Consider the following 67,211-nt stretch of genomic DNA (forward strand, 5'->3'; position numbering starts at 1 on the left):
TGGGGGCGCCGTAAGCAGGGAGGCCCGCCAGAAACGCCCGGGGGGAAGCGCCGAGCCCCGGCCACGGGACGGCTTCAGGGCGACGCCTTGGCCCAGCAAGCCCCACTCCGCGCCGGGAGGAGAGGAGCGCCTGGGACGCCTAGAAGCACGGAGCCGGGCGCCCAACCCTCAGCTCTTGGCAGGCGCTTCCCGGAGCGGGACCTCTCAGCTCCCCATGCCCCTCAAGCACAAGGCCTCCTCTCGGGCGCGGAGGCTGAGGCGCACAGCCTGCCAGCTCGGGCCTCCACCCCAGGGACCTGCGGGTGCCGCCAGCAGCTCCGGGGCGACAGTGGGCTTCGGGGAGTCCTGGTCGTCACACGCCTGATCCCAGAAGCCGGAGGAGACAGCGGGGCCCTGGCTCCCGAGCAACCCGGTGCTGCGGGGGAAAACGTCCGCCCGGGGAAAGACGAGTGCGAAAGGAGAGAAGCGGGGAGGAGAGAGGAAGGGCGTGCTTCGTGACGCCCGAGCGCCTGGCTGTGGGGCCGGCCTCTCCCGGGCCGGCGCCTCGCGTCCCCCACGGGGAAGCTTTGGGCTGTCTCGCCGAGGCTGGCCACGCCCGGCCTCAAGCCCCTCGACCTCCCTGTGAGAAGCAAGGCAGGGTGGAAAGCCACCCCCGTCCCCGTCCACACACACGTCGCTTCACGGAGAAGGATGCCTTCGCAAGGCCTAGCCTGGCAAGCTCGCGTGGGCAGCACAGCCGGACCTCCGAGAAGCCAGCCTGAAGCCGAGCTGCCTTCCGCGGGCAGGCCTCCCTCGCGAGGAGCGAACGCTGGCCGCGGCGGGGTGCGGCGGAAGCCGAAGGAGGGCTGCCTGCCGGGCCTCGGGTGGGGGGCCGTCCTGGAAGGCGGCCCCCGCCCTCGGCCTCAGCGGAGCACCCCGCAGGGGCGTGGGAAGCGGCTCCTGCTGCGACCGTGACACGGGAACCACGGCAGAGCCATCCCACTCGTTCCGAGGGCGCCGGAGGCCTTCTGGCCGCAGCCCCGCTTCCCTCATGCGGGCGAACGCCGTCAGTCGGCCCCAGCCGAGCCAGCGTTCTCGGGGCCCCTTGCTGCGCCCCGGCTCAGGGCGAGGTCGGGACGGCGACGCCGACCTGCCGGCCAAGCGCTCCAGGTGCGCCGTGAGCAGGGAGGCCCGCCAGAAACGCCCGGGGGGAAGCGCCGAGCCCCGGCCACGGGACGGCTTCAGGGCGACGCCTTGGCCCAGCAAGCCCCACTCCGCGCCGGGAGGAGAGGAGCGCCTGGGACGCCTAGAAGCACGGAGCCGGGCGCCCAACCCTCAGCTCTTGGCAGGCGCTTCCCGGAGCGGGACCTCTCAGCTCCCCATGCCCCTCAAGCACAAGGCCTCCTCTCGGGCGCGGAGGCCGAGGTGCACAGCCTGCCGGCTCGGGCCTCCACCCCAGGGACCTGCGGGTGCCGCCGGCAGCTCCGGGGCGACAGTGGGCTTCGGGGAGTCCAGGTCGTCACACGCCTGATCCCAGAAGCCGGAGGAGACAGCGGGGCCCTGGCTCCCGATCAACCCGGTGCTGCGGGGAAAACGTCCGCCCGGGGAAAGACGAGTGCGAAAGGAGAGAAGCGGGGAGGAGAGAGGAAGGGCGTGCTTCGTGACGCCCGAGCGCCTGGCTCTGGGGCCGGCCTCTCCCGGGCCGGCGCCTCGCGTCCCCCACGGGGAAGCGGTGGGCTGACTCGCCGGGGCTGGCCACGCCCGGCCTCAAGCCCCTCGACCTCCCTGTGAGAAGCAAGGCAGGGTGGAAAGCCACCCCCGTCCCCGTCCACACACACGTCGCTTCACGGAGAAGGATGCCTTCGCAAGGCCTAGCCTGGCAAGCTCGCGTGGGCAGCACAGCCGGACCTCCGAGAAGCCAGCCTGAAGCCGAGCTGCCTTCCGCGGGCAGGCCTCCCTCGCGAGGAGAGAACGCTGGCCGCGGCGGGGTGCGGCGGAAGCCGAAGGAGGGCTGCCTGCCGGGCCTCGGGTGGGGGGCCGTCCTGGAAGGCGGACCCCGCCCTCGGCCTCAGCGGAGCACCCCGCAGGGGCGTGGGAAGCGGCTCCTGCTGCGACCGTGACGCGGGACCCACGGCAGAGCCATCCCACTCGTTCCGAGGGCGCCGGAACCTCCTGGCCGCAGCCCCGCTTCCCTCAGTCGGGCGAACGCCGTCAGTCGGCCCCAGCGGAGCCAGCGTTCTCGGGGCGCCTTGCTGCGCCCCGGCTCACGGCGAGGTCGGGAGGGCGACGCCGGCCTGCCGGCCAAGCGCTCCGGGGGCGCCGTAAGCAGGGAGGCCCGCCAGAAACGCCCGGGGGGAAGCGCCGAGCCCCGGCCACGGGACGGCTTCAGGGCGACGCCTTGGCCCAGCAAGCCCCACTCCGCGCCGGGAGGAGAGGAGCGCCTGGGACGCCTAGAAGCACGGAGCCGGGCGCCCAACCCTCAGCTCTTGGCAGGCGCTTCCCGGAGCGGGACCTCTCAGCTCCCCATGCCCCTCAAGCACAAGGCCTCCTCTCGGGCGCGGAGGCCGAGGCGCACAGCCTGCCGGCTCGGGCCTCCACCCCAGGGACCTGCGGGTGCCGCCAGCAGCTCCGGGGCGACAGTGGGCTTCGGGGAGTCCTGGTCGTCACACGCCTGATCCCAGAAGCCGGAGGAGACAGCGGGGCCCTGGCTCCCGAGCAACCCGGTGCTGCGGGGAAAACGTCCGCCCGGGGAAAGACGAGTGCGAAAGGAGAGAAGCGGGGAGAAGAGAGGAAGGGCGCGCTTCGTGAGGTCCGAGCGCCCTGGCTGTGGGGCCGGCCTCTCCCGGGCCGGCGCCTCGCGTCCCCCACGGGGAAGCGGTGGGCTGACTCGCCGGGGCTGGCCACGCCCGGGCTCAAGCCCCTCGACGTCCCTGTGAGAAGCAAGGCAGGGTGGAATGCCACCCATGTCCCCGTCCACACACGTCGCTCCACGGAGAAGGATGCCTTCGCAAGGCCTAGCCTGGCAAGCTCGCGTGGGCAGCACAGCCGGACCTCCGAGAAGCCAGCCTGAAGCCGAGCTGCCTTCCGCGGGCAGGCCTCCCTCGCGATGAGCGAACGCTGGCCGCGGCGGGGTGCGGCGGAAGCCGAAGGAGGGCTGCCTGCCGGGCCTCGGGTGGGGGGCCGTCCTGGAAGGCGGCCCCCGCCCTCGGCCTCAGCGGAGCACCCCGCAGGGGCGTGGGAAGCGGCTCCTGCTGCGACCGTGACGCGGGACCCACGGCAGATCCATCCCACTCGTTCCGAGGGCGCCGGAGGCCTTCTGGCCGCAGCCTGCTTCCCTCAGCCGGGCGAACGCCGTCAGTCGGCCCCGCGGAGCCAGCGTTCTCGGGGCGCCTTGCTGCGCCCCGGCTCACGGCGAGGTCGGGAGGGCGACGCCGGCCTGCCGGCCAAGCGCTCCGGGGGCGCCGTAAGCAGGGAGGCCCGCCAGAAACGCCCGGGGGGAAGCGCCGAGCCCCGGCCACGGGACGGCTTCAGGGTGACGCCTTGGCCCAGCAAGCCCCACTCCGCGCCGGGAGGAGAGGAGCGCCTGGGACGCCTAGAAGCACGGAGCCGGGCGCCCAACCCTCAGCTCTTGGCAGGCGCTTCCCGGAGCGGGACCTCTCAGCTCCCCATGCCCCTCAAGCACAAGGCCTCCTCTCGGGCGCGGAGGCTGAGGCGCACAGCCTGCCAGCTCGGGCCTCCACCCCAGGGACCTGCGGGTGCCGCCAGCAGCTCCGGGGCGACAGTGGGCTTCGGGGAGTCCTGGTCGTCACACGCCTGATCCCAGAAGCCGGAGGAGACAGCGGGGCCCTGGCTCCCGAGCAACCCGGTGCTGCGGGGGAAAACGTCCGCCCGGGGAAAGACGAGTGCGAAAGGAGAGAAGCGGGGAGGAGAGAGGAAGGGCGTGCTTCGTGACGCCCGAGCGCCTGGCTGTGGGGCCGGCCTCTCCCGGGCCGGCGCCTCGCGTCCCCCACGGGGAAGCGGTGGGCTGACTCGCCGGGGCTGGCCACGCCTGGCCTCAAGCCCCTCGACCTCCCTGTGAGAAGCAAGGCAGGGTGGAAAGCCACCCCCGTCCCCGTCCACACACACGTCGCTTCACGGAGAAGGATGCCTTCGCAAGGCCTAGCCTGGCAAGCTCGCGTGGGCAGCACAGCCGGACCTCCGAGAAGCCAGCCTGAAGCCGAGCTGCCTTCCGCGGGCAGGCCTCCCTCGCGAGGAGCGAACGCTGTCCGCGGCGGGGTGCGGCGGAAGCCGAAGGAGGGCTGCCTGCCGGGCCTCGGGTGGGGGGCCGTCCTGGAAGGCGGCCCCCGCCCTCGGCCTCAGCGGAGCACCCCGCAGGGGCGTGGGAAGCGGCTCCTGCTGCGACCGTGACACGGGAACCACGGCAGAGCCATCCCACTCGTTCCGAGGGCGCCGGAGGCCTTCTGGCCGCAGCCCCGCTTCCCTCATGCGGGCGAACGCCGTCAGTCGGCCCCAGCCGAGCCAGCGTTCTCGGGGCCCCTTGCTGCGCCCCGGCTCAGGGCGAGGTCGGGACGGCGACGCCGACCTGCCGGCCAAGCGCTCCAGGTGCGCCGTGAGCAGGGAGGCCCGCCAGAAACGCCCGGGGGGAAGCGCCGAGCCCCGGCCACGGGACGGCTTCAGGGCGACGCCTTGGCCCAGCAAGCCCCAATCCGCGCCGGGAGGAGAGGAGCGCCTGGGACGCCTAGAAGCACGGAGCCGGGCGCCCAACCCTCAGCTCTTGGCAGGCGCTTCCCGGAGCGGGACCTCTCAGCTCCCCATGCCCCTCAAGCACAAGGCCTCCTCTCGGGCGCGGAGGCCGAGGCGCACAGCCTGCCGGCTCGGGCCTCCACCCCAGGGACCTGCGGGTGCCGCCAGCAGCTCCGGGGCGACAGTGGGCTTCGGGGAGTCCAGGTCGTCACACGCCTGATCCCAGAAGCCGGAGGAGACAGCGGGGCCCTGGCTCCCGAGCAACCCGGTGCTGCGGGGAAAACGTCCGCCCGGGGAAAGACGAGTGCGAAAGGAGAGAAGCGGGGAGGAGAGAGGAAGGGCGTGCTTCGTGACGCCCGAGCGCCTGGCTGTGGGGCCGGCCTCTCCCGGGCCGGCGCCTCGCGTCCCCCACGGGGAAGCGGTGGGCTGACTCGCCGGGGCTGGCCACGCCCGGCCTCAAGCCCCTCGACCTCCCTGTGAGAAGCAAGGCAGGGTGGAAAACCACCCCCGTCCCCGTCCACACACACGTCGCTCCACGGAGAAGGATGCCTTCGCAAGGCCTAGCCTGGCAAGCTAGCGTGGGCAGCACAGCCGGACCTCCGAGATGCCAGCCTGAAGCCGAGCTGCCTTCCGCGGGCAGGCCTCCCTCGCGAGGAGAGAACGCTGGCCGCGGCGGGGTGCGGCGGAAGCCGAAGGAGGGCTGCCTGCCGGGCCTCGGGTGGGGGGCCGTCCTGGAAGGCGGCCCCCGCCCTCGGCCTCAGCGGAGCACCCCGCAGGGGCGTGGGAAGCGGCTCCTGCTGCGACCGTGACGCGGGACCCACGGCAGAGCCATCCCACTCGTTCCGAGGGCGCCGGAACCTCCTGGCCGCAGCCCCGCTTCCCTCAGTCGGGCGAACGCCGTCAGTCGGCCCCAGCGGAGCCAGCGTACTCGGGGCGCCTTGCTGCGCCCCGGCTCACGGCGAGGTCGGGAGGGCGACGCCGGCCTGCCGGCCAAGCGCTCCGGGGGCGCCGTAAGCAGGGAGGCCCGCCAGAAACGCCCGGGGGGAAGCGCCGAGCCCCGGCCACGGGACGGCTTCAGGGCGACGCCTTGGCCCAGCAAGCCCCACTCCGCGCCGGGAGGAGAGGAGCGCCTGGGACGCCTAGAAGCACGGAGCCGGGCGCCCAACCCTCAGCTCTTGGCAGGCGCTTCCCGGAGCGGGACCTCTCAGCTCCCCATGCCCCTCAAGCACAAGGCCTCCTCTCGGGCGCGGAGGCCGAGGCGCACAGCCTGCCGGCTCGGGCCTCCACCCCAGGGACCTGCGTGTGCCGCCAGCAGCTCCGGGGCGACAGTGGGCTTCGGGGAGTCCTGGTCGTCACACGCCTGATCCCAGAAGCCGGAGGAGACAGCGGGGCCCTGGCTCCCGAGCAACCCGGTGCTGCGGGGAAAACGTCCGCCCGGGGAAAGACGAGTGCGAAAGGAGAGAAGCGGGGAGAAGAGAGGAAGGGCGCGCTTCGTGAGGTCCGAGCGCCCTGGCTGTGGGGCCGGCCTCTCCCGGGCCGGCGCCTCGCGTCTCACACGGGGAAGCGGTGGGCTGACTCGCCGGGGCTGGCCACGCTCGGGCTCAAGCCCCTCGACGTCCCTGTGAGAAGCAAGGCAGGGTGGAATGCCACCCATGTCCCCGTCCACACACGTCGCTCCACGGAGAAGGATGCCTTCGCAAGGCCTAGCCTGGCAAGCTCGCGTGGGCAGCACAGCCGGACCTCCGAGAAGCCAGCCTGAAGCCGAGCTGCCTTCCGCGGGCAGGCCTCCCTCGCGAGGAGCGAACGCTGGCCGCGGCGGGGTGCGGCGGAAGCCGAAGGAGGGCTGCCTGCCGGGCCTCGGGTGGGGGGCCGTCCTGGAAGGCGGCCCCCGCCCTCGGCCTCAGCGGAGCACCCCGCAGGGGCGTGGGAAGCGGCTCCTGCTGCGACCGTGACGCGGGACCCACGGCAGATCCATCCCACTCGTTCCGAGGGCGCCGGAGGCCTTCTGGCCGCAGCCTGCTTCCCTCAGCCGTGCGAACGCCGTCAGTCGGCCCCGCAGAGCCAGCGTTCTCGGGGCGCCTTGCTGCGCCCCGGCTCACGGCGAGGTCGGGAGGGCGACGCCGGCCTGCCGGCCAAGCGCTCCGGGGGCGCCGTAAGCAGGGAGGCCCGCCAGAAACGCCCGGGGGGAAGCGCCGAGCCCCGGCCACGGGACGGCTTCAGGGCGACGCCTTGGCCCAGCAAGCCCCACTCCGCGCCGGGAGGAGAGGAGCGCCTGGGACGCCTAGAAGCACGGAGCCGGGCGCCCAACCCTCAGCTCTTGGCAGGCGCTTCCCGGAGCGGGACCTCTCAGCTCCCCATGCCCCTCAAGCACAAGGCCTCCTCTCGGGCGCGGAGGCTGAGGCGCACAGCCTGCCAGCTCGGGCCTCCACCCCAGGGACCTGCGGGTGCCGCCAGCAGCTCCGGGGCGACAGTGGGCTTCGGGGAGTCCTGGTCGTCACACGCCTGATCCCAGAAGCCGGAGGAGACAGCGGGGCCCTGGCTCCCGAGCAACCCGGTGCTGCGGGGGAAAACGTCCGCCCGGGGAAAGACGAGTGCGAAAGGAGAGAAGCGGGGAGGAGAGAGGAAGGGCGTGCTTCGTGACGCCCGAGCGCCTGGCTGTGGGGCCGGCCTCTCCCGGGCCGGCGCCTCGCGTCCCCCACGGGGAAGCGGTGGGCTGACTCGCCGGGGCTGGCCACGCCCGGCCTCAAGCCCCTCGACCTCCCTGTGAGAAGCAAGGCAGGGTGGAAAGCCACCCCCGTCCCCGTCCACACACACGTCGCTTCACGGAGAAGGATGCCTTCGCAAGGCCTAGCCTGGCAAGCTCGCGTGGGCAGCACAGCCGGACCTCCGAGAAGCCAGCCTGAAGCCGAGCTGCCTTCCGCGGGCAGGCCTCCCTCGCGAGGAGCGAACGCTGGCCGCGGCGGGGTGCGGCGGAAGCCGAAGGAGGGCTGCCTGCCGGGCCTCGGGTGGGGGGCCGTCCTGGAAGGCGGCCCCCGCCCTCGGCCTCAGCGGAGCACCCCGCAGGGGCGTGGGAAGCGGCTCCTGCTGCGACCGTGACACGGGAACCACGGCAGAGCCATCCCACTCGTTCCGAGGGCGCCGGAGGCCTTCTGGCCGCAGCCCCGCTTCCCTCATGCGGGCGAACGCCGTCAGTCGGCCCCAGCCGAGCCAGCGTTCTCGGGGCCCCATGCTGCGCCCCGGCTCAGGGCGAGGTCGGGACGGCGACGCCGACCTGCCGGCCAAGCGCTCCAGGTGCGCCGTGAGCAGGGAGGCCCGCCAGAAACGCCCGGGGGGAAGCGCCGAGCCCCGGCCACGGGACGGCTTCAGAGCGACGCCTTGGCCCAGCAAGCCCCAATCCGCGCCGGGAGGAGAGGAGCGCCTGGGACGCCTAGAAGCACGGAGCCGGGCGCCCAACCCTCAGCTCTTGGCAGGTGCTTCCCGGAGCGGGACCTCTCAGCTCCCCATGCCCCTCAAGCACAAGGCCTCCTCTCGGGCGCGGAGGCCGAGGCGCACAGCCTGCCGGCTCGGGCCTCCACCCCAGGGACCTGCGGGTGCCGCCAGCAGCTCCGGGGCGACAGTGGGCTTCGGGGAGTCCAGGTCGTCACACGCCTGATCCCAGAAGCCGGAGGAGACAGCGGGGCCCTGGCTCCCGAGCAACCCGGTGCTGCGGGGAAAACGTCCGCCCGGGGAAAGACGAGTGCGAAAGGAGAGAAGCGGGGAGGAGAGAGGAAGGGCGTGCTTCGTGACGCCCGAGCGCCTGGCTGTGGGGCCGGCCTCTCCCGGGCCGGCGCCTCGCGTCCCCCACGGGGAAGCGGTGGGCTGACTCGCCGGGGCTGGCCACGCCCGGCCTCAAGCCCCTCGACCTCCCTGTGAGAAGCAAGGCAGGGTGGAAAACCACCCCGTCCCCGTCCACACACACGTCGCTCCACGGAGAAGGATGCCTTCGCAAGGCCTAGCCTGGCAAGCTAGCGTGGGCAGCACAGCCGGACCTCCGAGATGCCAGCCTGAAGCCGAGCTGCCTTCCGCGGGCAGGCCTCCCTCGCGAGGAGAGAACGCTGGCCGCGGCGGGGTGCGGCGGAAGCCGAAGGAGGGCTGCCTGCCGGGCCTCGGGTGGGGGGCCGTCCTGGAAGGCGGACCCCGCCCTCGGCCTCAGCGGAGCACCCCGCAGGGGCGTGGGAAGCGGCTCCTGCTGCAACCGTGACGCGGGACCCACGGCAGAGCCATCCCACTCGTTCCGAGGGCGCCGGAACCTCCTGGCCGCAGCCCCGCTTCCCTCAGTCGGGCGAACGCCGTCAGTCGGCCCCAGCGGACCCAGCGTTCTCGGGGCGCCTTGCTGCGCCCCGGCTCACGGCGAGGTCGGGAGGGCGACGCCGGCCTGCCGGCCAAGCGCTCCGGGGGCGCCGTAAGCAGGGAGGCCCGCCAGAAACGCCCGGGGGGAAGCGCCGAGCCCCGGCCACGGGACGGCTTCAGGGCGACGCCTTGGCCCAGCAAGCCCCACTCCGCGCCGGGAGGAGAGGAGCGCCTGGGACGCCTGGAAGCACGGAGCCGGGCGCCCAACCCTCAGCTCTTGGCAGGCGCTTCCCGGAGCGGGACCTCTCAGCTCCCCATGCCCCTCAAGCACAAGGCCTCCTCTCGGGCGCGGAGGCTGAGGCGCACAGCCTGCCGGCTCGGGCCTCCACCCCAGGGACCTGCGGGTGCCGCCAGCAGCTCCGGGGCGACAGTGGGCTTCGGGGAGTCCTGGTCGTCACACGCCTGATCCCAGAAGCCGGAGGAGACAGCGGGGCCCTGGCTCCCGAGCAACCCGGTGCTGCGGGGGAAAACGTCCGCCCGGGGAAAGACGAGTGCGAAAGGAGAGAAGCGGGGAGGAGAGAGGAAGGGCGTGCTTCGTGACGCCCGAGCGCCTGGCTGTGGGGCCGGCCTCTCCCGGGCCGGCGCCTCGCGTCCCCCACGGGGAAGCGGTGGGCTGACTCGCCGGGGCTGGCCACGCCCGGCCTCAAGCCCCTCGACCTCCCTGTGAGAAGCAAGGCAGGGTGGAAAGCCACCCCCGTCCCCGTCCACACACACGTCGCTTCACGGAGAAGGATGCCTTCGCAAGGCCTAGCCTGGCAAGCTCGCGTGGGCAGCACAGCCGGACCTCCGAGAAGCCAGCCTGAAGCCGAGCTGCCTTCCGCGGGCAGGCCTCCCTCGCGAGGAGCGAACGCTGGCCGCGGCGGGGTGCGGCGGAAGCCGAAGGAGGGCTGCCTGCCGGGCCTCGGGTGGGGGGCCGTCCTGGAAGGCGGCCCCCGCCCTCGGCCTCAGCGGAGCACCCCGCAGGGGCGTGGGAAGCGGCTCCTGCTGCGACCGTGACACGGGAACCACGGCAGAGCCATCCCACTCGTTCCGAGGGCGCCGGAGGCCTTCTGGCCGCAGCCCCGCTTCCCTCATGCGGGCGAACGCCGTCAGTCGGCCCCAGCCGAGCCAGCGTTCTCGGGGCCCCTTGCTGCGCCCCGGCTCAGGGCGAGGTCGGGACGGCGACGCCGACCTGCCGGCCAAGCGCTCCAGGTGCGCCGTGAGCAGGGAGGCCCGCCAGAAACGCCCGGGGGGAAGCGCCGAGCCCCGGCCATGGGACGGCTTCAGGGCGACGCCTTGGCCCAGCAAGCCCCAATCCGCGCCGGGAGGAGAGGAGCGCCTGGGACGCCTAGAAGCACGGAGCCGGGCGCCCAACCCTCAGCTCTTGGCAGGTGCTTCCCGGAGCGGGACCTCTCAGCTCCCCATGCCCCTCAAGCACAAGGCCTCCTCTCGGGCGCGGAGGCCGAGGCGCACAGCCTGCCGGCTCGGGCCTCCACCCCAGGGACCTGCGGGTGCCGCCAGCAGCTCCGGGGCGACAGTGGGCTTCGGGGAGTCCAGGTCGTCACACGCCTGATCCCAGAAGCCGGAGGAGACAGCGGGGCCCTGGCTCCCGAGCAACCCGGTGCTGCGGGGAAAACGTCCGCCCGGGGAAAGACGAGTGCGAAAGGAGAGAAGCGGGGAGGAGAGAGGAAGGGCGTGCTTCGTGACGCCCGAGCGCCTGGCTGTGGGGCCGGCCTCTCCCGGGCCGGCGCCTCGCGTCCCCCACGGGGAAGCGGTGGGCTGACTCGTCGGGGCTGGCCACGCCCGGCCTCAAGCCCCTCGACCTCCCTGTGAGAAGCAAGGCAGGGTGGAAAACCACCCCCGTCCCCGTCCACACACACGTCGCTCCACGGAGAAGGATGCCTTCGCAAGGCCTAGCCTGGCAAGCTAGCGTGGGCAGCACAGCCGGACCTCCGAGATGCCAGCCTGAAGCCGAGCTGCCTTCCGCGGGCAGGCCTCCCTCGCGAGGAGAGAACGCTGGCCGCGGCGGGGTGCGGCGGAAGCCGAAGGAGGGCTGCCTGCCGGGCCTCGGGTGGGGGGCCGTCCTGGAAGGCGGACCCCGCCCTCGGCCTCAGCGGAGCACCCCGCAGGGGCGTGGGAAGCGGCTCCTGCTGCGACCGTGACGCGGGACCCACGGCAGAGCCATCCCACTCGTTCCGAGGGCGCCGGAACCTCCTGGCCGCAGCCCCGCTTCCCTCAGTCGGGCGAACGCCGTCAGTCGGCCCCAGCGGAGCCAGCGTACTCGGGGCGCCTTGCTGCGCCCCGGCTCACGGCGAGGTCGGGAGGGCGACGCCGGCCTGCCGGCCAAGCGCTCCGGGGGCGCCGTAAGCAGGGAGGCCCGCCAGAAACGCCCGGGGGGAAGCGCCGAGCCCCGGCCACGGGACGGCTTCAGGGCGACGCCTTGGCCCAGCAAGCCCCACTCCGCGCCGGGAGGAGAGGAGCGCCTGGGACGCCTAGAAGCACGGAGCCGGGCGCCCAACCCTCAGCTCTTGGCAGGCGCTTCCCGGAGCGGGACCTCTCAGCTCCCCATGCCCCTCAAGCACAAGGCCTCCTCTCGGGCGCGGAGGCCGAGGCGCACAGCCTGCCGGCTCGGGCCTCCACCCCAGGGACCTGCGTGTGCCGCCAGCAGCTCCGGGGCGACAGTGGGCTTCGGGGAGTCCTGGTCGTCACACGCCTGATCCCAGAAGCCGGAGGAGACAGCGGGGCCCTGGCTCCCGAGCAACCCGGTGCTGCGGGGAAAACGTCCGCCCGGGGAAAGTCGAGTGCGAAAGGAGAGAAGCGGGGAGAAGAGAGGAAGGGCGCGCTTCGTGAGGTCCGAGCGCCCTGGCTGTGGGGCCGGCCTCTCCCGGGCCGGCGCCTCGCGTCTCACACGGGGAAGCGGTGGGCTGACTCGCCGGGGCTGGCCACGCTCGGGCTCAAGCCCCTCGACGTCCCTGTGAGAAGCAAGGCAGGGTGGAATGCCACCCATGTCCCCGTCCACACACGTCGCTCCACGGAGAAGGATGCCTTCGCAAGGCCTAGCCTGGCAAGCTCGCGTGGGCAGCACAGCCGGACCTCCGAGAAGACAGCCTGAAGCCGAGCTGCCTTCCGCGGGCAGGCCTCCCTCGCGAGGAGCGAACGCTGGCCGCGGCGGGGTGCGGCGGAAGCCGAAGGAGGGCTGCCTGCCGGGCCTCGGGTGGGGGGCCGTCCTGGAAGGCGGCCCCCGCCCTCGGCCTCAGCGGAGCACCCCGCAGGGGCGTGGGAAGCGGCTCCTGCTGCGACCGTGACACGGGACCCACGGCAGAGCCATCCCACTCGTTCCGAGGGCGCCGGAGGCCTTCTGGCCGCAGCCCCGCTTCCCTCATGCGGGCGAACGCCGTCAGTCGGCCCCAGCCGAGCCAGCGTTCTCGGGGCCCCTTGCTGCGCCCCGGCTCAGGGCGAGGTCGGGACGGCTACGCCGACCTGCCGGCCAAGCGCTCCAGGTGCGCCGTGAGCAGGGAGGCCCGCCAGAAACGCCCGGGGGGAAGCGCCGAGCCCCGGCCACGGGACGGCTTCAGGGCGACGCCTTGGCCCAGCAAGCCCCAATCCGCGCCGGGAGGAGAGGAGCGCCTGGGACGCCTAGAAGCACGGAGCCGGGCGCCCAACCCTCAGCTCTTGGCAGGTGCTTCCCGGAGCGGGACCTCTCAGCTCCCCATGCCCCTCAAGCACAAGGCCTCCTCTCGGGCGCGGAGGCCGAGGCGCACAGCCTGCCGGCTCGGGCCTCCACCCCAGGGACCTGCGGGTGCCGCCAGCAGCTCCGGGGCGACAGTGGGCTTCGGGGAGTCCAGGTCGTCACACGCCTGATCCCAGAAGCCGGAGGAGACAGCGGGGCCCTGGCTCCCGAGCAACCCGGTGCTGCGGCGGAAAACGTCCGCCCGGGGAAAGACGAGTGCGAAAGGAGAGAAGCGGGGAGGAGAGAGGAAGGGCGTGCTTCGTGACGCCCGAGCGCCTGGCTGTGGGGCCGGCCTCTCCCGGGCCGGCGCCTCGCGTCCCCCACGGGGAAGCGTTGGGCTGACTCGCCGGGGCTGGCCACGCCCGGCCTCAAGCCCCTCGACCTCCCTGTGAGAAGCAAGGCAGGGTGGAAAACCACCCCGTCCCCGTCCACACACACGTCGCTCCACGGAGAAGGATGCCTTCGCAAGGCCTAGCCTGGCAAGCTAGCGTGGGCAGCACAGCCGGACCTCCGAGATGCCAGCCTGAAGCCGAGCTGCCTTCCGCGGGCAGGCCTCCCTCGCGAGGAGAGAACGCTGGCCGCGGCGGGGTGCGGCGGAAGCCGAAGGAGGGCTGCCTGCCGGGCCTCGGGTGGGGGGCCGTCCTGGAAGGCGGCCCCCGCCCTCGGCCTCAGCGGAGCACCCCGCAGGGGCGTGGGAAGCGGCTCCTGCTGCGACCGTGACGCGGGACCCACGGCAGAGCCATCCCACTCGTTCCGAGGGCGCCGGAACCTCCTGGCCGCAGCCCCGCTTCCCTCAGTCGGGCGAACGCCGTCAGTCGGCCCCAGCGGACCCAGCGTTCTCGGGGCGCCTTGCTGCGCCCCGGCTCACGGCGAGGTCGGGAGGGCGACGCCGGCCTGCCGGCCAAGCGCTCCGGGGGCGCCGTAAGCAGGGAGGCCCGCCAGAAACGCCCGGGGGGAAGCGCCGAGCCCCGGCCACGGGACGGCTTCAGGGCGACGCCTTGGCCCAGCAAGCCCCACTCCGCGCCGGGAGGAGAGGAGCGCCTGGGACGCCTGGAAGCACGGAGCCGGGCGCCCAACCCTCAGCTCTTGGCAGGCGCTTCCCGGAGCGGGACCTCTCAGCTCCCCATGCCCCTCAAGCACAAGGCCTCCTCTCGGGCGCGGAGGCCGAGGCGCACAACCTGCCGGCTCGGGCCTCCACCCCAGGGACCTGCGGGTGCCGCCAGCAGCTCCGGGGCGACAGTGGGCTTCGGGGAGTCCTGGTCGTCACACGCCTGATCCCAGAAGCCGGAGGAGACAGCGGGGCCCTGGCTCCCGAGCAACCCGGTGCTGCGGGGAAAACGTCCGCCCGGGGAAAGACGAGTGCGAAAGGAGAGAAGCGGGGAGAAGAGAGGAAGGGCGCGCTTCGTGAGGTCCGAGCGCCCTGTCTGTGGGGCCGGCCTCTCCCGGGCCGGCGCCTCGCGTCCCACACGGGGAAGCGGTGGGCTGACTAGCCGGGGCTGGCCACGCCCGGCCTCAAGCCCCTCGACCTCCCTGTGAGAAGCAAGGCAGGGTGGAATGCCACCCCCGTTCCCGTCCACACACGTCGCTCCACGGAGAAGGATGCCTTCGCAAGGCCTAGCCTGGCAAGCTCGCGTGGGCAGCACAGCCGGACCTCCGAGAAGACAGCCTGAAGCCGAGCTGCCTTCCGCGGGCAGGCCTCCCTCGCGAGGAGCGAACGCTGGCCGCGGCGGGGTGCGGCGGAAGCCGAAGGAGGGCTGCCTGCCGGGCCTCGGGTGGGGGGCCGTCCTGGAAGGCGGCCCCCGCCCTCGGCCTCAGCGGAGCACCCCGCAGGGGCGTGGGAAGCGGCTCCTGCTGCGACCGTGACGCGGGACCCACGGCAGATCCATCCCACTCATTCCGAGGGCGCCGGAGGCCTTCTGGCCGCAGCCCCGCTTCCCTCAGCCGGGCGAACGCCGTCAGTCGGCCCCAGCGGAGCCAGCGTTCTCGGGGCGCCTTGCTGCGCCCCGGCTCACGGCGAGGTCGGGAGGGCGACGCCGGCCTGCCGGCCAAGCGCTCCGGGGGCGCCGTAAGCAGGGAGGCCCGCCAGAAACGCCCGGGGGGAAGCGCCGAGCCCCGGCCACGGGACGGCTTCAGGGCGACGCCTTGGCCCAGCAAGCCCCACTCCGCGCCGGGAGGAGAGGAGCGCCTGGGACGCCTAGAAGCACGGAGCCGGGCGCCCAACCCTCAGCTCTTGGCAGGCGCTTCCCGGAGCGGGACCTCTCAGCTCCCCATGCCCCTCAAGCACAAGGCCTCCTCTCGGGCGCGGAGGCCGAGGCGCACAGCCTGCCGGCTCGGGCCTCCACCCCAGGGACCTGCGGGTGCCGCCGGCAGCTCCGGGGCGACAGTGGGCTTCGGGGAGTCCTGGTCGTCACACGCCTGATCCCAGAAGCCGGAGGAGACAGCGGGGCCCTGGCTCCCGAGCAACCCGGTGCTGCGGGGGAAAACGTCCGCCCGGGGAAAGACGAGTGCGAAAGGAGAGAAGCGGGGAGGAGAGAGGAAGGGCGTGCTTCGTGACGCCCGAGCGCCTGGCTGTGGGGCCGGCCTCTCCCGGGCCGGCGCCTCGCGTCCCCCACGGGGAAGCGGTGGGCTGACTCGCCGGGGCTGGCCACGCCCGGCCTCAAGCCCCTCGACCTCCCTGTGAGAAGCAAGGCAGGGTGGAAAGCCACCCCCGTCCCCGTCCACACACACGTCGCTTCACGGAGAAGGATGCCTTCGCAAGGCCTAGCCTGGCAAGCTCGCGTGGGCAGCACAGCCGGACCTCCGAGAAGCCAGCCTGAAGCCGAGCTGCCTTCCGCGGGCAGGCCTCCCTCGCGAGGAGCGAACGCTGGCCGCGGCGGGGTGCGGCGGAAGCCGAAGGAGGGCTGCCTGCCGGGCCTCGGGTGGGGGGCCGTCCTGGAAGGCGGCCCCCGCCCTCGGCCTCAGCGGAGCACCCCGCAGGGGCGTGGGAAGCGGCTCCTGCTGCGACCGTGACGCGGGACCCACGGCAGATCCATCCCACTCGTTCCGAGGGCGCCGGAGGCCTTCTGGCCGCAGCCCCGCTTCCCTCAGCCGGGCGAACGCCGTCAGTCGGCCCCAGCGGAGCCAGCGTTCTCGGGGCGCCTTGCTGCGCCCCGGCTCACGGCGAGGTCGGGAGGGCGACGCCGGCCTGCCGGCCAAGCGCTCCGGGGGCGCCGTGAGCAGGGAGGCCCGCCAGAAATGCCCGGGGGGAAGCGCCGAGCCCCGGCCACGGGACGGCTTCAGGGCGACGCCTTGGCCCAGCAAGCCCCACTCCGCGCCGGGAGGAGAGGAGCGCCTGGGACGCCTAGAAGCACGGAGCCGGGCGCCCAACCCTCAGCTCTTGGCAGGCGCTTCCCGGAGCGGGACCTCTCAGCTCCCCTGCCCCTCAAGCACAAGGCCTCCTCTCGGGCGCGGAGGCCGAGGCGCACAGCCTGCCGGCGCGGGCCTCCACCCCAGGGACCTGCGGGTGCCGCCAGCAGCTCCGGGGCGACCGTGGGCTTCGGGGAGTTCTGGTCGTCACACGCCTGATCCCAGAAGCCGGAGGAGACAGCGGGGCCCTGGCTCCCGAGCAACCCGGTGCTGCGGCGGAAAACGTCCGCCCGGGGAAAGACGAGTGCGAAAGGAGAGAAGCGGGGAGGAGAGAGGAAGGGCGTGCTTCGTGACGCCCGAGCGCCTGGCTGTGGGGCCGGCCTCTCCCGGGCCGGCGCCTCGCGTCCCCCACGGGGAAGCGGTGGGATGACTCGCCGGGGCTGGCCACGCCCGGCCTCAAGCCCCTCGACCTCCCTGTGAGAAGCAAGGCAGGGTGGAAAGCCACCCCCGTCCCCGTCCACACACACGTCGCTTCACGGAGAAGGATGCCTTCGCAAGGCCTAGCCTGGCAAGCTCGCGTGGGCAGCACAGCCGGACCTCCGAGAAGCCAGCCTGAAGGCGAGCTGCCTTCCGCGGGTAGGCCTCCCTCGCGAGGAGCGAACGCTGGCCGCGGCGGGGTGCGGCGGAAGCCGAAGGAGGGCTGCCTGCCGGGCCTCGGGTGGGGGGCCGTCCTGGAAGGCGGCCCCCGCCCTCGGCCTCAGCGGAGCACCCCGCAGGGGCGTGGGAAGCGGCTCCTGCTGCGACCGTGACGCGGGACCCACGGCAGATCCATCCCACTCATTCCGAGGGCGCCGGAGGCCTTCTGGCCGCAGCCCCGCTTCCCTCAGCCGGGCGAAAACCGTCAGTCGGCCCCAGCGGAGCCAGCGTTCTCGGGGCGCCTTGCTGCGCCCCGGCTCACGGCGAGGTCGGGAGGGCGACGCCGGCCTGCCGGCCAAGCGCTCCGGGGGCGCCGTAAGCAGGGAGGCCCGCCAGAAACGCCCGGGGGGAAGCGCCGAGCCCCGGCCACGGGACGGCTTCAGGGCGACGCCTTGGCCCAGCAAGCCCCACTCCGCGCCGGGAGGAGAGGAGCGCCTGGGACGCCTAGAAGCACGGAGCCAGGCGCCCAACCCTCAGCTCTTGGCAGGCGCTTCCCGGAGCGGGACCTCTCAGCTCCCCATGCCCCTCAAGCACAAGGCCTCCTCTCGGGCGCGGAGGCCGAGGCGCACAACCTGCCGGCTCGGGCCTCCACCCCAGGGACCTGCGGGTGCCGCCAGCAGCTCCGGGGCGACAGTGGGCTTCGGGGAGTCCTGGTCGTCACACGCCTGATCCCAGAAGCCGGAGGAGACAGCGGGGCCCTGGCTCCCGAGCAACCCGGTGCTGCGGGGAAAACGTCCGCCCGGGGAAAGACGAGTGCGAAAGGAGAGAAGCGGGGAGAAGAGAGGAAGGGCGCGCTTCGTGAGGTCCGAGCGCCCTGTCTGTGGGGCCGGCCTCTCCCGGGCCGGCGCCTCGCGTCCCACACGGGGAAGCGGTGGGCTGACTCGCCGGGGCTGGCCACGCCCGGCCTCAAGCCCCTCGACCTCCCTGTGAGAAGCAAGGCAGGGTGGAATGCCACCCCCGTTCCCGTCCACACACGTCGCTCCACGGAGAAGGATGCCTTCGCAAGGCCTAGCCTGGCAAGCTCGCGTGGGCAGCACAGCCGGACCTCCGAGAAGACAGCCTGAAGCCGAGCTGCCTTCCGCGGGCAGGCCTCCCTCGCGAGGAGCGAACGCTGGCCGCGGCGGGGTGCGGCGGAAGCCGAAGGAGGGCTGCCTGCCGGGCCTCGGGTGGGGGGCCGTCCTGGAAGGCGGCCCCCGCCCTCGGCCTCAGCGGAGCACCCCGCAGGGGCGTGGGAAGCGGCTCCTGCTGCGACCGTGACGCGGGACCCACGGCAGATCCATCCCACTCATTCCGAGGGCGCCGGAGGCCTTCTGGCCGCAGCCCCGCTTCCCTCAGCCGGGCGAACGCCGTCAGTCGGCCCCAGCGGAGCCAGCGTTCTCGGGGCGCCTTGCTGCGCCCCGGCTCACGGCGAGGTCGGGAGGGCGACGCCGGCCTGCCGGCCAAGCGCTCCGGGGGCGCCGTAAGCAGGGAGGCCCGCCAGAAACGCCCGGGGGGAAGCGCCGAGCCCCGGCCACGGGACGGCTTCAGGGCGACGCCTTGGCCCAGCAAGCCCCACTCCGCGCCGGGAGGAGAGGAGCGCCTGGGACGCCTAGAAGCACGGAGCCGGGCGCCCAACCCTCAGCTCTTGGCAGGCGCTTCCCGGAGCGGGACCTCTCAGCTCCCCATGCCCCTCAAGCACAAGGCCTCCTCTCGGGCGCGGAGGCCGAGGCGCACAGCCTGCCGGCTCGGGCCTCCACCCCAGGGACCTGCGGGTGCCGCCGGCAGCTCCGGGGCGACAGTGGGCTTCGGGGAGTCCTGGTCGTCACACGCCTGATCCCAGAAGCCGGAGGAGACAGCGGGGCCCTGGCTCCCGAGCAACCCGGTGCTGCGGGGGAAAACGTCCGCCCGGGGAAAGACGAGTGCGAAAGGAGAGAAGCGGGGAGGAGAGAGGAAGGGCGTGCTTCGTGACGCCCGAGCGCCTGGCTGTGGGGCCGGCCTCTCCCGGGCCGGCGCCTCGCGTCCCCCACGGGGAAGCGGTGGGCTGACTCGCCGGGGCTGGCCACGCCCGGCCTCAAGCCCCTCGACCTCCCTGTGAGAAGCAAGGCAGGGTGGAAAGCCACCCCCGTCCCCGTCCACACACACGTCGCTTCACGGAGAAGGATGCCTTCGCAAGGCCTAGCCTGGCAAGCTCGCGTGGGCAGCACAGCCGGACCTCCGAGAAGCCAGCCTGAAGCCGAGCTGCCTTCCGCGGGCAGGCCTCCCTCGCGAGGAGCGAACGCTGGCCGCGGCGGGGTGCGGCGGAAGCCGAAGGAGGGCTGCCTGCCGGGCCTCGGGTGGGGGGCCGTCCTGGAAGGCGGCCCCCGCCCTCGGCCTCAGCGGAGCACCCCGCAGGGGCGTGGGAAGCGGCTCCTGCTGCGACCGTGACGCGGGACCCACGGCAGATCCATCCCACTCGTTCCGAGGGCGCCGGAGGCCTTCTGGCCGCAGCCCCGCTTCCCTCAGCCGGGCGAACGCCGTCAGTCGGCCCCAGCGGAGCCAGCGTTCTCGGGGCGCCTTGCTGCGCCCCGGCTCACGGCGAGGTCGGGAGGGCGACGCCGGCCTGCCGGCCAAGCGCTCCGGGGGCGCCGTGAGCAGGGAGGCCCGCCAGAAATGCCCGGGGGGAAGCGCCGAGCCCCGGCCACGGGACGGCTTCAGGGCGACGCCTTGGCCCAGCAAGCCCCACTCCGCGCCGGGAGGAGAGGAGCGCCTGGGACGCCTAGAAGCACGGAGCCGGGCGCCCAACCCTCAGCTCTTGGCAGGCGCTTCCCGGAGCGGGACCTCTCAGCTCCCCTGCCCCTCAAGCACAAGGCCTCCTCTCGGGCGCGGAGGCCGAGGCGCACAGCCTGCCGGCTCGGGCCTCCACCCCAGGGACCTGCGGGTGGCGCCAGCAGCTCCGGGGCGACAGTGGGCTTCGGGGAGTCCTGGTCGTCACACGCCTGATCCCAGAAGCCGGAGGAGACAGCGGGGCCCTGGCTCCCGAGCAACCCGGTGCTGCGGGGGAAAACGTCCGCCCGGGGAAAGACGAGTGCGAAAGGAGAGAAGCGGGGAGGAGAGAGGAAGGGCGTGCTTCGTGACGCCCGAGCGCCTGGCTGTGGGGCCGGCCTCTCCCGGGCCGGCGCCTCGCGTCCCCCACGGGGAAGCGGTGGGCTGACTCGCCGGGGCTGGCCACGCCCGGCCTCAAGCCCCTCGACCTCCCTGTGAGAAGCAAGGCAGGGTGGAAAGCCACCCCCGTCCCCGTCCACACACACGTCGCTTCACGGAGAAGGATGCCTTCGCAAGGCCTAGCCTGGCAAGCTCGCGTGGGCAGCACAGCCGGACCTCCGAGAAGCCAGCCTGAAGGCGAGCTGCCTTCCGCGGGTAGGCCTCCCTCGCGAGGAGCGAACGCTGGCCGCGGCGGGGTGCGGCGGAAGCCGAAGGAGGGCTGCCTGCCGGGCCTCGGGTGGGGGGCCGTCCTGGAAGGCGGCCCCCGCCCTCGGCCTCAGCGGAGCACCCCGCAGGGGCGTGGGAAGCGGCTCCTGCTGCGACCGTGACGCGGGACCCACGGCAGATCCATCCCACTCATTCCGAGGGCGCCGGAGGCCTTCTGGCCGCAGCCCCGCTTCCCTCAGCCGGGCGAACGCCGTCAGTCGGCCCCAGCGGAGCCAGCGTTCTCGGGGCGCCTTGCTGCGCCCCGGCTCACGGCGAGGTCGGGAGGGCGACGCCGGCCTGCCGGCCAAGCGCTCCGGGGGCGCCGTAAGCAGGGAGGCCCGCCAGAAACGCCCGGGGGGAAGCGCCGAGCCCCGGCCACGGGACGGCTTCAGGGCGACGCCTTGGCCCAGCAAGCCCCACTCCGCGCCGGGAGGAGAGGAGCGCCTGGGACGCCTAGAAGCACGGAGCCAGGCGCCCAACCCTCAGCTCTTGGCAGGCGCTTCCCGGAGCGGGACCTCTCAGCTCCCCATGCCCCTCAAGCACAAGGCCTCCTCTCGGGCGCGGAGGCCCAGGCGCACAGCCTGCCGGCTCGGGCCTCCACCCCAGGGACCTGCGGGTGCCGCCAGCAGCTCCGGGGCGACAGTGGGCTTCGGGGAGTCCTGGTCGTCACACGCCTGATCCCAGAAGCCGGAGGAGACAGCGGGGCCCTGGCTCCCGAGCAACCCGGTGCTGCGGGGAAAACGTCCGCCCGGGGAAAGACGAGTGCGAAAGGAGAGAAGCGGGGAGAAGAGAGGAAGGGCGCGCTTCGTGAGGTCCGAGCGCCCTGTCTGTGGGGCCGGCCTCTCCCGGGCCGGCGCCTCGCGTCCCACACGGGGAAGCGGTGGGCTGACTCGCCGGGGCTGGCCACGCCCGGCCTCAAGCCCCTCGACCTCCCTGTGAGAAGCAAGGCAGGGTGGAATGCCACCCCCGTTCCCGTCCACACACGTCGCTCCACGGAGAAGGATGCCTTCGCAAGGCCTAGCCTGGCAAGCTCGCGTGGGCAGCACAGCCGGACCTCCGAGAAGACAGCCTGAAGCCGAGCTGCCTTCCGCGGGCAGGCCTCCCTCGCGAGGAGCGAACGCTGGCCGCGGCGGGGTGCGGCGGAAGCCGAAGGAGGGCTGCCTGCCGGGCCTCGGGTGGGGGGCCGTCCTGGAAGGCGGCCCCCGCCCTCGGCCTCAGCGGAGCACCCCGCAGGGGCGTGGGAAGCGGCTCCTGCTGCGACCGTGACGCGGGACCCACGGCAGATCCATCCCACTCATTCCGAGGGCGCCGGAGGCCTTCTGGCCGCAGCCCCGCTTCCCTCAGCCGGGCGAACGCCGTCAGTCGGCCCCAGCGGAGCCAGCGTTCTCGGGGCGCCTTGCTGCGCCCCGGCTCACGGCGAGGTCGGGAGGGCGACGCCGGCCTGCCGGCCAAGCGCTCCGGGGGCGCCGTAAGCAGGGAGGCCCGCCAGAAACGCCCGGGGGGAAGCGCCGAGCCCCGGCCACGGGACGGCTTCAGGGCGACGCCTTGGCCCAGCAAGCCCCACTCCGCGCCGGGAGGAGAGGAGCGCCTGGGACGCCTAGAAGCACGGAGCCGGGCGCCCAACCCTCAGCTCTTGGCAGGCGCTTCCCGGAGCGGGACCTCTCAGCTCCCCATGCCCCTCAAGCACAAGGCCTCCTCTCGGGCGCGGAGGCCGAGGCGCACAGCCTGCCGGCTCGGGCCTCCACCCCAGGGACCTGCGGGTGCCGCCGGCAGCTCCGGGGCGACAGTGGGCTTCGGGGAGTCCTGGTCGTCACACGCCTGATCCCAGAAGCCGGAGGAGACAGCGGGGCCCTGGCTCCCGAGCAACCCGGTGCTGCGGGGGAAAACGTCCGCCCGGGGAAAGACGAGTGCGAAAGGAGAGAAGCGGGGAGGAGAGAGGAAGGGCGTGCTTCGTGACGCCCGAGCGCCTGGCTGTGGGGCCGGCCTCTCCCGGGCCGGCGCCTCGCGTCCCCCACGGGGAAGCGGTGGGCTGACTCGCCGGGGCTGGCCACGCCCGGCCTCAAGCCCCTCGACCTCCCTGTGAGAAGCAAGGCAGGGTGGAAAGCCACCCCCGTCCCCGTCCACACACACGTCGCTTCACGGAGAAGGATGCCTTCGCAAGGCCTAGCCTGGCAAGCTCGCGTGGGCAGCACAGCCGGACCTCCGAGAAGCCAGCCTGAAGCCGAGCTGCCTTCCGCGGGCAGGCCTCCCTCGCGAGGAGCGAACGCTGGCCGCGGCGGGGTGCGGCGGAAGCCGAAGGAGGGCTGCCTGCCGGGCCTCGGGTGGGGGGCCGTCCTGGAAGGCGGCCCCCGCCCTCGGCCTCAGCGGAGCACCCCGCAGGGGCGTGGGAAGCGGCTCCTGCTGCGACCGTGACGCGGGACCCACGGCAGATCCATCCCACTCCTTCCGAGGGCGCCGGAGGCCTTCTGGCCGCAGCCCCGCTTCCCTCAGCCGGGCGAACGCCGTCAGTCGGCCCCAGCGGAGCCAGCGTTCTCGGGGCGCCTTGCTGCGCCCCGGCTCACGGCGAGGTCGGGAGGGCGACGCCGGCCTGCCGGCCAAGCGCTCCGGGGGCGCCGTGAGCAGGGAGGCCCGCCAGAAATGCCCGGGGGGAAGCGCCGAGCCCCGGCCACGGGACGGCTTCAGGGCGACGCCTTGGCCCAGCAAGCCCCACTCCGCGCCGGGAGGAGAGGAGCGCCTGGGACGCCTAGAAGCACGGAGCCGGGCGCCCAACCCTCAGCTCTTGGCAGGCGCTTCCCGGAGCGGGACCTCTCAGCTCCCCTGCCCCTCAAGCACAAGGCCTCCTCTCGGGCGCGGAGGCCGAGGCGCACAGCCTGCCGGCTCGGGCCTCCACCCCAGGGACCTGCGGGTGCCGCCAGCAGCTCCGGGGCGACAGTGGGCTTCGGGGAGTCCTGGTCGTCACACGCCTGATCCCAGAAGCCGGAGGAGACAGCGGGGCCCTGGCTCCCGAGCAACCCGGTGCTGCGAGGAAAACGTCCGCCCGGGGAAAGACGAGTGCGAAAGGAGAGAAGCGGGGAAAAGAGAGGAAGGGCGCGCTTCGTGAGGTCCGAGCGCCCTGGCTGTGGGAAACGGCCTCTCCCGGAACGGCGCCTCGCGTCCCACACGGGGAAGCGGTGGGCTGACTCGCCGGGGCTGGCCACGCCCGGGCTCAAGCCCCTCGACGTCCCTGTGAGAAGCAAGGCAGGGTGGAATGCCACCCCCGTCCACGTCCACAGACGTCGCTCCACGGAGAATGATGCCTTCGCAAGGCCTAGCCTGGCAAGCTCGCGTGGGCAGCACAGCCGGACCTCCGAGAAGACAGCCTGAAGCCGAGCTGCCTTCCGCGGGCAGGCCTCCCTCGCGAGGAGCGAACGCTGGCCGCGGCGGGGTGCGGCGGAAGCCGAAGGAGGGCTGCCTGCCGGGCCTCGGGTGGGGGGCCGTCCTGGAAGGCGGCCCCCGCCCTCGGCCTCAGCGGAGCACCCCGCAGGGGCGTGGGAAGCGGCTCCTGCTGCGACCGTGACGCGGGACCCACGGCAGATCCATCCCACTCGTTCCGAGGGCGCCGGAGGCCTTCTGGCCGCAGCCCCGCTTCCCTCAGCTGGGCGAACGCCGTCAGTCGGCCCCAGCGGAGCCAGCGTTCTCGGGGCGCCTTGCTGCGCCCCGGCTCACGGCGAGGTCGGGAGGGCGACGCCGGCCTGCCGGCCAAGCGCTCCGGGGGCGCCGTGAGCAGGGAGGCCCGCCAGAAATGCCCGGGGGGAAGCGCCGAGCCCCGGCCACGGGACGGCTTCAGGGCGACGCCTTGGCCCAGCAAGCCCCACTCCGCGCCGGGAGGAGAGGAGCGCCTGGGACGCCTAGAAGCACGGAGCCGGGCGCCCAACCCTCAGCTCTTGGCAGGCGCTTCCCGGAGCGGGACCTCTCAGCTCCCCTGCCCCTCAAGCACAAGGCCTCCTCTCGGGCGCGGAGGCCGAGGCGCACAGCCTGCCGGCTCGGGCCTCCACCCCAGGGACCTGCGGGTGCCGCCAGCAGCTCCGGGGCGACAGTGGGCTTCGGGGAGTCCTGGTCGTCACACGCCTGATCCCAGAAGCCGGAGGAGACAGCGGGGCCCTGGCTCCCGAGCAACCCGGTGCTGCGGGGGAAAACGTCCGCCCGGGGAAAGACGAGTGCGAAAGGAGAGAAGCGGGGAGGAGAGAGGAAGGGCGTGCTTCGTGACGCCCGAGCGCCTGGCTGTGGGGCCGGCCTCTCCCGGGCCGGCGCCTCGCGTCCCCCACGGGGAAGCGGTGGGCTGACTCGCCGGGGCTGGCCACGCCCGGCCTCAAGCCCCTCGACCTCCCTGTGAGAAGCAAGGCAGGGTGGAAAGCCACCCCCGTCCCCGTCCACACACACGTCGCTTCACGGAGAAGGATGCCTTCGCAAGGCCTAGCCTGGCAAGCTCGCGTGGGCAGCACAGCCGGACCTCCGAGAAGCCAGCCTGAAGCCGAGCTGCCTTCCGCGGGCAGGCCTCCCTCGCGAGGAGCGAACGCTGGCCGCGGCGGGGTGCGGCGGAAGCCGAAGGAGGGCTGCCTGCCGGGCCTCGGGTGGGGGGCCGTCCTGGAAGGCGGCCCCCGCCCTCGGCCTCAGCGGAGCACCCCGCAGGGGCGTGGGAAGCGGCTCCTGCTGCGACCGTGACGCGGGACCCACGGCAGATCCATCCCACTCGTTCCGAGGGCGCCGGAGGCCTTCTGGCCGCAGCCCCGCTTCCCTCAGCCGGGCGAACGCCGTCAGTCGGCCCCAGCGGAGCCAGCGTTCTCGGGGCGCCTTGCTGCGCCCCGGCTCACGGCGAGGTCGGGAGGGCGACGCCGGCCTGCCGGCCAAGCGCTCCGGGGGCGCCGTGAGCAGGGAGGCCCGCCAGAAATGCCCGGGGGGAAGCGCCGAGCCCCGGCCACGGGACGGCTTCAGGGCGACGCCTTGGCCCAGCAAGCCCCACTCCGCGCCGGGAGGAGAGGAGCGCCTGGGACGCCTAGAAGCACGGAGCCGGGCGCCCAACCCTCAGCTCTTGGCAGGCGCTTCCCGGAGCGGGACCTCTCAGCTCCCCTGCCCCTCAAGCACAAGGCCTCCTCTCGGGCGCGGAGGCCGAGGCGCACAGCCTGCCGGCTCGGGCGTCCACCCCAGGGACCTGCGGGTGCCGCCAGCAGCTCCGGGGCGAAAGTGGGCTTCGGGGAGTCCTGGTCGTCACACGCCTGATCCCAGAAGCCGGAGGAGACAGCGGGGCCCTGGCTCCCGAGCAACCCGGTGCTGCGGGGGAAAACGTCCGCCCGGGGAAAGACGAGTGCGAAAGGAGAGAAGCGGGGAGGATAGAGGAAGGGCGCGCTTCGTGACGCCCGAGCGCCTGGCTGTGGGGCTGGCCTCTCCCGGGCCGGCGCCTCGCGTCCCCCACGGGGAAGCGGTGGGCTGACTCGCCGGGCCTGGCCACGCCCGGCCTCAAGCCCCTCGACCTCCCTGTGAGAAGCAAGGCAGGGTGGAAAGCCACCCCCGTCCCCGTCCACACACACGTCGCTTCACGGAGAAGGATGCCTTCGCAAGGCCTAGCCTGGCAAGCTCGCGTGGGCAGCACAGCCGGACCTCCGAGAAGCCAGCATGAAGCCGAGCTGCCTTCCGCGGGCAGGCCTCCCTCGCGAGGAGCGAACGCTGGCCGCGGCGGGGTGCGGCGGAAGCCGAAGGAGGGCTGCCTGCCGGGCCTCGGGTGGGGGGCCGTCCTGGAAGGCGGCCCCCGCCCTCGGCCTCAGCAGAGCACCCCGCAGGGGCGTGGGAAGCGGCTCCTGCTGCGACCGTGACGCGGGACCCACGGCAGATCCATCCCACTCATTCCGAGGGCGCCGGAGGCCTTCTGACCGCAGCCCCGCTTCCCTCAGCCGGGCGAACGCCGTCAGTCGGCCCCAGCGGAGCCAGCGTTCTCGGGGCGCCTTGCTGCGCCCCGGCTCACGGCGAGGTCGGGAGGGCGACGCCGGCCTGCCGGCCAAGCGCTCCGGGGGCGCCGTAAGCAGGGAGGCCCGCCAGAAACGCCCGGGGGGAAGCGCCGAGCCCCGGCCACGGGACGGCTTCAGGGCGACGCCTTGGCCCAGCAAGCCCCACTCCGCGCCGGGAGGAGAGGAGCGCCTGGGACGCCTAGAAGCACGGAGCCGGGCGCCCAACCCTCAGCTCTTGGCAGGCGCTTCCCGGAGCGGGACCTCTCAGCTCCCCATGCCCCTCAAGCACAAGGCCTCCTCTCGGGCGCGGAGGCCGAGGCGCACAGCCTGCCGGCTCGGGCCTCCACCCCAGGGACCTGCGGGTGCCGCCGGCAGCTCCGGGGCGACAGTGGGCTTCGGGGAGTCCTGGTCGTCACACGCCTGATCCCAGAAGCCGGAGGAGACAGCGGGGCCCTGGCTCCCGAGCAACCCGGTGCTGCGGGGGAAAACGTCCGCCCGGGGAAAGACGAGTGCGAAAGGAGAGAAGCGGAGAGGAGAGAGGAAGGGCGCGCTTCGTGAGGCCCGAGCGCCTGGCTGTGGGGCCGGCCTCTCCCGGGCCGGCGCCTCGCGTCCCCCACGGGGAAGCGGTGGGCTGACTCGCCGGGGCTGGCCACGCCCAGCCTCAAGCCCCTCGACCTCCCTGTGAGAAGCAAGGCAGGGTGGAAAGCCACCCCCGTCCCCGTCCACACACACGTCGCTTCACGGAGAAGGATGCCTTCGCAAGGCCTAGCCTGGCAAGCTCGCGTGGGCAGCACAGCCGGACCTCCGAGAAGCCAGCCTGAAGCCGAGCTGCCTTCCGCGGGCAGGCCTCCCTCGCGAGGAGCGAACGCTGGCCGCGGCGGGGTGCGGCGGAAGCCGAAGGAGGGCTGCCTGCCGGGCCTCGGGTGGGGGGCCGTCCTGGAAGGCGGCCCCCGCCCTCGGCCTCAGCGGAGCACCCCGCAGGGGCGTGGGAAGCGGCTCCTGCTGCGATCGTGACGCGGGACCCACGGCAGATCCATCCCACTCATTCCGAGGGCGCCGGAGGCCTTCTGGCCGCAGCCCCGCTTCCCTCAGCCGGGCGAACGCCGTCAGTCGGCCCCAGCGGAGCCAGCGTTCTCGGGGCGCCTTGCTGCGCCCCGGCTCACGGCGAGGTCGGGAGGGCGACGCCGGCCTGCCGGCCAAGCGCTCCGGGGGCGCCGTAAGCAGGGAGGCCCGCCAGAAACGCCCGGGGGGAAGCGCCGAGCCCCGGCCACGGGACGGCTTCAGGGCGACGCCTTGGCCCAGCAAGCCCCACTCCGCGCCGGGAGGAGAGGAGCGCCTGGGACGCCTAGAAGCACGGAGCCGGGCGCCCAACCCTCAGCTCTTGGCAGGCGCTTCCCGGAGCGGGACCTCTCAGCTCCCCTGCCCCTCAAGCACAAGGCCTCCTCTCGGGCGCGGAGGCCGAGGCGCACAGCCTGCCGGCTCGGGCCTCCACCCCAGGGACCTGCGGGTGCCGCCAGCAGCTCCGGGGCGACAGTGGGCTTCGGGGAGTCCTGGTCGTCACACGCCTGATCCCAGAAGCCGGAGGAGACAGCGGGGCCCTGGCTCCCGAGCAACCCGGTGCTGCGGGGAAAACGTCCGCTCGGGGAAAGTCGAGTGCGAAAGGAGAGAAGCGGGGAGGAGAGAGGAAGGGCGTGCTTCGGGCCGCCCGAGCGCCTGGCTGTGGGGCCGTCCTCTCCCGGGCCGGCGCCTCGCGTCCCCCACGGGGAAGCAGTGGGCTGAATCGCCGGGGCTGGCCACGCCCGGCCTCAAGCCAATCGACCTCCCTGTGAGAAGCAAGGCAGGGTGGAAAGCCACCCCCGTCCCCGTCAACACACACGTCGCTCCACGGAGAAGGATGCCTTCGCAAGGCCTAGCCTGGCAAGCTCGCGTGGGCAGCACAGCCGGACCTCCGAGACGCAAGCCTGAAGCCGAGCTGCCTTCCGCGGGCAGGCCTCCCTCGCGAGGAGAGAAAGCTGGCCGCGGCGGGGTGCGGCGGAAGCCGAAGGAGGGCTGCCTGCCGGGCCTCGGGTGGGGGGCCGTCCTGGAAGGCGGCCCCCGCCCTCGGCCTCAGCGGAGCACCCCGCAGGGGCATGGGAAGCGGCTCCTGCTGCGACCGTGACGCGGGACCCACGGCAGATCCATCCCACTCATTCCGAGGGCGCCGGAGGCCTTCTGGCCGCAGCCCCGCTTCCCTCAGCCGGGCGAACGCCGTCAGTCGGCCCCAGCGGAGCCAGCGTTCTCGGGGCGCCTTGCTGCGCCCCGGCTCACGGCGAGGTCGGGAGGGCGACGCCGGCCTGCCGGCCAAGCGCTCCGGGGGCGCCGTAAGCAGGGAGGCCCGCCAGAAACGCCCGGGGGGAAGCGCCGAGCCCCGGCCACGGGACGGCTTCAGGGCGACGCCTTGGCCCAGCAAGCCCCACTCCGCGCCGGGAGGAGAGGAGCGCCTGGGACGCCTAGAAGCACGGAGCCGGGCGCCCAACCCTCAGCTCTTGGCAGGCGCTTCCCGGAGCGGGACCTCTCAGCTCCCCATGCCCCTCAAGCACAAGGCCTCCTCTCGGGCGCGGAGGCTGAGGCGCACAGCCTGCCGGCTCGGGCCTCCACCCCAGGGACCTGCGGGTGCCGCCAGCAGCTCCGGGGCGACAGTGGGCTTCGGGGAGTCCTGGTCGTCACACGCCTGATCCCAGAAGCCGGAGGAGACAGCGGGGCCCTGGCTCCCGAGCAACCCGGTGCTGCGGGGGAAAACGTCCGCCCGGGGAAAGACGAGTGCGAAAGGAGAGAAGCGGGGAGGAGAGAGGAAGGGCGTGCTTCGTGACGCCCGAGCGCCTGGCTGTGGGGCCGGCGTCTCCCGGGCCGGCGCCTCGCGTCCCCCACGGGGAAGCGGTGGGCTGACTCGCCGGGGCTGGCCACGCCCGGCCTCAAGCCCCTCGACCTCCCTGTGAGAAGCAAGGCAGGGTGGAAAGCCACCCCCGTCCCCGTCCACACACACGTCGCTTCACGGAGAAGGATGCCTTCGCAAGGCCTCGCCTGGCAAGCTCGCGTGGGCAGCACAGCCGGACCTCCGAGAAGCCAGCCTGAAGCCGAGCTGCCTTCCGCGGGCAGGCCTCCCTCGCGAGGAGCGAACGCTGGCCGCGGCGGGGTGCGGCGGAAGCCGAAGGAGGGCTGCCTGCCGGGCCTCGGGTGGGGGGCCGTCCTGGAAGGCGGCCCCCGCCCTCGGCCTCAGCGGAGCACCCCGCAGGGGCGTGGGAAGCGGCTCCTGCTGCGACCGTGACGCGGGACCCACGGCAGATCCATCCCACTCATTCCGAGGGCGCCGGAGGCCTTCTGGCCGCAGCCCCGCTTCCCTCAGCCGGGCGAACGCCGTCAGTCGGCCCCAGCGGAGCCAGCGTTCTCGGGGCGCCTTGCTGCGCCCCGGCTCACGGCGAGGTCGGGAGGGCGACGCCGGCCTGCCGGCCAAGCGCTCCGGGGGCGCCGTAAGCAGGGAGGCCCGCCAGAAACGCCCGGGGGGAAGCGCCGAGCCCCGGCCACGGGACGGCTTCAGGGCGACGCCTTGGCCCAGCAAGCCCCACTCCGCGCCGGGAGGAGAGGAGCGCCTGGGACGCCTAGAAGCACGGAGCCGGGCGCCCAACCCTCAGCTCTTGGCAGGCGCTTCCCGGAGCGGGACCTCTCAGCTCCCCATGCCCCTCAAGCACAAGGCCTCCTCTCGGGCGCGGAGGCCGAGGCGCACAGCCTGCCGGCTCGGGCCTCCACCCCAGGGACCTGCGGGTGCCGCCAGCAGCTCCGGGGCGACAGTGGGCTTCGGGGAGTCCTGGTCGTCACACGCCTGATCCCAGAAGCCGGAGGAGACAGCGGGGCCCTGGCTCCCGAGCAACCCGGTGCTGCGGGGGAAAACGTCCGCCCGGGGAAAGACGAGTGCGAAAGGAGAGAAGCGGGGAGGAGAGAGGAAGGGCGTGCTTCGTGACGCCCGAGCGCCTGGCTGTGGGGCCGGCCTCTCCCGGGCCGGCACCTCGCGTCCCCCACGGGGAAGCGGTGGGCTGACTCGCCGGGGCTGGCCACGCCCGGCCTCAAGCCCCTCGACCTCCCTGTGAGAAGCAAGGCAGGGTGGAAAGCCACCCCCGTCCCCGTCCACACACACGTCGCTTCACGGAGAAGGATGCCTTCGCAAGGCCTAGCCTGGCAAGCTCGCGTGGGCAGCACAGCCGGACCTCCGAGAAGCCAGCCTGAAGCCGAGCTGCCTTCCGCGGGCAGGCCTCCCTCGCGAGGAGCGAACGCTGGCCGCGGCGGGGTGCGGCGGAAGCCGAAGGAGGGCTGCCTGCCGGGCCTCGGGTGGGGGGCCGTCCTGGAAGGCGGCCCCCGCCCTCGGCCTCAGCGGAGCACCCCGCAGGGGCGTGGGAAGCGGCTCCTGCTGCGACCGTGACGCAGGACCCACGGCAGAGCCATCCCACTCATTCCGAAGGCGCCGGAGGCCTTCTGGCCGCAGCCCCGCTTCCCTCAGCCGGGCGAACGCCGTCAGTCGGCCCCAGCGGAGCCAGCGTTCTCGGGGCGCCTTGCTGCGCCCCGGCTCACGGCGAGGTCGGGAGGGCGACGCCGGCCTGCCGGCCAAGCGCTCCGGGGGCGCCGTAAGCAGGGAGGCCCGCCAGAAACGCCCGGGGGGAAGCGCCGAGCCCCGGCCACGGGACGGCTTCAGGGCGACGCCTTGGCCCAGCAAGCCCCACTCCGCGCCGGGAGGAGAGGAGCGCCTGGGACGCCTAGAAGCACGGAGCCGGGCGCCCAACCCTCAGCTCTTGGCAGGCGCTTCCCGGAGCGGGACCTCTCAGCTCCCCATGCCCCTCAAGCACAAGGCCTCCTCTCGGGCGCGTAGGCCGAGGCGCACAGCCTGCCGGCTCGGGCCTCCACCCCAGGGACCTGCGGGTGCCGCCAGCAGCTCCGGGGCGACAGTGGGCTTCGGGGAGTCCTGGTCGTCACACGCCTGATCCCAGAAGCCGGAGGAGACAGCGGGGCCCTGGCTCCCGAGCAACCCGGTGCTGCGGGGGAAAACGTCCGCCCGGGGAAAGACGAGTGTGAAAGGAGAGAAGCGGGGAGGAGAGAGGAAGGGCGTGCTTCGTGACGCCCGAGCGCCTGGCTGTGGGGCCGGCCTCTCCCGGGCCGGCGCCTCGCATCCCACACGGGGAAGCGGTGGGCTGACTCGCCGGGGCTGGCCACGCCCGGACTCAAGCCCCTCGACCTCCCTGTGAGAAGCAAGGCAGGGTGGAAAGCCACCCCCGTCCCCGTCCACACACACGTCGCTTCACGGAGAAGGATGCCTTCGCAAGGCCTAGCCTGGCAAGCTCGCGTGGGCAGCACAGCCGGACCTCCGAGAAGACAGCCTGAAGCCGAGCTGCCTTCCGCGGGCAGGCCTCCCTCGCGAGGAGCGAACGCTGGCCGCGGCGGGGTGCGGCGGAAGCCGAAGGAGGGCTGCCTGCCGGGCCTCGGGTGGGGGGCCGTCCTGGAAGGCGGCCCCCGCCCTCGGCCTCAGCGGAGCACCCCGCAGGGGCGTGGGAAGCGGCTCCTGCTGCGACCGTGACGCGGGACCCACGGCAGATCCATCCCACTCATTCCGAGGGCGCCGGAGGCCTTCTGGCCGCAGCCCCGCTTCCCTCAGCCGGGCGAACGCCGTCAGTCGGCCACAGCGGAGCCAGCGTTCTCGGGGCGCCTTGCTGCGCCCCGGCTCACGGCGAGGTCGGGAGGGCGACGCCGGCCTGCCGGCCAAGCGCTCCGAGGGCGCCGTAAGCAGGGAGGCCCGCCAGAAACGCCCGGGGGGAAGCGCCGAGCCCCGGCCACGGGACGGCTTCAGGGCGACGCCTTGGCCCAGCAAGCCCCACTCCGCGCCGGGAGGAGAGGAGCGCCTGGGACGCCTAGAAGCACGGAGCCGGGCGCCCAACCCTCAGCTCTTGGCAGGCGCTTCCCAGAGCGGGACCTCTCAGCTCCCCATGCCCCTCAAGCACAAGGCCTCCTCTCGGGCGCGGAGGCCGAGGCGCACAGCCTGCCGGCTCGGGCCTCCACCCCAGGGACCTGCGGGTGCCGCCAGCAGCTCCGGGGCGACAGTGGGCTTCGGGGAGTCCTGGTCGTCACACGCCTGATCCCAGAAGCCGGAGGAGACAGCGGGGCCCTGGCTCCCGAGCAACCCGGTGCTGCGGGGAAAACGTCCGCCCGGGGAAAGACGAGTGCGAAAGGAGAGAAGCGGGGAGGAGAGAGGAAGGGCGCGCTTCGTGAGGTCCGAGCGCCCTGGCTGTGGGGCCGGCCTCTCCCGGGCCGGCGCCTCGCGTCCCACACGGGGAAGCGGTGGGCTGAATCGCCGGGGCTGGCCACGCCCGGGCTCAAGCCCCTCGACGTCCCTGTGAGAAGCAAGGCAGGGTGGAATGCCACCCCCGTCCCCGTCCACACACGTCGCTCCACGGAGAAGGATGCCTTCGCAAGGCCTAGCCTGGCAAGCTCGCGTGGGCAGCACAGCCGGACCTCCGAGAAGACAGCCTGAAGGCGAGCTGCCTTCCGCGGGCAGGCCTCCCTCGCGAGGAGCGAACGCTGGCCGCGGCGGGGTGCGGCGGAAGCCGAAGGAGGGCTGCCTGCCGGGCCTCGGGTGGGGGGCCGTCCTGGAAGGCGGCCCCCGCCCTCGGCCTCAGCGGAGCACCCCGCAGGGGCGTGGGAAGCGGCTCCTGCTGCGACCGTGACGCGGGACCCACGGCAGAGCCATCCCACTCGTTCCCAGGGCGCCGGAGGCCTCCTGGCCGCAGCCCCGCTTCCCTCAGCCGGGCGAACGCCGTCAGTCGGCCCCAGCGGAGCCAGCGTTCTCGGGGCCCCTTGCTGTGCCCCGGCTCACGGCGAGGTCGGGAGGGCGACGCCGGCCTGCCGGCCAAGCGCTCCGGGGGCGCCGTGAGCAGGGAGGCCCGCCAGAAACGCCCGGGGGGAAGCGCCGAGCCCCGGCCACGGGACGGCTTCAGGGCGACGCCTTGGCCCAGCAAGCCCCACTCCGCGCCGGGAGGAGAGGAGCGCCTGGGACGCCTAGAAGCAGGGAAACGGGCGCCCAACCCTCAGCTCTTGGCAGGCCCTTCCCGGAGCGGGACCTCTCAGCTCCCCATGCCCCTCAAGCACAAGGCCTCCTCTCGGGCGCGGAGGCCGAGGCGCACAGCCTGCCGGCTCGGGCCTCCACCCCAGGGACCTGCGGGTGCCGCCAGCAGCTCCGGGGCGACAGTGGGCTTCGGGGAGTCCTGGTCGTCACACGCCTGATCCCAGAAGCCGGAGGAGACAGCGGGGCCCTGGCTCCCGAGCAACCCGGTGCTGCGGGGGAAAACGTCCGCCCGGGGAAAGACGAGTGCGAAAGGAGAGAAGCGGGGAGGAGAGAGGAAGGGCGTGCTTCGTGACGCCCGAGCGCCTGGCTGTGGGGCCGGCCTCTCCCGGGCCGGCGCCTCGCGTCCCCCACGGGGAAGCTTTGGGCTGTCTCGCCGAGGCTGGCCACGCCCGGCCTCAAGCCCCTCGACCTCCCTGTGAGAAGCAAGGCAGGGTGGAAAGCCACCCCCGTCCCCGTCCACACACACGTCGCTTCACGGAGAAGGATGCCTTCGCAAGGCCTAGCCTGGCAAGCTCGCGTGGGCAGCACAGCCGGACCTCCGAGAAGCCAGCCTGAAGCCGAGCTGCCTTCCGCGGGCAGGCCTCCCTCGCGAGGAGCGAACGCTGGCCGCGGCGGGGTGCGGCGGAAGCCGAAGGAGGGCTGCCTGCCGGGCCTCGGGTGGGGGGCCGTCCTGGAAGGCGGCCCCCGCCCTCGGCCTCAGCGGAGCACCCCGCAGGGGCGTGGGAAGCGGCTCCTGCTGCGACCGTGACACGGGAACCACGGCAGAGCCATCCCACTCGTTCCGAGGGCGCCGGAGGCCTTCTGGCCGCAGCCCCGCTTCCCTCATGCGGGCGAACGCCGTCAGTCGGCCCCAGCCGAGCCAGCGTTCTCGGGGCCCCTTGCTGCGCCCCGGCTCAGGGCGAGGTCGGGACGGCGACGCCGACCTGCCGGCCAAGCGCTCCAGGTGCGCCGTGAGCAGGGAGGCCCGCCAGAAACGCCCGGGGGGAAGCGCCGAGCCCCGGCCACGGGACGGCTTCAGGGCGACGCCTTGGCCCAGCAAGCCCCACTCCGCGCCGGGAGGAGAGGAGCGCCTGGGACGCCTAGAAGCACGGAGCCGGGCGCCCAACCCTCAGCTCTTGGCAGGCGCTTCCCGGAGCGGGACCTCTCAGCTCCCCATGCCCCTCAAGCACAAGGCCTCCTCTCGGGCGCGGAGGCCGAGGTGCACAGCCTGCCGGCTCGGGCCTCCACCCCAGGGACCTGCGGGTGCCGCCGGCAGCTCCGGGGCGACAGTGGGCTTCGGGGAGTCCAGGTCGTCACACGCCTGATCCCAGAAGCCGGAGGAGACAGCGGGGCCCTGGCTCCCGATCAACCCGGTGCTGCGGGGAAAACGTCCGCCCGGGGAAAGACGAGTGCGAAAGGAGAGAAGCGGGGAGGAGAGAGGAAGGGCGTGCTTCGTGACGCCCGAGCGCCTGGCTCTGGGGCCGGCCTCTCCCGGGCCGGCGCCTCGCGTCCCCCACGGGGAAGCGGTGGGCTGACTCGCCGGGGCTGGCCACGCCCGGCCTCAAGCCCCTCGACCTCCCTGTGAGAAGCAAGGCAGGGTGGAAAGCCACCCCCGTCCCCGTCCACACACACGTCGCTTCACGGAGAAGGATGCCTTCGCAAGGCCTAGCCTGGCAAGCTCGCGTGGGCAGCACAGCCGGACCTCCGAGAAGCCAGCCTGAAGCCGAGCTGCCTTCCGCGGGCAGGCCTCCCTCGCGAGGAGAGAACGCTGGCCGCGGCGGGGTGCGGCGGAAGCCGAAGGAGGGCTGCCTGCCGGGCCTCGGGTGGGGGGCCGTCCTGGAAGGCGGACCCCGCCCTCGGCCTCAGCGGAGCACCCCGCAGGGGCGTGGGAAGCGGCTCCTGCTGCGACCGTGACGCGGGACCCACGGCAGAGCCATCCCACTCGTTCCGAGGGCGCCGGAACCTCCTGGCCGCAGCCCCGCTTCCCTCAGTCGGGCGAACGCCGTCAGTCGGCCCCAGCGGAGCCAGCGTTCTCGGGGCGCCTTGCTGCGCCCCGGCTCACGGCGAGGTCGGGAGGGCGACGCCGGCCTGCCGGCCAAGCGCTCCGGGGGCGCCGTAAGCAGGGAGGCCCGCCAGAAACGCCCGGGGGGAAGCGCCGAGCCCCGGCCACGGGACGGCTTCAGGGCGACGCCTTGGCCCAGCAAGCCCCACTCCGCGCCGGGAGGAGAGGAGCGCCTGGGACGCCTAGAAGCACGGAGCCGGGCGCCCAACCCTCAGCTCTTGGCAGGCGCTTCCCGGAGCGGGACCTCTCAGCTCCCCATGCCCCTCAAGCACAAGGCCTCCTCTCGGGCGCGGAGGCCGAGGCGCACAGCCTGCCGGCTCGGGCCTCCACCCCAGGGACCTGCGGGTGCCGCCAGCAGCTCCGGGGCGACAGTGGGCTTCGGGGAGTCCTGGTCGTCACACGCCTGATCCCAGAAGCCGGAGGAGACAGCGGGGCCCTGGCTCCCGAGCAACCCGGTGCTGCGGGGAAAACGTCCGCCCGGGGAAAGACGAGTGCGAAAGGAGAGAAGCGGGGAGAAGAGAGGAAGGGCGCGCTTCGTGAGGTCCGAGCGCCCTGGCTGTGGGGCCGGCCTCTCCCGGGCCGGCGCCTCGCGTCCCCCACGGGGAAGCGGTGGGCTGACTCGCCGGGGCTGGCCACGCCCGGGCTCAAGCCCCTCGACGTCCCTGTGAGAAGCAAGGCAGGGTGGAATGCCACCCATGTCCCCGTCCACACACGTCGCTCCACGGAGAAGGATGCCTTCGCAAGGCCTAGCCTGGCAAGCTCGCGTGGGCAGCACAGCCGGACCTCCGAGAAGCCAGCCTGAAGCCGAGCTGCCTTCCGCGGGCAGGCCTCCCTCGCGATGAGCGAACGCTGGCCGCGGCGGGGTGCGGCGGAAGCCGAAGGAGGGCTGCCTGCCGGGCCTCGGGTGGGGGGCCGTCCTGGAAGGCGGCCCCCGCCCTCGGCCTCAGCGGAGCACCCCGCAGGGGCGTGGGAAGCGGCTCCTGCTGCGACCGTGACGCGGGACCCACGGCAGATCCATCCCACTCGTTCCGAGGGCGCCGGAGGCCTTCTGGCCGCAGCCTGCTTCCCTCAGCCGGGCGAACGCCGTCAGTCGGCCCCGCGGAGCCAGCGTTCTCGGGGCGCCTTGCTGCGCCCCGGCTCACGGCGAGGTCGGGAGGGCGACGCCGGCCTGCCGGCCAAGCGCTCCGGGGGCGCCGTAAGCAGGGAGGCCCGCCAGAAACGCCCGGGGGGAAGCGCCGAGCCCCGGCCACGGGACGGCTTCAGGGTGACGCCTTGGCCCAGCAAGCCCCACTCCGCGCCGGGAGGAGAGGAGCGCCTGGGACGCCTAGAAGCACGGAGCCGGGCGCCCAACCCTCAGCTCTTGGCAGGCGCTTCCCGGAGCGGGACCTCTCAGCTCCCCATGCCCCTCAAGCACAAGGCCTCCTCTCGGGCGCGGAGGCTGAGGCGCACAGCCTGCCAGCTCGGGCCTCCACCCCAGGGACCTGCGGGTGCCGCCAGCAGCTCCGGGGCGACAGTGGGCTTCGGGGAGTCCTGGTCGTCACACGCCTGATCCCAGAAGCCGGAGGAGACAGCGGGGCCCTGGCTCCCGAGCAACCCGGTGCTGCGGGGGAAAACGTCCGCCCGGGGAAAGACGAGTGCGAAAGGAGAGAAGCGGGGAGGAGAGAGGAAGGGCGTGCTTCGTGACGCCCGAGCGCCTGGCTGTGGGGCCGGCCTCTCCCGGGCCGGCGCCTCGCGTCCCCCACGGGGAAGCGGTGGGCTGACTCGCCGGGGCTGGCCACGCCTGGCCTCAAGCCCCTCGACCTCCCTGTGAGAAGCAAGGCAGGGTGGAAAGCCACCCCCGTCCCCGTCCACACACACGTCGCTTCACGGAGAAGGATGCCTTCGCAAGGCCTAGCCTGGCAAGCTCGCGTGGGCAGCACAGCCGGACCTCCGAGAAGCCAGCCTGAAGCCGAGCTGCCTTCCGCGGGCAGGCCTCCCTCGCGAGGAGCGAACGCTGTCCGCGGCGGGGTGCGGCGGAAGCCGAAGGAGGGCTGCCTGCCGGGCCTCGGGTGGGGGGCCGTCCTGGAAGGCGGCCCCCGCCCTCGGCCTCAGCGGAGCACCCCGCAGGGGCGTGGGAAGCGGCTCCTGCTGCGACCGTGACACGGGAACCACGGCAGAGCCATCCCACTCGTTCCGAGGGCGCCGGAGGCCTTCTGGCCGCAGCCCCGCTTCCCTCATGCGGGCGAACGCCGTCAGTCGGCCCCAGCCGAGCCAGCGTTCTCGGGGCCCCTTGCTGCGCCCCGGCTCAGGGCGAGGTCGGGACGGCGACGCCGACCTGCCGGCCAAGCGCTCCAGGTGCGCCGTGAGCAGGGAGGCCCGCCAGAAACGCCCGGGGGGAAGCGCCGAGCCCCGGCCACGGGACGGCTTCAGGGCGACGCCTTGGCCCAGCAAGCCCCAATCCGCGCCGGGAGGAGAGGAGCGCCTGGGACGCCTAGAAGCACGGAGCCGGGCGCCCAACCCTCAGCTCTTGGCAGGCGCTTCCCGGAGCGGGACCTCTCAGCTCCCCATGCCCCTCAAGCACAAGGCCTCCTCTCGGGCGCGGAGGCCGAGGCGCACAGCCTGCCGGCTCGGGCCTCCACCCCAGGGACCTGCGGGTGCCGCCAGCAGCTCCGGGGCGACAGTGGGCTTCGGGGAGTCCAGGTCGTCACACGCCTGATCCCAGAAGCCGGAGGAGACAGCGGGGCCCTGGCTCCCGAGCAACCCGGTGCTGCGGGGAAAACGTCCGCCCGGGGAAAGACGAGTGCGAAAGGAGAGAAGCGGGGAGGAGAGAGGAAGGGCGTGCTTCGTGACGCCCGAGCGCCTGGCTGTGGGGCCGGCCTCTCCCGGGCCGGCGCCTCGCGTCCCCCACGGGGAAGCGGTGGGCTGACTCGCCGGGGCTGGCCACGCCCGGCCTCAAGCCCCTCGACCTCCCTGTGAGAAGCAAGGCAGGGTGGAAAACCACCCCCGTCCCCGTCCACACACACGTCGCTCCACGGAGAAGGATGCCTTCGCAAGGCCTAGCCTGGCAAGCTAGCGTGGGCAGCACAGCCGGACCTCCGAGATGCCAGCCTGAAGCCGAGCTGCCTTCCGCGGGCAGGCCTCCCTCGCGAGGAGAGAACGCTGGCCGCGGCGGGGTGCGGCGGAAGCCGAAGGAGGGCTGCCTGCCGGGCCTCGGGTGGGGGGCCGTCCTGGAAGGCGGCCCCCGCCCTCGGCCTCAGCGGAGCACCCCGCAGGGGCGTGGGAAGCGGCTCCTGCTGCGACCGTGACGCGGGACCCACGGCAGAGCCATCCCACTCGTTCCGAGGGCGCCGGAACCTCCTGGCCGCAGCCCCGCTTCCCTCAGTCGGGCGAACGCCGTCAGTCGGCCCCAGCGGAGCCAGCGTACTCGGGGCGCCTTGCTGCGCCCCGGCTCACGGCGAGGTCGGGAGGGCGACGCCGGCCTGCCGGCCAAGCGCTCCGGGGGCGCCGTAAGCAGGGAGGCCCGCCAGAAACGCCCGGGGGGAAGCGCCGAGCCCCGGCCACGGGACGGCTTCAGGGCGACGCCTTGGCCCAGCAAGCCCCACTCCGCGCCGGGAGGAGAGGAGCGCCTGGGACGCCTAGAAGCACGGAGCCGGGCGCCCAACCCTCAGCTCTTGGCAGGCGCTTCCCGGAGCGGGACCTCTCAGCTCCCCATGCCCCTCAAGCACAAGGCCTCCTCTCGGGCGCGGAGGCCGAGGCGCACAGCCTGCCGGCTCGGGCCTCCACCCCAGGGACCTGCGTGTGCCGCCAGCAGCTCCGGGGCGACAGTGGGCTTCGGGGAGTCCTGGTCGTCACACGCCTGATCCCAGAAGCCGGAGGAGACAGCGGGGCCCTGGCTCCCGAGCAACCCGGTGCTGCGGGGAAAACGTCCGCCCGGGGAAAGACGAGTGCGAAAGGAGAGAAGCGGGGAGAAGAGAGGAAGGGCGCGCTTCGTGAGGTCCGAGCGCCCTGGCTGTGGGGCCGGCCTCTCCCGGGCCGGCGCCTCGCGTCTCACACGGGGAAGCGGTGGGCTGACTCGCCGGGGCTGGCCACGCTCGGGCTCAAGCCCCTCGACGTCCCTGTGAGAAGCAAGGCAGGGTGGAATGCCACCCATGTCCCCGTCCACACACGTCGCTCCACGGAGAAGGATGCCTTCGCAAGGCCTAGCCTGGCAAGCTCGCGTGGGCAGCACAGCCGGACCTCCGAGAAGCCAGCCTGAAGCCGAGCTGCCTTCCGCGGGCAGGCCTCCCTCGCGAGGAGCGAACGCTGGCCGCGGCGGGGTGCGGCGGAAGCCGAAGGAGGGCTGCCTGCCGGGCCTCGGGTGGGGGGCCGTCCTGGAAGGCGGCCCCCGCCCTCGGCCTCAGCGGAGCACCCCGCAGGGGCGTGGGAAGCGGCTCCTGCTGCGACCGTGACGCGGGACCCACGGCAGATCCATCCCACTCGTTCCGAGGGCGCCGGAGGCCTTCTGGCCGCAGCCTGCTTCCCTCAGCCGTGCGAACGCCGTCAGTCGGCCCCGCAGAGCCAGCGTTCTCGGGGCGCCTTGCTGCGCCCCGGCTCACGGCGAGGTCGGGAGGGCGACGCCGGCCTGCCGGCCAAGCGCTCCGGGGGCGCCGTAAGCAGGGAGGCCCGCCAGAAACGCCCGGGGGGAAGCGCCGAGCCCCGGCCACGGGACGGCTTCAGGGCGACGCCTTGGCCCAGCAAGCCCCACTCCGCGCCGGGAGGAGAGGAGCGCCTGGGACGCCTAGAAGCACGGAGCCGGGCGCCCAACCCTCAGCTCTTGGCAGGCGCTTCCCGGAGCGGGACCTCTCAGCTCCCCATGCCCCTCAAGCACAAGGCCTCCTCTCGGGCGCGGAGGCTGAGGCGCACAGCCTGCCAGCTCGGGCCTCCACCCCAGGGACCTGCGGGTGCCGCCAGCAGCTCCGGGGCGACAGTGGGCTTCGGGGAGTCCTGGTCGTCACACGCCTGATCCCAGAAGCCGGAGGAGACAGCGGGGCCCTGGCTCCCGAGCAACCCGGTGCTGCGGGGGAAAACGTCCGCCCGGGGAAAGACGAGTGCGAAAGGAGAGAAGCGGGGAGGAGAGAGGAAGGGCGTGCTTCGTGACGCCCGAGCGCCTGGCTGTGGGGCCGGCCTCTCCCGGGCCGGCGCCTCGCGTCCCCCACGGGGAAGCGGTGGGCTGACTCGCCGGGGCTGGCCACGCCCGGCCTCAAGCCCCTCGACCTCCCTGTGAGAAGCAAGGCAGGGTGGAAAGCCACCCCCGTCCCCGTCCACACACACGTCGCTTCACGGAGAAGGATGCCTTCGCAAGGCCTAGCCTGGCAAGCTCGCGTGGGCAGCACAGCCGGACCTCCGAGAAGCCAGCCTGAAGCCGAGCTGCCTTCCGCGGGCAGGCCTCCCTCGCGAGGAGCGAACGCTGGCCGCGGCGGGGTGCGGCGGAAGCCGAAGGAGGGCTGCCTGCCGGGCCTCGGGTGGGGGGCCGTCCTGGAAGGCGGCCCCCGCCCTCGGCCTCAGCGGAGCACCCCGCAGGGGCGTGGGAAGCGGCTCCTGCTGCGACCGTGACACGGGAACCACGGCAGAGCCATCCCACTCGTTCCGAGGGCGCCGGAGGCCTTCTGGCCGCAGCCCCGCTTCCCTCATGCGGGCGAACGCCGTCAGTCGGCCCCAGCCGAGCCAGCGTTCTCGGGGCCCCATGCTGCGCCCCGGCTCAGGGCGAGGTCGGGACGGCGACGCCGACCTGCCGGCCAAGCGCTCCAGGTGCGCCGTGAGCAGGGAGGCCCGCCAGAAACGCCCGGGGGGAAGCGCCGAGCCCCGGCCACGGGACGGCTTCAGAGCGACGCCTTGGCCCAGCAAGCCCCAATCCGCGCCGGGAGGAGAGGAGCGCCTGGGACGCCTAGAAGCACGGAGCCGGGCGCCCAACCCTCAGCTCTTGGCAGGTGCTTCCCGGAGCGGGACCTCTCAGCTCCCCATGCCCCTCAAGCACAAGGCCTCCTCTCGGGCGCGGAGGCCGAGGCGCACAGCCTGCCGGCTCGGGCCTCCACCCCAGGGACCTGCGGGTGCCGCCAGCAGCTCCGGGGCGACAGTGGGCTTCGGGGAGTCCAGGTCGTCACACGCCTGATCCCAGAAGCCGGAGGAGACAGCGGGGCCCTGGCTCCCGAGCAACCCGGTGCTGCGGGGAAAACGTCCGCCCGGGGAAAGACGAGTGCGAAAGGAGAGAAGCGGGGAGGAGAGAGGAAGGGCGTGCTTCGTGACGCCCGAGCGCCTGGCTGTGGGGCCGGCCTCTCCCGGGCCGGCGCCTCGCGTCCCCCACGGGGAAGCGGTGGGCTGACTCGCCGGGGCTGGCCACGCCCGGCCTCAAGCCCCTCGACCTCCCTGTGAGAAGCAAGGCAGGGTGGAAAACCACCCCGTCCCCGTCCACACACACGTCGCTCCACGGAGAAGGATGCCTTCGCAAGGCCTAGCCTGGCAAGCTAGCGTGGGCAGCACAGCCGGACCTCCGAGATGCCAGCCTGAAGCCGAGCTGCCTTCCGCGGGCAGGCCTCCCTCGCGAGGAGAGAACGCTGGCCGCGGCGGGGTGCGGCGGAAGCCGAAGGAGGGCTGCCTGCCGGGCCTCGGGTGGGGGGCCGTCCTGGAAGGCGGACCCCGCCCTCGGCCTCAGCGGAGCACCCCGCAGGGGCGTGGGAAGCGGCTCCTGCTGCAACCGTGACGCGGGACCCACGGCAGAGCCATCCCACTCGTTCCGAGGGCGCCGGAACCTCCTGGCCGCAGCCCCGCTTCCCTCAGTCGGGCGAACGCCGTCAGTCGGCCCCAGCGGACCCAGCGTTCTCGGGGCGCCTTGCTGCGCCCCGGCTCACGGCGAGGTCGGGAGGGCGACGCCGGCCTGCCGGCCAAGCGCTCCGGGGGCGCCGTAAGCAGGGAGGCCCGCCAGAAACGCCCGGGGGGAAGCGCCGAGCCCCGGCCACGGGACGGCTTCAGGGCGACGCCTTGGCCCAGCAAGCCCCACTCCGCGCCGGGAGGAGAGGAGCGCCTGGGACGCCTGGAAGCACGGAGCCGGGCGCCCAACCCTCAGCTCTTGGCAGGCGCTTCCCGGAGCGGGACCTCTCAGCTCCCCATGCCCCTCAAGCACAAGGCCTCCTCTCGGGCGCGGAGGCTGAGGCGCACAGCCTGCCGGCTCGGGCCTCCACCCCAGGGACCTGCGGGTGCCGCCAGCAGCTCCGGGGCGACAGTGGGCTTCGGGGAGTCCTGGTCGTCACACGCCTGATCCCAGAAGCCGGAGGAGACAGCGGGGCCCTGGCTCCCGAGCAACCCGGTGCTGCGGGGGAAAACGTCCGCCCGGGGAAAGACGAGTGCGAAAGGAGAGAAGCGGGGAGGAGAGAGGAAGGGCGTGCTTCGTGACGCCCGAGCGCCTGGCTGTGGGGCCGGCCTCTCCCGGGCCGGCGCCTCGCGTCCCCCACGGGGAAGCGGTGGGCTGACTCGCCGGGGCTGGCCACGCCCGGCCTCAAGCCCCTCGACCTCCCTGTGAGAAGCAAGGCAGGGTGGAAAGCCACCCCCGTCCCCGTCCACACACACGTCGCTTCACGGAGAAGGATGCCTTCGCAAGGCCTAGCCTGGCAAGCTCGCGTGGGCAGCACAGCCGGACCTCCGAGAAGCCAGCCTGAAGCCGAGCTGCCTTCCGCGGGCAGGCCTCCCTCGCGAGGAGCGAACGCTGGCCGCGGCGGGGTGCGGCGGAAGCCGAAGGAGGGCTGCCTGCCGGGCCTCGGGTGGGGGGCCGTCCTGGAAGGCGGCCCCCGCCCTCGGCCTCAGCGGAGCACCCCGCAGGGGCGTGGGAAGCGGCTCCTGCTGCGACCGTGACACGGGAACCACGGCAGAGCCATCCCACTCGTTCCGAGGGCGCCGGAGGCCTTCTGGCCGCAGCCCCGCTTCCCTCATGCGGGCGAACGCCGTCAGTCGGCCCCAGCCGAGCCAGCGTTCTCGGGGCCCCTTGCTGCGCCCCGGCTCAGGGCGAGGTCGGGACGGCGACGCCGACCTGCCGGCCAAGCGCTCCAGGTGCGCCGTGAGCAGGGAGGCCCGCCAGAAACGCCCGGGGGGAAGCGCCGAGCCCCGGCCATGGGACGGCTTCAGGGCGACGCCTTGGCCCAGCAAGCCCCAATCCGCGCCGGGAGGAGAGGAGCGCCTGGGACGCCTAGAAGCACGGAGCCGGGCGCCCAACCCTCAGCTCTTGGCAGGTGCTTCCCGGAGCGGGACCTCTCAGCTCCCCATGCCCCTCAAGCACAAGGCCTCCTCTCGGGCGCGGAGGCCGAGGCGCACAGCCTGCCGGCTCGGGCCTCCACCCCAGGGACCTGCGGGTGCCGCCAGCAGCTCCGGGGCGACAGTGGGCTTCGGGGAGTCCAGGTCGTCACACGCCTGATCCCAGAAGCCGGAGGAGACAGCGGGGCCCTGGCTCCCGAGCAACCCGGTGCTGCGGGGAAAACGTCCGCCCGGGGAAAGACGAGTGCGAAAGGAGAGAAGCGGGGAGGAGAGAGGAAGGGCGTGCTTCGTGACGCCCGAGCGCCTGGCTGTGGGGCCGGCCTCTCCCGGGCCGGCGCCTCGCGTCCCCCACGGGGAAGCGGTGGGCTGACTCGTCGGGGCTGGCCACGCCCGGCCTCAAGCCCCTCGACCTCCCTGTGAGAAGCAAGGCAGGGTGGAAAACCACCCCCGTCCCCGTCCACACACACGTCGCTCCACGGAGAAGGATGCCTTCGCAAGGCCTAGCCTGGCAAGCTAGCGTGGGCAGCACAGCCGGACCTCCGAGATGCCAGCCTGAAGCCGAGCTGCCTTCCGCGGGCAGGCCTCCCTCGCGAGGAGAGAACGCTGGCCGCGGCGGGGTGCGGCGGAAGCCGAAGGAGGGCTGCCTGCCGGGCCTCGGGTGGGGGGCCGTCCTGGAAGGCGGACCCCGCCCTCGGCCTCAGCGGAGCACCCCGCAGGGGCGTGGGAAGCGGCTCCTGCTGCGACCGTGACGCGGGACCCACGGCAGAGCCATCCCACTCGTTCCGAGGGCGCCGGAACCTCCTGGCCGCAGCCCCGCTTCCCTCAGTCGGGCGAACGCCGTCAGTCGGCCCCAGCGGAGCCAGCGTACTCGGGGCGCCTTGCTGCGCCCCGGCTCACGGCGAGGTCGGGAGGGCGACGCCGGCCTGCCGGCCAAGCGCTCCGGGGGCGCCGTAAGCAGGGAGGCCCGCCAGAAACGCCCGGGGGGAAGCGCCGAGCCCCGGCCACGGGACGGCTTCAGGGCGACGCCTTGGCCCAGCAAGCCCCACTCCGCGCCGGGAGGAGAGGAGCGCCTGGGACGCCTAGAAGCACGGAGCCGGGCGCCCAACCCTCAGCTCTTGGCAGGCGCTTCCCGGAGCGGGACCTCTCAGCTCCCCATGCCCCTCAAGCACAAGGCCTCCTCTCGGGCGCGGAGGCCGAGGCGCACAGCCTGCCGGCTCGGGCCTCCACCCCAGGGACCTGCGTGTGCCGCCAGCAGCTCCGGGGCGACAGTGGGCTTCGGGGAGTCCTGGTCGTCACACGCCTGATCCCAGAAGCCGGAGGAGACAGCGGGGCCCTGGCTCCCGAGCAACCCGGTGCTGCGGGGAAAACGTCCGCCCGGGGAAAGTCGAGTGCGAAAGGAGAGAAGCGGGGAGAAGAGAGGAAGGGCGCGCTTCGTGAGGTCCGAGCGCCCTGGCTGTGGGGCCGGCCTCTCCCGGGCCGGCGCCTCGCGTCTCACACGGGGAAGCGGTGGGCTGACTCGCCGGGGCTGGCCACGCTCGGGCTCAAGCCCCTCGACGTCCCTGTGAGAAGCAAGGCAGGGTGGAATGCCACCCATGTCCCCGTCCACACACGTCGCTCCACGGAGAAGGATGCCTTCGCAAGGCCTAGCCTGGCAAGCTCGCGTGGGCAGCACAGCCGGACCTCCGAGAAGACAGCCTGAAGCCGAGCTGCCTTCCGCGGGCAGGCCTCCCTCGCGAGGAGCGAACGCTGGCCGCGGCGGGGTGCGGCGGAAGCCGAAGGAGGGCTGCCTGCCGGGCCTCGGGTGGGGGGCCGTCCTGGAAGGCGGCCCCCGCCCTCGGCCTCAGCGGAGCACCCCGCAGGGGCGTGGGAAGCGGCTCCTGCTGCGACCGTGACACGGGACCCACGGCAGAGCCATCCCACTCGTTCCGAGGGCGCCGGAGGCCTTCTGGCCGCAGCCCCGCTTCCCTCATGCGGGCGAACGCCGTCAGTCGGCCCCAGCCGAGCCAGCGTTCTCGGGGCCCCTTGCTGCGCCCCGGCTCAGGGCGAGGTCGGGACGGCTACGCCGACCTGCCGGCCAAGCGCTCCAGGTGCGCCGTGAGCAGGGAGGCCCGCCAGAAACGCCCGGGGGGAAGCGCCGAGCCCCGGCCACGGGACGGCTTCAGGGCGACGCCTTGGCCCAGCAAGCCCCAATCCGCGCCGGGAGGAGAGGAGCGCCTGGGACGCCTAGAAGCACGGAGCCGGGCGCCCAACCCTCAGCTCTTGGCAGGTGCTTCCCGGAGCGGGACCTCTCAGCTCCCCATGCCCCTCAAGCACAAGGCCTCCTCTCGGGCGCGGAGGCCGAGGCGCACAGCCTGCCGGCTCGGGCCTCCACCCCAGGGACCTGCGGGTGCCGCCAGCAGCTCCGGGGCGACAGTGGGCTTCGGGGAGTCCAGGTCGTCACACGCCTGATCCCAGAAGCCGGAGGAGACAGCGGGGCCCTGGCTCCCGAGCAACCCGGTGCTGCGGCGGAAAACGTCCGCCCGGGGAAAGACGAGTGCGAAAGGAGAGAAGCGGGGAGGAGAGAGGAAGGGCGTGCTTCGTGACGCCCGAGCGCCTGGCTGTGGGGCCGGCCTCTCCCGGGCCGGCGCCTCGCGTCCCCCACGGGGAAGCGTTGGGCTGACTCGCCGGGGCTGGCCACGCCCGGCCTCAAGCCCCTCGACCTCCCTGTGAGAAGCAAGGCAGGGTGGAAAACCACCCCGTCCCCGTCCACACACACGTCGCTCCACGGAGAAGGATGCCTTCGCAAGGCCTAGCCTGGCAAGCTAGCGTGGGCAGCACAGCCGGACCTCCGAGATGCCAGCCTGAAGCCGAGCTGCCTTCCGCGGGCAGGCCTCCCTCGCGAGGAGAGAACGCTGGCCGCGGCGGGGTGCGGCGGAAGCCGAAGGAGGGCTGCCTGCCGGGCCTCGGGTGGGGGGCCGTCCTGGAAGGCGGCCCCCGCCCTCGGCCTCAGCGGAGCACCCCGCAGGGGCGTGGGAAGCGGCTCCTGCTGCGACCGTGACGCGGGACCCACGGCAGAGCCATCCCACTCGTTCCGAGGGCGCCGGAACCTCCTGGCCGCAGCCCCGCTTCCCTCAGTCGGGCGAACGCCGTCAGTCGGCCCCAGCGGACCCAGCGTTCTCGGGGCGCCTTGCTGCGCCCCGGCTCACGGCGAGGTCGGGAGGGCGACGCCGGCCTGCCGGCCAAGCGCTCCGGGGGCGCCGTAAGCAGGGAGGCCCGCCAGAAACGCCCGGGGGGAAGCGCCGAGCCCCGGCCACGGGACGGCTTCAGGGCGACGCCTTGGCCCAGCAAGCCCCACTCCGCGCCGGGAGGAGAGGAGCGCCTGGGACGCCTGGAAGCACGGAGCCGGGCGCCCAACCCTCAGCTCTTGGCAGGCGCTTCCCGGAGCGGGACCTCTCAGCTCCCCATGCCCCTCAAGCACAAGGCCTCCTCTCGGGCGCGGAGGCCGAGGCGCACAACCTGCCGGCTCGGGCCTCCACCCCAGGGACCTGCGGGTGCCGCCAGCAGCTCCGGGGCGACAGTGGGCTTCGGGGAGTCCTGGTCGTCACACGCCTGATCCCAGAAGCCGGAGGAGACAGCGGGGCCCTGGCTCCCGAGCAACCCGGTGCTGCGGGGAAAACGTCCGCCCGGGGAAAGACGAGTGCGAAAGGAGAGAAGCGGGGAGAAGAGAGGAAGGGCGCGCTTCGTGAGGTCCGAGCGCCCTGTCTGTGGGGCCGGCCTCTCCCGGGCCGGCGCCTCGCGTCCCACACGGGGAAGCGGTGGGCTGACTAGCCGGGGCTGGCCACGCCCGGCCTCAAGCCCCTCGACCTCCCTGTGAGAAGCAAGGCAGGGTGGAATGCCACCCCCGTTCCCGTCCACACACGTCGCTCCACGGAGAAGGATGCCTTCGCAAGGCCTAGCCTGGCAAGCTCGCGTGGGCAGCACAGCCGGACCTCCGAGAAGACAGCCTGAAGCCGAGCTGCCTTCCGCGGGCAGGCCTCCCTCGCGAGGAGCGAACGCTGGCCGCGGCGGGGTGCGGCGGAAGCCGAAGGAGGGCTGCCTGCCGGGCCTCGGGTGGGGGGCCGTCCTGGAAGGCGGCCCCCGCCCTCGGCCTCAGCGGAGCACCCCGCAGGGGCGTGGGAAGCGGCTCCTGCTGCGACCGTGACGCGGGACCCACGGCAGATCCATCCCACTCATTCCGAGGGCGCCGGAGGCCTTCTGGCCGCAGCCCCGCTTCCCTCAGCCGGGCGAACGCCGTCAGTCGGCCCCAGCGGAGCCAGCGTTCTCGGGGCGCCTTGCTGCGCCCCGGCTCACGGCGAGGTCGGGAGGGCGACGCCGGCCTGCCGGCCAAGCGCTCCGGGGGCGCCGTAAGCAGGGAGGCCCGCCAGAAACGCCCGGGGGGAAGCGCCGAGCCCCGGCCACGGGACGGCTTCAGGGCGACGCCTTGGCCCAGCAAGCCCCACTCCGCGCCGGGAGGAGAGGAGCGCCTGGGACGCCTAGAAGCACGGAGCCGGGCGCCCAACCCTCAGCTCTTGGCAGGCGCTTCCCGGAGCGGGACCTCTCAGCTCCCCATGCCCCTCAAGCACAAGGCCTCCTCTCGGGCGCGGAGGCCGAGGCGCACAGCCTGCCGGCTCGGGCCTCCACCCCAGGGACCTGCGGGTGCCGCCGGCAGCTCCGGGGCGACAGTGGGCTTCGGGGAGTCCTGGTCGTCACACGCCTGATCCCAGAAGCCGGAGGAGACAGCGGGGCCCTGGCTCCCGAGCAACCCGGTGCTGCGGGGGAAAACGTCCGCCCGGGGAAAGACGAGTGCGAAAGGAGAGAAGCGGGGAGGAGAGAGGAAGGGCGTGCTTCGTGACGCCCGAGCGCCTGGCTGTGGGGCCGGCCTCTCCCGGGCCGGCGCCTCGCGTCCCCCACGGGGAAGCGGTGGGCTGACTCGCCGGGGCTGGCCACGCCCGGCCTCAAGCCCCTCGACCTCCCTGTGAGAAGCAAGGCAGGGTGGAAAGCCACCCCCGTCCCCGTCCACACACACGTCGCTTCACGGAGAAGGATGCCTTCGCAAGGCCTAGCCTGGCAAGCTCGCGTGGGCAGCACAGCCGGACCTCCGAGAAGCCAGCCTGAAGCCGAGCTGCCTTCCGCGGGCAGGCCTCCCTCGCGAGGAGCGAACGCTGGCCGCGGCGGGGTGCGGCGGAAGCCGAAGGAGGGCTGCCTGCCGGGCCTCGGGTGGGGGGCCGTCCTGGAAGGCGGCCCCCGCCCTCGGCCTCAGCGGAGCACCCCGCAGGGGCGTGGGAAGCGGCTCCTGCTGCGACCGTGACGCGGGACCCACGGCAGATCCATCCCACTCGTTCCGAGGGCGCCGGAGGCCTTCTGGCCGCAGCCCCGCTTCCCTCAGCCGGGCGAACGCCGTCAGTCGGCCCCAGCGGAGCCAGCGTTCTCGGGGCGCCTTGCTGCGCCCCGGCTCACGGCGAGGTCGGGAGGGCGACGCCGGCCTGCCGGCCAAGCGCTCCGGGGGCGCCGTGAGCAGGGAGGCCCGCCAGAAATGCCCGGGGGGAAGCGCCGAGCCCCGGCCACGGGACGGCTTCAGGGCGACGCCTTGGCCCAGCAAGCCCCACTCCGCGCCGGGAGGAGAGGAGCGCCTGGGACGCCTAGAAGCACGGAGCCGGGCGCCCAACCCTCAGCTCTTGGCAGGCGCTTCCCGGAGCGGGACCTCTCAGCTCCCCTGCCCCTCAAGCACAAGGCCTCCTCTCGGGCGCGGAGGCCGAGGCGCACAGCCTGCCGGCGCGGGCCTCCACCCCAGGGACCTGCGGGTGCCGCCAGCAGCTCCGGGGCGACCGTGGGCTTCGGGGAGTTCTGGTCGTCACACGCCTGATCCCAGAAGCCGGAGGAGACAGCGGGGCCCTGGCTCCCGAGCAACCCGGTGCTGCGGCGGAAAACGTCCGCCCGGGGAAAGACGAGTGCGAAAGGAGAGAAGCGGGGAGGAGAGAGGAAGGGCGTGCTTCGTGACGCCCGAGCGCCTGGCTGTGGGGCCGGCCTCTCCCGGGCCGGCGCCTCGCGTCCCCCACGGGGAAGCGGTGGGATGACTCGCCGGGGCTGGCCACGCCCGGCCTCAAGCCCCTCGACCTCCCTGTGAGAAGCAAGGCAGGGTGGAAAGCCACCCCCGTCCCCGTCCACACACACGTCGCTTCACGGAGAAGGATGCCTTCGCAAGGCCTAGCCTGGCAAGCTCGCGTGGGCAGCACAGCCGGACCTCCGAGAAGCCAGCCTGAAGGCGAGCTGCCTTCCGCGGGTAGGCCTCCCTCGCGAGGAGCGAACGCTGGCCGCGGCGGGGTGCGGCGGAAGCCGAAGGAGGGCTGCCTGCCGGGCCTCGGGTGGGGGGCCGTCCTGGAAGGCGGCCCCCGCCCTCGGCCTCAGCGGAGCACCCCGCAGGGGCGTGGGAAGCGGCTCCTGCTGCGACCGTGACGCGGGACCCACGGCAGATCCATCCCACTCATTCCGAGGGCGCCGGAGGCCTTCTGGCCGCAGCCCCGCTTCCCTCAGCCGGGCGAAAACCGTCAGTCGGCCCCAGCGGAGCCAGCGTTCTCGGGGCGCCTTGCTGCGCCCCGGCTCACGGCGAGGTCGGGAGGGCGACGCCGGCCTGCCGGCCAAGCGCTCCGGGGGCGCCGTAAGCAGGGAGGCCCGCCAGAAACGCCCGGGGGGAAGCGCCGAGCCCCGGCCACGGGACGGCTTCAGGGCGACGCCTTGGCCCAGCAAGCCCCACTCCGCGCCGGGAGGAGAGGAGCGCCTGGGACGCCTAGAAGCACGGAGCCAGGCGCCCAACCCTCAGCTCTTGGCAGGCGCTTCCCGGAGCGGGACCTCTCAGCTCCCCATGCCCCTCAAGCACAAGGCCTCCTCTCGGGCGCGGAGGCCGAGGCGCACAACCTGCCGGCTCGGGCCTCCACCCCAGGGACCTGCGGGTGCCGCCAGCAGCTCCGGGGCGACAGTGGGCTTCGGGGAGTCCTGGTCGTCACACGCCTGATCCCAGAAGCCGGAGGAGACAGCGGGGCCCTGGCTCCCGAGCAACCCGGTGCTGCGGGGAAAACGTCCGCCCGGGGAAAGACGAGTGCGAAAGGAGAGAAGCGGGGAGAAGAGAGGAAGGGCGCGCTTCGTGAGGTCCGAGCGCCCTGTCTGTGGGGCCGGCCTCTCCCGGGCCGGCGCCTCGCGTCCCACACGGGGAAGCGGTGGGCTGACTCGCCGGGGCTGGCCACGCCCGGCCTCAAGCCCCTCGACCTCCCTGTGAGAAGCAAGGCAGGGTGGAATGCCACCCCCGTTCCCGTCCACACACGTCGCTCCACGGAGAAGGATGCCTTCGCAAGGCCTAGCCTGGCAAGCTCGCGTGGGCAGCACAGCCGGACCTCCGAGAAGACAGCCTGAAGCCGAGCTGCCTTCCGCGGGCAGGCCTCCCTCGCGAGGAGCGAACGCTGGCCGCGGCGGGGTGCGGCGGAAGCCGAAGGAGGGCTGCCTGCCGGGCCTCGGGTGGGGGGCCGTCCTGGAAGGCGGCCCCCGCCCTCGGCCTCAGCGGAGCACCCCGCAGGGGCGTGGGAAGCGGCTCCTGCTGCGACCGTGACGCGGGACCCACGGCAGATCCATCCCACTCATTCCGAGGGCGCCGGAGGCCTTCTGGCCGCAGCCCCGCTTCCCTCAGCCGGGCGAACGCCGTCAGTCGGCCCCAGCGGAGCCAGCGTTCTCGGGGCGCCTTGCTGCGCCCCGGCTCACGGCGAGGTCGGGAGGGCGACGCCGGCCTGCCGGCCAAGCGCTCCGGGGGCGCCGTAAGCAGGGAGGCCCGCCAGAAACGCCCGGGGGGAAGCGCCGAGCCCCGGCCACGGGACGGCTTCAGGGCGACGCCTTGGCCCAGCAAGCCCCACTCCGCGCCGGGAGGAGAGGAGCGCCTGGGACGCCTAGAAGCACGGAGCCGGGCGCCCAACCCTCAGCTCTTGGCAGGCGCTTCCCGGAGCGGGACCTCTCAGCTCCCCATGCCCCTCAAGCACAAGGCCTCCTCTCGGGCGCGGAGGCCGAGGCGCACAGCCTGCCGGCTCGGGCCTCCACCCCAGGGACCTGCGGGTGCCGCCGGCAGCTCCGGGGCGACAGTGGGCTTCGGGGAGTCCTGGTCGTCACACGCCTGATCCCAGAAGCCGGAGGAGACAGCGGGGCCCTGGCTCCCGAGCAACCCGGTGCTGCGGGGGAAAACGTCCGCCCGGGGAAAGACGAGTGCGAAAGGAGAGAAGCGGGGAGGAGAGAGGAAGGGCGTGCTTCGTGACGCCCGAGCGCCTGGCTGTGGGGCCGGCCTCTCCCGGGCCGGCGCCTCGCGTCCCCCACGGGGAAGCGGTGGGCTGACTCGCCGGGGCTGGCCACGCCCGGCCTCAAGCCCCTCGACCTCCCTGTGAGAAGCAAGGCAGGGTGGAAAGCCACCCCCGTCCCCGTCCACACACACGTCGCTTCACGGAGAAGGATGCCTTCGCAAGGCCTAGCCTGGCAAGCTCGCGTGGGCAGCACAGCCGGACCTCCGAGAAGCCAGCCTGAAGCCGAGCTGCCTTCCGCGGGCAGGCCTCCCTCGCGAGGAGCGAACGCTGGCCGCGGCGGGGTGCGGCGGAAGCCGAAGGAGGGCTGCCTGCCGGGCCTCGGGTGGGGGGCCGTCCTGGAAGGCGGCCCCCGCCCTCGGCCTCAGCGGAGCACCCCGCAGGGGCGTGGGAAGCGGCTCCTGCTGCGACCGTGACGCGGGACCCACGGCAGATCCATCCCACTCGTTCCGAGGGCGCCGGAGGCCTTCTGGCCGCAGCCCCGCTTCCCTCAGCCGGGCGAACGCCGTCAGTCGGCCCCAGCGGAGCCAGCGTTCTCGGGGCGCCTTGCTGCGCCCCGGCTCACGGCGAGGTCGGGAGGGCGACGCCGGCCTGCCGGCCAAGCGCTCCGGGGGCGCCGTGAGCAGGGAGGCCCGCCAGAAATGCCCGGGGGGAAGCGCCGAGCCCCGGCCACGGGACGGCTTCAGGGCGACGCCTTGGCCCAGCAAGCCCCACTCCGCGCCGGGAGGAGAGGAGCGCCTGGGACGCCTAGAAGCACGGAGCCGGGCGCCCAACCCTCAGCTCTTGGCAGGCGCTTCCCGGAGCGGGACCTCTCAGCTCCCCTGCCCCTCAAGCACAAGGCCTCCTCTCGGGCGCGGAGGCCGAGGCGCACAGCCTGCCGGCTCGGGCCTCCACCCCAGGGACCTGCGGGTGGCGCCAGCAGCTCCGGGGCGACAGTGGGCTTCGGGGAGTCCTGGTCGTCACACGCCTGATCCCAGAAGCCGGAGGAGACAGCGGGGCCCTGGCTCCCGAGCAACCCGGTGCTGCGGGGGAAAACGTCCGCCCGGGGAAAGACGAGTGCGAAAGGAGAGAAGCGGGGAGGAGAGAGGAAGGGCGTGCTTCGTGACGCCCGAGCGCCTGGCTGTGGGGCCGGCCTCTCCCGGGCCGGCGCCTCGCGTCCCCCACGGGGAAGCGGTGGGCTGACTCGCCGGGGCTGGCCACGCCCGGCCTCAAGCCCCTCGACCTCCCTGTGAGAAGCAAGGCAGGGTGGAAAGCCACCCCCGTCCCCGTCCACACACACGTCGCTTCACGGAGAAGGATGCCTTCGCAAGGCCTAGCCTGGCAAGCTCGCGTGGGCAGCACAGCCGGACCTCCGAGAAGCCAGCCTGAAGGCGAGCTGCCTTCCGCGGGTAGGCCTCCCTCGCGAGGAGCGAACGCTGGCCGCGGCGGGGTGCGGCGGAAGCCGAAGGAGGGCTGCCTGCCGGGCCTCGGGTGGGGGGCCGTCCTGGAAGGCGGCCCCCGCCCTCGGCCTCAGCGGAGCACCCCGCAGGGGCGTGGGAAGCGGCTCCTGCTGCGACCGTGACGCGGGACCCACGGCAGATCCATCCCACTCATTCCGAGGGCGCCGGAGGCCTTCTGGCCGCAGCCCCGCTTCCCTCAGCCGGGCGAACGCCGTCAGTCGGCCCCAGCGGAGCCAGCGTTCTCGGGGCGCCTTGCTGCGCCCCGGCTCACGGCGAGGTCGGGAGGGCGACGCCGGCCTGCCGGCCAAGCGCTCCGGGGGCGCCGTAAGCAGGGAGGCCCGCCAGAAACGCCCGGGGGGAAGCGCCGAGCCCCGGCCACGGGACGGCTTCAGGGCGACGCCTTGGCCCAGCAAGCCCCACTCCGCGCCGGGAGGAGAGGAGCGCCTGGGACGCCTAGAAGCACGGAGCCAGGCGCCCAACCCTCAGCTCTTGGCAGGCGCTTCCCGGAGCGGGACCTCTCAGCTCCCCATGCCCCTCAAGCACAAGGCCTCCTCTCGGGCGCGGAGGCCCAGGCGCACAGCCTGCCGGCTCGGGCCTCCACCCCAGGGACCTGCGGGTGCCGCCAGCAGCTCCGGGGCGACAGTGGGCTTCGGGGAGTCCTGGTCGTCACACGCCTGATCCCAGAAGCCGGAGGAGACAGCGGGGCCCTGGCTCCCGAGCAACCCGGTGCTGCGGGGAAAACGTCCGCCCGGGGAAAGACGAGTGCGAAAGGAGAGAAGCGGGGAGAAGAGAGGAAGGGCGCGCTTCGTGAGGTCCGAGCGCCCTGTCTGTGGGGCCGGCCTCTCCCGGGCCGGCGCCTCGCGTCCCACACGGGGAAGCGGTGGGCTGACTCGCCGGGGCTGGCCACGCCCGGCCTCAAGCCCCTCGACCTCCCTGTGAGAAGCAAGGCAGGGTGGAATGCCACCCCCGTTCCCGTCCACACACGTCGCTCCACGGAGAAGGATGCCTTCGCAAGGCCTAGCCTGGCAAGCTCGCGTGGGCAGCACAGCCGGACCTCCGAGAAGACAGCCTGAAGCCGAGCTGCCTTCCGCGGGCAGGCCTCCCTCGCGAGGAGCGAACGCTGGCCGCGGCGGGGTGCGGCGGAAGCCGAAGGAGGGCTGCCTGCCGGGCCTCGGGTGGGGGGCCGTCCTGGAAGGCGGCCCCCGCCCTCGGCCTCAGCGGAGCACCCCGCAGGGGCGTGGGAAGCGGCTCCTGCTGCGACCGTGACGCGGGACCCACGGCAGATCCATCCCACTCATTCCGAGGGCGCCGGAGGCCTTCTGGCCGCAGCCCCGCTTCCCTCAGCCGGGCGAACGCCGTCAGTCGGCCCCAGCGGAGCCAGCGTTCTCGGGGCGCCTTGCTGCGCCCCGGCTCACGGCGAGGTCGGGAGGGCGACGCCGGCCTGCCGGCCAAGCGCTCCGGGGGCGCCGTAAGCAGGGAGGCCCGCCAGAAACGCCCGGGGGGAAGCGCCGAGCCCCGGCCACGGGACGGCTTCAGGGCGACGCCTTGGCCCAGCAAGCCCCACTCCGCGCCGGGAGGAGAGGAGCGCCTGGGACGCCTAGAAGCACGGAGCCGGGCGCCCAACCCTCAGCTCTTGGCAGGCGCTTCCCGGAGCGGGACCTCTCAGCTCCCCATGCCCCTCAAGCACAAGGCCTCCTCTCGGGCGCGGAGGCCGAGGCGCACAGCCTGCCGGCTCGGGCCTCCACCCCAGGGACCTGCGGGTGCCGCCGGCAGCTCCGGGGCGACAGTGGGCTTCGGGGAGTCCTGGTCGTCACACGCCTGATCCCAGAAGCCGGAGGAGACAGCGGGGCCCTGGCTCCCGAGCAACCCGGTGCTGCGGGGGAAAACGTCCGCCCGGGGAAAGACGAGTGCGAAAGGAGAGAAGCGGGGAGGAGAGAGGAAGGGCGTGCTTCGTGACGCCCGAGCGCCTGGCTGTGGGGCCGGCCTCTCCCGGGCCGGCGCCTCGCGTCCCCCACGGGGAAGCGGTGGGCTGACTCGCCGGGGCTGGCCACGCCCGGCCTCAAGCCCCTCGACCTCCCTGTGAGAAGCAAGGCAGGGTGGAAAGCCACCCCCGTCCCCGTCCACACACACGTCGCTTCACGGAGAAGGATGCCTTCGCAAGGCCTAGCCTGGCAAGCTCGCGTGGGCAGCACAGCCGGACCTCCGAGAAGCCAGCCTGAAGCCGAGCTGCCTTCCGCGGGCAGGCCTCCCTCGCGAGGAGCGAACGCTGGCCGCGGCGGGGTGCGGCGGAAGCCGAAGGAGGGCTGCCTGCCGGGCCTCGGGTGGGGGGCCGTCCTGGAAGGCGGCCCCCGCCCTCGGCCTCAGCGGAGCACCCCGCAGGGGCGTGGGAAGCGGCTCCTGCTGCGACCGTGACGCGGGACCCACGGCAGATCCATCCCACTCCTTCCGAGGGCGCCGGAGGCCTTCTGGCCGCAGCCCCGCTTCCCTCAGCCGGGCGAACGCCGTCAGTCGGCCCCAGCGGAGCCAGCGTTCTCGGGGCGCCTTGCTGCGCCCCGGCTCACGGCGAGGTCGGGAGGGCGACGCCGGCCTGCCGGCCAAGCGCTCCGGGGGCGCCGTGAGCAGGGAGGCCCGCCAGAAATGCCCGGGGGGAAGCGCCGAGCCCCGGCCACGGGACGGCTTCAGGGCGACGCCTTGGCCCAGCAAGCCCCACTCCGCGCCGGGAGGAGAGGAGCGCCTGGGACGCCTAGAAGCACGGAGCCGGGCGCCCAACCCTCAGCTCTTGGCAGGCGCTTCCCGGAGCGGGACCTCTCAGCTCCCCTGCCCCTCAAGCACAAGGCCTCCTCTCGGGCGCGGAGGCCGAGGCGCACAGCCTGCCGGCTCGGGCCTCCACCCCAGGGACCTGCGGGTGCCGCCAGCAGCTCCGGGGCGACAGTGGGCTTCGGGGAGTCCTGGTCGTCACACGCCTGATCCCAGAAGCCGGAGGAGACAGCGGGGCCCTGGCTCCCGAGCAACCCGGTGCTGCGAGGAAAACGTCCGCCCGGGGAAAGACGAGTGCGAAAGGAGAGAAGCGGGGAAAAGAGAGGAAGGGCGCGCTTCGTGAGGTCCGAGCGCCCTGGCTGTGGGAAACGGCCTCTCCCGGAACGGCGCCTCGCGTCCCACACGGGGAAGCGGTGGGCTGACTCGCCGGGGCTGGCCACGCCCGGGCTCAAGCCCCTCGACGTCCCTGTGAGAAGCAAGGCAGGGTGGAATGCCACCCCCGTCCACGTCCACAGACGTCGCTCCACGGAGAATGATGCCTTCGCAAGGCCTAGCCTGGCAAGCTCGCGTGGGCAGCACAGCCGGACCTCCGAGAAGACAGCCTGAAGCCGAGCTGCCTTCCGCGGGCAGGCCTCCCTCGCGAGGAGCGAACGCTGGCCGCGGCGGGGTGCGGCGGAAGCCGAAGGAGGGCTGCCTGCCGGGCCTCGGGTGGGGGGCCGTCCTGGAAGGCGGCCCCCGCCCTCGGCCTCAGCGGAGCACCCCGCAGGGGCGTGGGAAGCGGCTCCTGCTGCGACCGTGACGCGGGACCCACGGCAGATCCATCCCACTCGTTCCGAGGGCGCCGGAGGCCTTCTGGCCGCAGCCCCGCTTCCCTCAGCTGGGCGAACGCCGTCAGTCGGCCCCAGCGGAGCCAGCGTTCTCGGGGCGCCTTGCTGCGCCCCGGCTCACGGCGAGGTCGGGAGGGCGACGCCGGCCTGCCGGCCAAGCGCTCCGGGGGCGCCGTGAGCAGGGAGGCCCGCCAGAAATGCCCGGGGGGAAGCGCCGAGCCCCGGCCACGGGACGGCTTCAGGGCGACGCCTTGGCCCAGCAAGCCCCACTCCGCGCCGGGAGGAGAGGAGCGCCTGGGACGCCTAGAAGCACGGAGCCGGGCGCCCAACCCTCAGCTCTTGGCAGGCGCTTCCCGGAGCGGGACCTCTCAGCTCCCCTGCCCCTCAAGCACAAGGCCTCCTCTCGGGCGCGGAGGCCGAGGCGCACAGCCTGCCGGCTCGGGCCTCCACCCCAGGGACCTGCGGGTGCCGCCAGCAGCTCCGGGGCGACAGTGGGCTTCGGGGAGTCCTGGTCGTCACACGCCTGATCCCAGAAGCCGGAGGAGACAGCGGGGCCCTGGCTCCCGAGCAACCCGGTGCTGCGGGGGAAAACGTCCGCCCGGGGAAAGACGAGTGCGAAAGGAGAGAAGCGGGGAGGAGAGAGGAAGGGCGTGCTTCGTGACGCCCGAGCGCCTGGCTGTGGGGCCGGCCTCTCCCGGGCCGGCGCCTCGCGTCCCCCACGGGGAAGCGGTGGGCTGACTCGCCGGGGCTGGCCACGCCCGGCCTCAAGCCCCTCGACCTCCCTGTGAGAAGCAAGGCAGGGTGGAAAGCCACCCCCGTCCCCGTCCACACACACGTCGCTTCACGGAGAAGGATGCCTTCGCAAGGCCTAGCCTGGCAAGCTCGCGTGGGCAGCACAGCCGGACCTCCGAGAAGCCAGCCTGAAGCCGAGCTGCCTTCCGCGGGCAGGCCTCCCTCGCGAGGAGCGAACGCTGGCCGCGGCGGGGTGCGGCGGAAGCCGAAGGAGGGCTGCCTGCCGGGCCTCGGGTGGGGGGCCGTCCTGGAAGGCGGCCCCCGCCCTCGGCCTCAGCGGAGCACCCCGCAGGGGCGTGGGAAGCGGCTCCTGCTGCGACCGTGACGCGGGACCCACGGCAGATCCATCCCACTCGTTCCGAGGGCGCCGGAGGCCTTCTGGCCGCAGCCCCGCTTCCCTCAGCCGGGCGAACGCCGTCAGTCGGCCCCAGCGGAGCCAGCGTTCTCGGGGCGCCTTGCTGCGCCCCGGCTCACGGCGAGGTCGGGAGGGCGACGCCGGCCTGCCGGCCAAGCGCTCCGGGGGCGCCGTGAGCAGGGAGGCCCGCCAGAAATGCCCGGGGGGAAGCGCCGAGCCCCGGCCACGGGACGGCTTCAGGGCGACGCCTTGGCCCAGCAAGCCCCACTCCGCGCCGGGAGGAGAGGAGCGCCTGGGACGCCTAGAAGCACGGAGCCGGGCGCCCAACCCTCAGCTCTTGGCAGGCGCTTCCCGGAGCGGGACCTCTCAGCTCCCCTGCCCCTCAAGCACAAGGCCTCCTCTCGGGCGCGGAGGCCGAGGCGCACAGCCTGCCGGCTCGGGCGTCCACCCCAGGGACCTGCGGGTGCCGCCAGCAGCTCCGGGGCGAAAGTGGGCTTCGGGGAGTCCTGGTCGTCACACGCCTGATCCCAGAAGCCGGAGGAGACAGCGGGGCCCTGGCTCCCGAGCAACCCGGTGCTGCGGGGGAAAACGTCCGCCCGGGGAAAGACGAGTGCGAAAGGAGAGAAGCGGGGAGGATAGAGGAAGGGCGCGCTTCGTGACGCCCGAGCGCCTGGCTGTGGGGCTGGCCTCTCCCGGGCCGGCGCCTCGCGTCCCCCACGGGGAAGCGGTGGGCTGACTCGCCGGGCCTGGCCACGCCCGGCCTCAAGCCCCTCGACCTCCCTGTGAGAAGCAAGGCAGGGTGGAAAGCCACCCCCGTCCCCGTCCACACACACGTCGCTTCACGGAGAAGGATGCCTTCGCAAGGCCTAGCCTGGCAAGCTCGCGTGGGCAGCACAGCCGGACCTCCGAGAAGCCAGCATGAAGCCGAGCTGCCTTCCGCGGGCAGGCCTCCCTCGCGAGGAGCGAACGCTGGCCGCGGCGGGGTGCGGCGGAAGCCGAAGGAGGGCTGCCTGCCGGGCCTCGGGTGGGGGGCCGTCCTGGAAGGCGGCCCCCGCCCTCGGCCTCAGCAGAGCACCCCGCAGGGGCGTGGGAAGCGGCTCCTGCTGCGACCGTGACGCGGGACCCACGGCAGATCCATCCCACTCATTCCGAGGGCGCCGGAGGCCTTCTGACCGCAGCCCCGCTTCCCTCAGCCGGGCGAACGCCGTCAGTCGGCCCCAGCGGAGCCAGCGTTCTCGGGGCGCCTTGCTGCGCCCCGGCTCACGGCGAGGTCGGGAGGGCGACGCCGGCCTGCCGGCCAAGCGCTCCGGGGGCGCCGTAAGCAGGGAGGCCCGCCAGAAACGCCCGGGGGGAAGCGCCGAGCCCCGGCCACGGGACGGCTTCAGGGCGACGCCTTGGCCCAGCAAGCCCCACTCCGCGCCGGGAGGAGAGGAGCGCCTGGGACGCCTAGAAGCACGGAGCCGGGCGCCCAACCCTCAGCTCTTGGCAGGCGCTTCCCGGAGCGGGACCTCTCAGCTCCCCATGCCCCTCAAGCACAAGGCCTCCTCTCGGGCGCGGAGGCCGAGGCGCACAGCCTGCCGGCTCGGGCCTCCACCCCAGGGACCTGCGGGTGCCGCCGGCAGCTCCGGGGCGACAGTGGGCTTCGGGGAGTCCTGGTCGTCACACGCCTGATCCCAGAAGCCGGAGGAGACAGCGGGGCCCTGGCTCCCGAGCAACCCGGTGCTGCGGGGGAAAACGTCCGCCCGGGGAAAGACGAGTGCGAAAGGAGAGAAGCGGAGAGGAGAGAGGAAGGGCGCGCTTCGTGAGGCCCGAGCGCCTGGCTGTGGGGCCGGCCTCTCCCGGGCCGGCGCCTCGCGTCCCCCACGGGGAAGCGGTGGGCTGACTCGCCGGGGCTGGCCACGCCCAGCCTCAAGCCCCTCGACCTCCCTGTGAGAAGCAAGGCAGGGTGGAAAGCCACCCCCGTCCCCGTCCACACACACGTCGCTTCACGGAGAAGGATGCCTTCGCAAGGCCTAGCCTGGCAAGCTCGCGTGGGCAGCACAGCCGGACCTCCGAGAAGCCAGCCTGAAGCCGAGCTGCCTTCCGCGGGCAGGCCTCCCTCGCGAGGAGCGAACGCTGGCCGCGGCGGGGTGCGGCGGAAGCCGAAGGAGGGCTGCCTGCCGGGCCTCGGGTGGGGGGCCGTCCTGGAAGGCGGCCCCCGCCCTCGGCCTCAGCGGAGCACCCCGCAGGGGCGTGGGAAGCGGCTCCTGCTGCGATCGTGACGCGGGACCCACGGCAGATCCATCCCACTCATTCCGAGGGCGCCGGAGGCCTTCTGGCCGCAGCCCCGCTTCCCTCAGCCGGGCGAACGCCGTCAGTCGGCCCCAGCGGAGCCAGCGTTCTCGGGGCGCCTTGCTGCGCCCCGGCTCACGGCGAGGTCGGGAGGGCGACGCCGGCCTGCCGGCCAAGCGCTCCGGGGGCGCCGTAAGCAGGGAGGCCCGCCAGAAACGCCCGGGGGGAAGCGCCGAGCCCCGGCCACGGGACGGCTTCAGGGCGACGCCTTGGCCCAGCAAGCCCCACTCCGCGCCGGGAGGAGAGGAGCGCCTGGGACGCCTAGAAGCACGGAGCCGGGCGCCCAACCCTCAGCTCTTGGCAGGCGCTTCCCGGAGCGGGACCTCTCAGCTCCCCTGCCCCTCAAGCACAAGGCCTCCTCTCGGGCGCGGAGGCCGAGGCGCACAGCCTGCCGGCTCGGGCCTCCACCCCAGGGACCTGCGGGTGCCGCCAGCAGCTCCGGGGCGACAGTGGGCTTCGGGGAGTCCTGGTCGTCACACGCCTGATCCCAGAAGCCGGAGGAGACAGCGGGGCCCTGGCTCCCGAGCAACCCGGTGCTGCGGGGAAAACGTCCGCTCGGGGAAAGTCGAGTGCGAAAGGAGAGAAGCGGGGAGGAGAGAGGAAGGGCGTGCTTCGGGCCGCCCGAGCGCCTGGCTGTGGGGCCGTCCTCTCCCGGGCCGGCGCCTCGCGTCCCCCACGGGGAAGCAGTGGGCTGAATCGCCGGGGCTGGCCACGCCCGGCCTCAAGCCAATCGACCTCCCTGTGAGAAGCAAGGCAGGGTGGAAAGCCACCCCCGTCCCCGTCAACACACACGTCGCTCCACGGAGAAGGATGCCTTCGCAAGGCCTAGCCTGGCAAGCTCGCGTGGGCAGCACAGCCGGACCTCCGAGACGCAAGCCTGAAGCCGAGCTGCCTTCCGCGGGCAGGCCTCCCTCGCGAGGAGAGAAAGCTGGCCGCGGCGGGGTGCGGCGGAAGCCGAAGGAGGGCTGCCTGCCGGGCCTCGGGTGGGGGGCCGTCCTGGAAGGCGGCCCCCGCCCTCGGCCTCAGCGGAGCACCCCGCAGGGGCATGGGAAGCGGCTCCTGCTGCGACCGTGACGCGGGACCCACGGCAGATCCATCCCACTCATTCCGAGGGCGCCGGAGGCCTTCTGGCCGCAGCCCCGCTTCCCTCAGCCGGGCGAACGCCGTCAGTCGGCCCCAGCGGAGCCAGCGTTCTCGGGGCGCCTTGCTGCGCCCCGGCTCACGGCGAGGTCGGGAGGGCGACGCCGGCCTGCCGGCCAAGCGCTCCGGGGGCGCCGTAAGCAGGGAGGCCCGCCAGAAACGCCCGGGGGGAAGCGCCGAGCCCCGGCCACGGGACGGCTTCAGGGCGACGCCTTGGCCCAGCAAGCCCCACTCCGCGCCGGGAGGAGAGGAGCGCCTGGGACGCCTAGAAGCACGGAGCCGGGCGCCCAACCCTCAGCTCTTGGCAGGCGCTTCCCGGAGCGGGACCTCTCAGCTCCCCATGCCCCTCAAGCACAAGGCCTCCTCTCGGGCGCGGAGGCTGAGGCGCACAGCCTGCCGGCTCGGGCCTCCACCCCAGGGACCTGCGGGTGCCGCCAGCAGCTCCGGGGCGACAGTGGGCTTCGGGGAGTCCTGGTCGTCACACGCCTGATCCCAGAAGCCGGAGGAGACAGCGGGGCCCTGGCTCCCGAGCAACCCGGTGCTGCGGGGGAAAACGTCCGCCCGGGGAAAGACGAGTGCGAAAGGAGAGAAGCGGGGAGGAGAGAGGAAGGGCGTGCTTCGTGACGCCCGAGCGCCTGGCTGTGGGGCCGGCGTCTCCCGGGCCGGCGCCTCGCGTCCCCCACGGGGAAGCGGTGGGCTGACTCGCCGGGGCTGGCCACGCCCGGCCTCAAGCCCCTCGACCTCCCTGTGAGAAGCAAGGCAGGGTGGAAAGCCACCCCCGTCCCCGTCCACACACACGTCGCTTCACGGAGAAGGATGCCTTCGCAAGGCCTCGCCTGGCAAGCTCGCGTGGGCAGCACAGCCGGACCTCCGAGAAGCCAGCCTGAAGCCGAGCTGCCTTCCGCGGGCAGGCCTCCCTCGCGAGGAGCGAACGCTGGCCGCGGCGGGGTGCGGCGGAAGCCGAAGGAGGGCTGCCTGCCGGGCCTCGGGTGGGGGGCCGTCCTGGAAGGCGGCCCCCGCCCTCGGCCTCAGCGGAGCACCCCGCAGGGGCGTGGGAAGCGGCTCCTGCTGCGACCGTGACGCGGGACCCACGGCAGATCCATCCCACTCATTCCGAGGGCGCCGGAGGCCTTCTGGCCGCAGCCCCGCTTCCCTCAGCCGGGCGAACGCCGTCAGTCGGCCCCAGCGGAGCCAGCGTTCTCGGGGCGCCTTGCTGCGCCCCGGCTCACGGCGAGGTCGGGAGGGCGACGCCGGCCTGCCGGCCAAGCGCTCCGGGGGCGCCGTAAGCAGGGAGGCCCGCCAGAAACGCCCGGGGGGAAGCGCCGAGCCCCGGCCACGGGACGGCTTCAGGGCGACGCCTTGGCCCAGCAAGCCCCACTCCGCGCCGGGAGGAGAGGAGCGCCTGGGACGCCTAGAAGCACGGAGCCGGGCGCCCAACCCTCAGCTCTTGGCAGGCGCTTCCCGGAGCGGGACCTCTCAGCTCCCCATGCCCCTCAAGCACAAGGCCTCCTCTCGGGCGCGGAGGCCGAGGCGCACAGCCTGCCGGCTCGGGCCTCCACCCCAGGGACCTGCGGGTGCCGCCAGCAGCTCCGGGGCGACAGTGGGCTTCGGGGAGTCCTGGTCGTCACACGCCTGATCCCAGAAGCCGGAGGAGACAGCGGGGCCCTGGCTCCCGAGCAACCCGGTGCTGCGGGGGAAAACGTCCGCCCGGGGAAAGACGAGTGCGAAAGGAGAGAAGCGGGGAGGAGAGAGGAAGGGCGTGCTTCGTGACGCCCGAGCGCCTGGCTGTGGGGCCGGCCTCTCCCGGGCCGGCACCTCGCGTCCCCCACGGGGAAGCGGTGGGCTGACTCGCCGGGGCTGGCCACGCCCGGCCTCAAGCCCCTCGACCTCCCTGTGAGAAGCAAGGCAGGGTGGAAAGCCACCCCCGTCCCCGTCCACACACACGTCGCTTCACGGAGAAGGATGCCTTCGCAAGGCCTAGCCTGGCAAGCTCGCGTGGGCAGCACAGCCGGACCTCCGAGAAGCCAGCCTGAAGCCGAGCTGCCTTCCGCGGGCAGGCCTCCCTCGCGAGGAGCGAACGCTGGCCGCGGCGGGGTGCGGCGGAAGCCGAAGGAGGGCTGCCTGCCGGGCCTCGGGTGGGGGGCCGTCCTGGAAGGCGGCCCCCGCCCTCGGCCTCAGCGGAGCACCCCGCAGGGGCGTGGGAAGCGGCTCCTGCTGCGACCGTGACGCAGGACCCACGGCAGAGCCATCCCACTCATTCCGAAGGCGCCGGAGGCCTTCTGGCCGCAGCCCCGCTTCCCTCAGCCGGGCGAACGCCGTCAGTCGGCCCCAGCGGAGCCAGCGTTCTCGGGGCGCCTTGCTGCGCCCCGGCTCACGGCGAGGTCGGGAGGGCGACGCCGGCCTGCCGGCCAAGCGCTCCGGGGGCGCCGTAAGCAGGGAGGCCCGCCAGAAACGCCCGGGGGGAAGCGCCGAGCCCCGGCCACGGGACGGCTTCAGGGCGACGCCTTGGCCCAGCAAGCCCCACTCCGCGCCGGGAGGAGAGGAGCGCCTGGGACGCCTAGAAGCACGGAGCCGGGCGCCCAACCCTCAGCTCTTGGCAGGCGCTTCCCGGAGCGGGACCTCTCAGCTCCCCATGCCCCTCAAGCACAAGGCCTCCTCTCGGGCGCGTAGGCCGAGGCGCACAGCCTGCCGGCTCGGGCCTCCACCCCAGGGACCTGCGGGTGCCGCCAGCAGCTCCGGGGCGACAGTGGGCTTCGGGGAGTCCTGGTCGTCACACGCCTGATCCCAGAAGCCGGAGGAGACAGCGGGGCCCTGGCTCCCGAGCAACCCGGTGCTGCGGGGGAAAACGTCCGCCCGGGGAAAGACGAGTGTGAAAGGAGAGAAGCGGGGAGGAGAGAGGAAGGGCGTGCTTCGTGACGCCCGAGCGCCTGGCTGTGGGGCCGGCCTCTCCCGGGCCGGCGCCTCGCATCCCACACGGGGAAGCGGTGGGCTGACTCGCCGGGGCTGGCCACGCCCGGACTCAAGCCCCTCGACCTCCCTGTGAGAAGCAAGGCAGGGTGGAAAGCCACCCCCGTCCCCGTCCACACACACGTCGCTTCACGGAGAAGGATGCCTTCGCAAGGCCTAGCCTGGCAAGCTCGCGTGGGCAGCACAGCCGGACCTCCGAGAAGACAGCCTGAAGCCGAGCTGCCTTCCGCGGGCAGGCCTCCCTCGCGAGGAGCGAACGCTGGCCGCGGCGGGGTGCGGCGGAAGCCGAAGGAGGGCTGCCTGCCGGGCCTCGGGTGGGGGGCCGTCCTGGAAGGCGGCCCCCGCCCTCGGCCTCAGCGGAGCACCCCGCAGGGGCGTGGGAAGCGGCTCCTGCTGCGACCGTGACGCGGGACCCACGGCAGATCCATCCCACTCATTCCGAGGGCGCCGGAGGCCTTCTGGCCGCAGCCCCGCTTCCCTCAGCCGGGCGAACGCCGTCAGTCGGCCACAGCGGAGCCAGCGTTCTCGGGGCGCCTTGCTGCGCCCCGGCTCACGGCGAGGTCGGGAGGGCGACGCCGGCCTGCCGGCCAAGCGCTCCGAGGGCGCCGTAAGCAGGGAGGCCCGCCAGAAACGCCCGGGGGGAAGCGCCGAGCCCCGGCCACGGGACGGCTTCAGGGCGACGCCTTGGCCCAGCAAGCCCCACTCCGCGCCGGGAGGAGAGGAGCGCCTGGGACGCCTAGAAGCACGGAGCCGGGCGCCCAACCCTCAGCTCTTGGCAGGCGCTTCCCAGAGCGGGACCTCTCAGCTCCCCATGCCCCTCAAGCACAAGGCCTCCTCTCGGGCGCGGAGGCCGAGGCGCACAGCCTGCCGGCTCGGGCCTCCACCCCAGGGACCTGCGGGTGCCGCCAGCAGCTCCGGGGCGACAGTGGGCTTCGGGGAGTCCTGGTCGTCACACGCCTGATCCCAGAAGCCGGAGGAGACAGCGGGGCCCTGGCTCCCGAGCAACCCGGTGCTGCGGGGAAAACGTCCGCCCGGGGAAAGACGAGTGCGAAAGGAGAGAAGCGGGGAGGAGAGAGGAAGGGCGCGCTTCGTGAGGTCCGAGCGCCCTGGCTGTGGGGCCGGCCTCTCCCGGGCCGGCGCCTCGCGTCCCACACGGGGAAGCGGTGGGCTGAATCGCCGGGGCTGGCCACGCCCGGGCTCAAGCCCCTCGACGTCCCTGTGAGAAGCAAGGCAGGGTGGAATGCCACCCCCGTCCCCGTCCACACACGTCGCTCCACGGAGAAGGATGCCTTCGCAAGGCCTAGCCTGGCAAGCTCGCGTGGGCAGCACAGCCGGACCTCCGAGAAGACAGCCTGAAGGCGAGCTGCCTTCCGCGGGCAGGCCTCCCTCGCGAGGAGCGAACGCTGGCCGCGGCGGGGTGCGGCGGAAGCCGAAGGAGGGCTGCCTGCCGGGCCTCGGGTGGGGGGCCGTCCTGGAAGGCGGCCCCCGCCCTCGGCCTCAGCGGAGCACCCCGCAGGGGCGTGGGAAGCGGCTCCTGCTGCGACCGTGACGCGGGACCCACGGCAGAGCCATCCCACTCGTTCCCAGGGCGCCGGAGGCCTCCTGGCCGCAGCCCCGCTTCCCTCAGCCGGGCGAACGCCGTCAGTCGGCCCCAGCGGAGCCAGCGTTCTCGGGGCCCCTTGCTGTGCCCCGGCTCACGGCGAGGTCGGGAGGGCGACGCCGGCCTGCCGGCCAAGCGCTCCGGGGGCGCCGTGAGCAGGGAGGCCCGCCAGAAACGCCCGGGGGGAAGCGCCGAGCCCCGGCCACGGGACGGCTTCAGGGCGACGCCTTGGCCCAGCAAGCCCCACTCCGCGCCGGGAGGAGAGGAGCGCCTGGGACGCCTAGAAGCAGGGAAACGGGCGCCCAACCCTCAGCTCTTGGCAGGCCCTTCCCGGAGCGGGACCTCTCAGCTCCCCATGCCCCTCAAGCACAAGGCCTCCTCTCGGGCGCGGAGGCCGAGGCGCACAGCCTGCCGGCTCGGGCCTCCACCCCAGGGACCTGCGGGTGCCGCCAGCAGCTCCGGGGCGACAGTGGGCTTCGGGGAGTCCTGGTCGTCACACGCCTGATCCCAGAAGCCGGAGGAGACAGCGGGGCCCTGGCTCCCGAGCAACCCGGTGCTGCGGGGGAAAACGTCCGCCCGGGGAAAGACGAGTGCGAAAGGAGAGAAGCGGGGAGGAGAGAGGAAGGGCGTGCTTCGTGACGCCCGAGCGCCTGGCTGTGGGGCCGGCCTCTCCCGGGCCGGCGCCTCGCGTCCCCCACGGGGAAGCGGTGGGCTGACTCGCCGGGGCTTGCCACGCCCGGCCTCAAGCCCCTCGACCTCCCTGTGAGAATCAAGGCAGGGTGGAAAGCCACCCCCGTCCCCGTCCACACACACGTCGCTTCACGGAGAAGGATGCCTTCGCAAGGCCTAGCCTGGCAAGCTCGCGTGGGCAGCACAGCCGGACCTCCGAGAAGCCAGCCTGAAGCCGAGCTGCCTTCCGCGGGCAGGCCTCCCTCGCGAGGAGCGAACGCTGGCCGCG

Source organism: Martes martes (genome assembly GCF_963455335.1).
Source record: "Martes martes genome assembly, chromosome: 14".
NCBI classification, from domain to species: domain Eukaryota; kingdom Metazoa; phylum Chordata; class Mammalia; order Carnivora; family Mustelidae; genus Martes; species Martes martes.